Source organism: Mesoplodon mirus (genome assembly GCF_964341445.2).
Source record: "Mesoplodon mirus genome assembly, contig: SUPER_3_unloc_7, whole genome shotgun sequence".
NCBI classification, from domain to species: domain Eukaryota; kingdom Metazoa; phylum Chordata; class Mammalia; order Artiodactyla; family Ziphiidae; genus Mesoplodon; species Mesoplodon mirus.
This window is the reverse complement of record NW_028295713.1, coordinates 478,913-551,001: the sequence shown is the minus strand read 5'-3', so window position 1 is coordinate 551,001 and position 72,089 is coordinate 478,913. Positions and strand designations below refer to the sequence as shown.

General features: G+C 42.2%; 1 protein-coding gene across 1 annotated transcript; it reads right to left on the bottom strand.

The window, feature by feature from the left end:
* Positions 1 to 20,357: 20,357 nt before the first annotated feature.
* LOC309801734 (piwi-like protein 3) lies at positions 20,358 to 53,572 on the bottom strand (the record flags this gene model as incomplete). Its single annotated transcript, XM_082646781.1, is given in 20 exon segments — positions 20,358 to 20,492; positions 21,174 to 21,327; positions 22,186 to 22,246; positions 22,249 to 22,275; positions 22,278 to 22,306; positions 23,013 to 23,166; positions 23,526 to 23,596; positions 25,583 to 25,686; positions 25,812 to 25,879; positions 25,882 to 25,996; positions 31,670 to 31,742; positions 32,184 to 32,362; positions 33,539 to 33,653; positions 34,366 to 34,436; positions 34,440 to 34,483; positions 34,690 to 34,816; positions 41,000 to 41,111; positions 43,100 to 43,136; positions 43,139 to 43,296; positions 53,562 to 53,572. Coding segments are annotated over 20 exon segments (1,845 nt in total).
* Between the last annotated feature and the right edge of the window lie 18,517 nt (positions 53,573 to 72,089).

Below are 72,089 nucleotides of genomic sequence, written 5' to 3'. Positions count from 1 at the left end.
GTGCTTCCTTATTACCTGACAGGGAAAGTGTATTGTATGGCAAAGGATCTTCCCGAAGGAGGGTGCTTCCCACACTGATTGTCATAAATGACTTCGGAATTACTGTTGCTGTATTACCAAAATCTTAAACTAGGATATTTTTTAACAAATGCGGTCCTTAGTTAATTTTTAGAGCTACAAACTGTCAGATGGCTCTGAAATAACAATTGTCTGGTTATTCTTCAGGGTGATCACAATATGTAATGACCTTGAGGTATCACTAAAAAGCAGAAAGGTGTGAGTCTTCCTTTGGTTGCAGAGTGAAATGCGAGTTGGAGTTGGAGTTGGAAAAGAGGCCGACAACCAAGTGATACAGAAGGAAATGTGAGGTCATCAGTGAAAAACCAGGTTTAAGTTAAGGTGAAGAGGCATGAGGAAATGTTCAGCTGTTACAGTATTACAAAGATCATGAAGAAGCATATCCATGAATGTGGTTTGTATTGCAATCTGCTGAAAAAGAGACAAATATCCTGGCCTGACCTTCATGGAGATTATATTTTATTGACCCTGATAATAGATTATTGTTAAAAAGGGCCTCCTATAAATTATAACCATGCAAAGGCAGCAAGATAATTTGCTTTTTCTTTATGTATGTGTTTCTCATTCCTACTCACTTCTCTCTTAGGTGAAGAGAAAATCACAAAACACAAAAATGTCAAATCTCAGCTATTCATTTTCAAAATATTTTTTTTTCAAAATTCCAATGGAGGCAATAGGTTAACTGTTAACATTTGTAAGGCTCAAAAAGCTAGATTTTTACAAAGTGTAGCTAAATTTTATTCCATAAATAATAGATTTGGAAAGAATATGTGATGATGCAAAGTTGGAAAAAGCTGGTTTTTCTTCCGTAAATGACTTCACTGTGTTGGGAGAAGAGGCAGAGAAGAAATCAAAGTAATTTAACATGGGGTGAGATTTTCTGATAGGAGACTCTAGTGCTTTAAAATAGACTAGATAATCCTCGGGATAATCTGAGGGTAGAACAGACCAGTGCCTCATTTCCAATCTGGTACCCTGGAAGAAAACAGTGTATTTCCTTTGAGGTCTTGAGAGGTACTTCCTCTGCATTGTTTTGTTTTTGGTTCATTTTGCAATCAACCTTATTAAGGTATCATTTACACACAATAAAATGCAGACATTTTTAGTCAAAGGTTCAGTGACTTTTAATTAATGTATACATTTGTATAACTACCACCCCCATAAAGATAGATAACAATTCTAAAACCCTAGAAAGTTTCCTCCTAGGCTTTTGCAAAAGTATCCCCGTCTCCCACCCCAAGGCAACCACGGATCTGATTTTTATCTTTAGAGATGAATTTTGCCCAGTTTAGAATTTCATGTAAGTTGAATAATACAGTAGGTGCCCTTTTGATCTGGCTTCACTTGCTCAGCATATGGTTTTTGAGATTCATTCATGTTGGGATGTTTTAAACCAGGACTTTAGCCTGGGTGGCTGATGTTGTCTGAAGGCACCTATAGGTACATCTGAGTCTCTGGCATTGTCACTGTCTGTTCTTGGCTCAGTATTTTCAACTTTACTAAGAAGCACAAGGTTGAAGTAAGGAAGATCATTGTCAGTATAATGGAGGTGAAGTGGGTTCTGTTATATAATATTCTCAGCATAAATTGACCTGCTTGGAATCATTGTGTTGATAATTGACAAGGATACTCTTCCTCCAAAAACCTTGATACTATAAAACTTCTAAAGGACGCTGTCCTAGGACTCTTTCAGTTTTCATTTTTTGGGAAACATTTGTGGAAAATTGAAATGCTCACAACCTGAAAGAAGCAATTATTCACCTGAAGGCTAACTCTGCTAAAGTTGAGTTGTCCAACCTTTATATGCTGATAGAACCCAAATAGCCTTGCAAAACAATGCTCTCTTATTGGATATAAGCATATAGATTGTTTAAGATGGATGTGTATATGCAGTAAAGTGAAAAAACAAAGAATCTTTGAGTTTTCCTTGCTGTTTTTTTTTTTATTTTTTCACTTACGCTTCTATATCATACGCTAATAGTTTAGGGTAACCTCAGGTTAGTTTTAGGTCCACTCTTTACATAAATATTGAAGTACTCCATACCCACCTTTTTTCTACCTTCCTTCTTTTCTTCCATCTTTCCTTTCTAACTTCTTATAATCCATTATACTTAATCCTGCATTTGTTGAGGTGGAAATTAGTGTAGGAAAATTGAAAGCAGTGTGAAATTTTGTTGTTCAGAATGCATTTTGACCAAATTCTATATTGAGAAAAGGTCTGAATTTACCCACAGTAACCCTTTCTCAGCATCTTTGAATAAAGGCCATAGAAACTGGGCTTTATATAATATCCTGACAGGTATGTAGAATTCATAGCAATTGCCCTCAAAGAGCTTAACTAGCATAGATGCATATGAATGCATTTAATGATTACTTTATTGGCTGCAGTGCCAACATACACAGTCTATTTTGTTTTATATCATTATCATTACCTGTTTACCACTGTATACATTGCTAATGGTGTGATTTCTATGGCTTGTGAATTTCACAGACAAATAGTATGTAATTTATTACACACTTTAGTGTAGAAGATAGAGACTTCATAAATTTCTGTGTGCTCTTTGCCCCCTTTGGAATGTATTACACTGAGATCAGGAAAAGTAATAAATTTATTTCAAATGTGCGTGATAGCTGAACATCAATTAGGACTGATGGGAAATATTTATTCTTCCAGCAACATAACAGTTTTTAAAGACTAAGCCATTGAGTGTGGAGTTACTGAACATGGGACTCAGTTCACTGGGATCCCTTCTTAGAAAAATAAAGGAAAACTTGAATTGGATATGTGTGGCTTATTCAAGTAGTAACTAATCAGCTACATCTTGGTTAACTTAATTTGTCACAATGATTTGGTATTTTATTAACTCCCTTCCCCTTCTTCCCCTGCCTCTCCCGAGAATGGATCATGAGTATGTTAAAACATACTAAGTCGTCTTCTATCCCTGTTAATCTAACTACAAAAACACACTTTCCTTATCCAATGTAACTTACTGTCTTTTAGAGTAGCTGTGGTTTTAATTCTCTACAAAATTAAAACCAGCAAAGAGAAACATTTTCAAGGAGCCACCACATTGCAGAGCTTTAGAAAGAAGACTTTAGAATTAAGGGCAACTATATCATTTTATAGCTAAAGCACCTGAGACCTAAAGTAGGAAGGTAACCATCGAGGTCAGGGAAAGGGGTTGAAGATCAGGTTTCAAGCTGAGAAAGAGTCTACAGGGACTCAATCTGAGCAGGTCAAAAACTGAAATGAGACCACGAATGTTCTGGGAAGGCTGGCATCTGGCCTCAGGTGTGGGATTCAGACAGGAAGTGGGCCCGGGGGGAACTGAGCTTCTGCAGTAGGCAGAGAAGTCCACCTCATCTCTGGAAAGTGCCATTAACATCAGGGAGTTGAGGGGAAAGAGCAATGAATTCCAGTCCCCCTGAGAAAGCAGGCCAATCTGATTAACTCTGAATTTAGGCTTATTTCAGATACTTCTTGAGAAAGAACTTGGACAAGAGCAAATCCCGCACAGCCTCTTTAAATCCATGCCCAGTATTTTCTGGTGGAGCTGCTTAAACCCTCCAAGTGACTCCAGTATTTTAATTTCACGCTATGTTTAATTCCGACAATTCTATGATTGATTATTTAATGGGCAAATAAGTAGGGTCACAAAAGAGTGTGAATGTATTTTACAGGATGAGGATGGGCGGAGTGGAGCAGTCTGGAATAGGACACCAATAAAAAGGGATCTTGGTAAATAAGAACGTCTATTAGAAATGGAGAGGAATTTGCAAGGAAATTAGTGCCTGACACCACGCCCTTCTCTCTGCATGTTTAGAAGCTAGTTTCTAATTTTATTTTCATAGGAGATGTCCCTGTGATGAATTGTCTTTTACCTCCACACTATTTATCACGTGACATATTGTGAAGTTTGTGTGAGAGAAAGTAAGTATTAGCATTTGTCTTGGAAGCAGCTATAAACATTTCCTGGAACAATCTAGGGTAGAAGGAAAAGGAAAGGAAGGTGGAAACAAAGGAGAAAGACAGCTAATGATGCTGGAGTCTCTCGCTGGGATTTGTGATATCTCTTTTTGAAACTAACTACAGAAAGTCAGAACTTGACTGATTGTTTCTTGATCACGGTTTTTTTTCATTTTTGTTTTTTTCTTGCTCTCTCATCAGTTATTCCAGCCAGTGCTATGTCATTTTCAGTTTCATTAAGCATGCCTGTCTTGTTTCCATTTGCATTATTCATGCAAACGTTGATTGAACTGATGACCCCGAGTTATCACGGAAACATTAGATACACCAGTGGATACATTTCTTAATTTTAGAAAAAAATTACCGAGTGAAGGTTAAAATAACTCCTCTTAAATTTGTCATTTAAAAAAAAACTTCTCCTAACATACAATACCTCATTGCCTAATAATGCCAGATAAGTGAAGAATACCTATGTATTCATGAATGCAGGCTAGTCTGTATATTTTTTGGCAGGTATGACCATTACCGAGGGTAACGGCCTGGTTTGCTAGCCATGTCCTGTCTCCTAGAAAGTTGTAGTTTCTGTTGTCTTTCAGTTGGTCCATTGGATATCAGAGGTGAATTTATAAAACTATACTTCCCTTTACACTTACTTTGTTTTGTTTTGTTTTGTTTTGTTTTTTACTTGAAGTATAGTTGATTGACAGTGTTGTGTTTCAGGTGTACAGCCAAGTGATTCATATATATATATATATATATATATATATATATATATCTTTTTCAGATCCTTTTCCACTATAGGTTATTACAAGGTATTGAATATAGTTGCCTGTGCTATAGAGTAGGACCTCGTAGTTTATCTACTTTATATATAGTGTACACTTACTTTGTGTGATCCAGGCTGGTCAGACCACATAATTATTTTCACTTCTGATATAATTTTTTCAGGTTCAACCTCAAATCTTTGATAAGAAGATATTTTAAAATAAGGTTAGCATGTGTGTGCTCTAAATCCAACAGTAGTTATTAGAGATATGGTTTTGCACTAGGTATACCTCTCTTTTTTGTTCTTGGACAACCAATTGAAAATTAGCTTTTATTTTCTGGTTGGTTTGCTAGATGTTTATGACTATAATAAAAGTCTTAAATTTTGTCTCATATCTTAAAACACAATCTGAATTAGCAATGGATATTGTGCTATACATAGGGGCTGTGATATAAATATAGTTTCTAACTTCAAAAACATATAACCTAGAAGGGAACACAGACACATATGCAGCAATTATGGCAACTGCATTTGTTTACTAAGTGAAGTAGTACTGAGATGGATAAAGTGCTAGCAAGCCTTGAACAGACAAATCAGCTTCAAAAATAGATGTGCAGTTCTTTAAAATATTTTAACATTTTTCCAGCTACATGTAGAATATAACTTAACATAAAAACGGTATGGGTTTGAGGATATGGGGAGGGGGAAGTGTAAGCTGTGAGAGAGTGGCATGGACATATATACACTAACAAACGTAAAATAGATAGCTAGTGCAAAGCAGCTGCATGCATAGCACAGGGAGATCAGCTCGGTGCTTTGTGACCACCTGGATGGGTAGGATAGGGAGGTTGGGAGGGAGACAAAAGAGGGAGGGGTTATGGGGATGTATGTATATGTATAGCTGATTCACTTTGTTATAAAGCAGAAACTAACACACCATTGTAAAGCAATTATACTCCAATAAAGATGTTAAAAATAAATAAATAAATAAAAGAAGACTGACTCATCCAATTAAAAAAAAAAGAAATTCTCTCGTCCTGGATTCAAGAGAAGGGATGAAGTAAAAGGGTGAGGAAGAACAAGAAGAGGAAATGTGAGCGTGGAGAGGGTAGGAGGAAGAGCAGAAGGCAACTAAGTGTATGTGCTTCCCTTACCATCCCTGACTTTTTTTTTTTTTGGCGCTTCAGGAAAACCCAAAAGCCAGAAAAGAGCACGGAGGTGGTCACCACTGCGTGTGAACAAAAAGGTGGAGACAAGAGAATGGTGGTAATCTGCGCAGGCAACTGGAGGATGACCTGAGTGCATCTCGCCAGGTAACGGTCCCCGTTCCATAGAACCCCTGAAGATGCCAGGCTCTTATGTTTAGAGGGGGGCCGGAGGCGTCTGTGGGGTCACCACATACATCACTCCTGGTGGTGGTGTTCACATTGTGTTCTTTGTAAAGAGTGTCCCTGGTGAGGTTCAACATCTCCCTCTGCAGGACCCAGCCTTGCCCTCCCAACCCGCCAAGGTCAGCAGGCAACATCCCCAGTTAATCACCAGGTGTGGTGAGATATCTGGAGTGGCCTTGGTACCCCCCAGTTCAGGCCTCCTGGGGAAAGGGTGAGGAGGACAGAGGCACCGGGGCTTCTTCTCATGCAAGAAGACAGCTCACCTGGCCCAGCGCTGCTGCATCCCTGTGGGCACGCGGTAGCCCTGGTATCCAGTAGGGGACACTGCAGGATCCACACCTGGCTGGGATTTTCCCAACCCCTGGGGACTGGGGACCCCTCAGCCTCTGTGGAGCCCCACTGAAAGGCCTGGGTCACCTCATGGCACCATTTCTCAACCTGAGGTTCTATAGATTTTTCATAGATGTGTAAAAATTGAATACAACACACACAAAAAATGAAGGCAATTCAAGGCAATGCTCATTTAGGATGAATTGAAGGACCAGGATTCCAAATTAATTATGACCTTAAAATTAAATAACAAATACATCTGGTTTTATTACACTCTGAAAGGCAGTGTCTTCTGTAAACTTTTCATGTTGGGATATAGCAAAGCTATAAAATTTATGATTCTATTACCACAGCATCAGGATATTTTTATTTTTATTTTTTTTCCTTCCCTCTTGCATCTCCCTCCCTCCCACCCTCCCTATCCCACCCCTCCAGGCGGTCACAAAGCAGTGATCATCAGGATATTTTTTAATTAAAAAGCACAGGCAAGTTTGGCTGGGGTGTTAAAGAAAGAAAAATGAGTATTAGGGGAAAAGGGAACATTACGGTTCTCTGCCCACTTCCACTGTGCTGGTCTCATGATGGGCCGTGTTGTGTGTGGGCTGGAGGGACAGGGTCACTACTCCCACCTGTGTCATCAGACCTCCCACTCCTCACAGTGCCCAGGTGAGAGGGACCCACACTTTTCACCCTGGAGCCCCAGGGCCTCCCCTTTCCTCTGCATCACTTTCACTGTTCAGGGGACCAGTCACTTGAACGCCGCCCAGCCAAATGCCCAGGTTAAATCGCCCCTGTAGGACATATCTCTCTTATACCAGAACACACTTGGCAAAGAGCAGCAAACAGGCCTCAGTGCCCTGAGGATGTGAGCCCTGTGGATGTCAGGGCCCAAAGTCACTTCCAGGGTCTGAGTAGCCCCCTGGGCCCCACACACCGACCCCAGGGAGCCCACCTCCCCACTGAATCCAGTCCCTGCCTTTGTGTGGCAGGTTCTGGTCTGACACCTGTGAAGACCGTGACCTGGAGGCCTCAGCCTGAGACTCAGAGGGGATGGAGCTTGTGCAGCGTCTGGCAGCTTAAATGAGACACGAGGCCTAGGAAGGAGGGCCGCCTCTCTGCTCCCCCTCCGCTCCTGAGTCAGCTAGTGAGTGCCGGTTACTTCCTGTCAGAGCTGTACAGATTTAGCATTAATTTTAGATATATGTTTTATTTTTAACACTGGAGGCTCTTACATCAAGCAAAATTGATCTCCTCCTTGGTTTATTTTTTAAACATTTCTATGTAAAATAACACACAAGTATAGAAAAGCACTCTCCGCAAAGGGAGGGCTCAGTGAATTACAATGGGCACTCCACTCTGGGGAGCAGTAGTTTTTCCCTCTGTAAAAGCCCAGATGCTTCTGAGAAGCTCCTCTCAGCTTCCTTACTCTGGCCCCAGACCTCCACAGCGGAAATCCCAAAGGGACTGGATTCTCCCAGCCCTCCAGCGCCCTCCACTACTCTCTGATTGTGCTGCCACACTAATTTTGAGTTATTTGTGTGTAAATCACTGCACTTGGAATATACACGGAGTAACTGATTTCATTCTTAGAACCGAATAAGTTAGCACTTATTCTTCTCCCCTTCTACAGGGGGCTGTGAGGGTGCTGGGGATGTCCTGTGTATTGAACTGGGTGTTGGTAATAGATGTGTTTATATTTACAAGACACCATAAAGCTCTACACTTAAGATCTGTGCCCTGTACAATACACCAAGTAAACTTCAATTAGAAAGAGATGCAAAAAAATTTCCCCGCAAAACAAACTTCAGGCCCAGGTGGCTTCCTCTGATTTCTACCAAACATTTAAGACAGAAATGATGCCCGTCTCCTACACACTCTTCCAGAGAACAGATACAGAGGGAACACACCCACACTGCTTTCATCAGACCAGGAGAATACTGATGTCATACCAGCAGCAGATATTACAGGACAGGAGAAATTACAGGCTAAACACTTCTGAATGTCAATGTCAAAATCCAAAAGCAAATGTTAGCAGTCTAAATCTAGAGGTTTTCAGAAAGGAAGGAAACTGGGATTTCATGGCAGTATTTCCAGTGGTTGATGTGGACAGGATCACTGGGTGTTTGCGTGGAGAGAAGGGACAGTGCCATCGGGTTAGTGGAATGAACATTTGGTGACAGAGATTGGGAGGGCCTGGGTCATCCTCAGAGACAGTCCTGGGATGGGATCTCTAGGCTGTGGCTATGGAGGGGTCCCTCTAGGAGGACATGGGCCTCTCTCCTGTGCCACTGCAGGGTCTAGGGATGGATGAGGAGTTTGTAGGGGCTGGATTTTGATGAGGAAGGATGAGCAGGGAAGGTGCGCCCTCAGAGCCGGTGCAGCCACGGCCCCTCCCCAGCCGGGCTGTAGCCCAGGCTACTCAGACAGTTGCTCACATCAATAGTCAGGCGACAGTGGGGCACGCCAGCTTCACCCACTAAACCACCAAGCACAGCCCAGCAGGCCACTGCCCTCATTAATCAGCACTAACTGTGCATCCAGGGCTGGTTGTTGAAGACCAAGCTAATTTGTTAGAGATGTGCCATGTGGGCAGCTGGCTTGGAGAGACCAGGCCTCTGGGCCACGTGGAGACAAGCCAACCACTGGTCAAACCACCAGGAGGCTCACCCGGTGTGTGAAGATGCTGAGGGAGGAGGGTCGTAGATGGGACCCCCTGATCCTTCAAGGGACCCTCTTTCAGGGATATTTAACAGCTGTGGAGTCAGGGATCAACATGTAAGGGAGGCAGCTGGATCAGGCATGGGCCCTCCTGTTGGCTCAGACCCCTCCTGTCCTTGGAGCAACCATGGGGCAGGCAGGAGGATTGGGGGGATGGAGGGAGGGGAGCCCTGGGCTCAGGAGTCCAGGGCACCACCTAGAGGATTCAGGGGTTCAGTGATTTCTGTCCCAGGGAACCAACTACATTCCTGTCCCACATCCATCTGTCATCAGCTTTGCGACTCTGGGAAAGTCACTTAAAATCTCAACATTTTAGTGCCATGTACCATAAAATATGGATCACAGCACCTGCCGTGAGTTCCCCACGGGGCTGATGTGGGGATCACAGGAGATGATAACAGATATTCTTCACAAGCTCTAAAGCATCACACCCATAACCTTCCCTGCTCCCCTGCCCTGTGGCATCCAGGTCCCCTCTCTGGAGGCAACACTACCACATTTCTTGCTTATTCTTCCAGACATTTACTATTTGAACACTTAGGTAGCACTTATGAAGTACCCATCATTTTTCGTCAGGGTCTACCTGATTTGTTGTATTAAGCTTCATCATGTAATACTAGTAAGTGGGCCCTATTAACATTTCCATTATCACAGAACAAGGAAGTGAGCACAGAGGGTCTGCATAACTTTCCCAGGTTCACGTGGCTTCTGGTATGATTTGAATCCAGACCATCAGGCACCAGCCCCCACTCTGTTGGTCACTGTGCTGTGCTCGCTTTCTATATTATCTCACTAAATAATGTCATGTCCCCGTGCAGTCAGCCTGCTGGCTAGTTTAAGTGCACACCACATTGCAACACCCTCTTCTCAAGCCCAGCTTTGATTCACTTGGCTCCCCTAAGAGGCTGGTGAACAAAGAGAACAGACGTGTGACCTGGGAATGAATTGACACCTCCTCATGGTCTTCTCCCAGCAACATATCAATAGTTCTCTCAATTTTTCTTGTGTTTTCCAGGATCATGACTTGGGTACCAAGAAGAAAAGGAAGATTATAAAGGAATCAAACACAGGATGCACAAGAATACCTTCTGCGATCAAGATAATCTGTTGGCCATCCGCAGCGGTGGTTCAGACACATCAGAATCAGCATCTGGCCAAACAACAGGGTACAGACACAAATAGCACCCCCACTAACCACTCCACCGAAGGTACTGTGGAAATAATACCAGTAAGTAGATTCAGGAGTAATGGCTGTAGTTTGTACAGCAGAGCCTGGATCTGGCTGAGGGAGGATTGGGCAGGGAAGGTGCCCACTCAGAGCCCATGCAGCCACTGCCCGCTCTTAGCCAGGGCTTAGTCCAAGCTGCTCAGATGACTGGGCAGTTTCTAGTCAGTGAGACCCTGGGGGGCTGTAAACTTCATCTGTTAAGCCACCAAAACACCAGCCCAGTAGACCCTGTTCCCAGCTAATGAATATTAACTGCTCATCATCCAGGTTTGGTCAGTTGAAGATGATGCTAGTTCTCTGTGCAACTGTCATGTGGGCAGTTGGTTTGGAATGTCCTGGGTTCTGAGTCGTTAGGGAGTCAAGTAGACTACTGGTTATTCAGGGTGGTCACCTGACCACCAGGAAGTCTCACTGCAAATCAGCTGCTAGAATCCAGTGCTGAGGGGGAAGGGAGGGGAGATGCACACATATTTGGATATCCCGCTCCATCAGGGGGTCTTCATTTGGGGGAAAGGCATTGTATTTGGGGTCAGGGATTGAAACGTAGAGCCAGGAGGTGGGTCCCGATTTGAGCCATTCTCTTGGGCCCGGTACCTCCTCCGAGTATCAGCTGTCTCCCTGCAGCATCCTTGGGGCAGGAGGATGTGGGAAAGGGAGTGAGGAGAGCTCTTGGTTTGTGTATCCAGGGCATGATCTCATGTCCACGTGTTCAGGAATCTCTATCCCCAGGGAATCAACTCCCTCCCCTGCCTCAGACCCATCACTCCTCAGTGTTGTGACTCTGGGCAAGTTACTCAATCTCTCTAAATTTCAGTGCCCTGAACCGTAAAATATGGGCCACAGCCCCTACTCTGTCCACCCCACAGTGCTGATGTGAGAATCCCAAGAAATAACAGATTCTCTCCACTACTGAAAGTTGAGTATTGACGTTTCTCACTATTATTGTTGAGGAGTCTGTTTCTCTTTTCAATTCTGTCAGTTTGCTTCACGTATTTTGGAACTATCTTGTTAAGTGCAAAATGTTTATAATGTTTCCTCCTTGAGAAATGGACCCTTTTGTCACTCTAAAATGTCCTTACTTGTCTCTAGAAAAAAATTGCCATAATGTTTTTTTTGCCTTATATGATAAAGCCAGTCTAATTCTCTTTTGGTTAATATTTGCTTGATATACGTTTTCCCATCTTTTTTCTTTAGATCTCTTTGTATCTTGAATTTAAAATGCAACTCTGTAGATGGCATATAGCTAGATCATAGCTTTTTATCCATTCTGCCAATGTCTGCCTATTGGAGTCTGTAAACTATGTATGAATACATTTAATTTAATTACTAATCAGGTAGCATTGAAATCTGTCATTTTGCCATCTGTTTTCTGTATGAGTTATATCTTTTTGTTCTAATATTCCTCCATTGCTGCTTTCTTTTGTGCTGGTTATTTTCTAGTGTACCAATTTAATTCCCATGTTGTTTCTTTTACTATAGATTCTGGGTTATAGACTTAGTGGTTTCCCTGGGGACAATTAACATCTTAATTTATAGCATTCTAATTTGGATTAATACCAAATTAATTTCAGTGACTTACAGAGACTTTACTCATCTGTGGATCTGTTCCATGTACCCTTCTGTATACTGTTATTGTCATATAAATTACATATTTTATACATTGTGTGTTCAGCAATGTAGATTATTATATTCTTGTAAGTGTCCTTTTTAAGCAGATAGAAGAAAATAGTACATTGTTTATATGTTTGTACTATATACATCTTATGTACTTATATTTACACTTTCTTTTATATTTACATATGTAACAATTTCTTCATGTAGATTTGCGTTACTCTGTTGTCTTTTCATTTCAGCCTAAAGGACTCCATATTCCTTATAGGCCTGATGATAGCAATGGATTCTCTCAGGTTTTATTTATCTGGGAATGTCTTAATGTCTTCTTCATTACTGAAGGGCATCTCTACTAGAGAATTCTTGGTTGACAGTCAATGTCTTTCAGCACTTCATTTTTTTTTTTTTTTTTGGCCACGCTGCAGACAGCTTGTGGGATTTTAGTTCCCCAACCAGGGATTGAACCCGGCCCCTCTGCAATGAAAGCGTGGAGTCCTAACCACTGGACTCCAGGAAATTCCCTGTTTTAGTACTTTTACTACGTCATCCCACTGCCTTCTGTTCTCCATGATTTTTAATGAAAGTCGACCCTTAAACTTAGTGGGGAGCCTTTGCCCGTGATTAGTCACTTCTTTCTTGTTGCTTTCATGATTCTCTCTTTGTCTTTGACCTTGAACCATTTTATTGTGATGTGGGCTTATTCAACTTGATGTTCATCGAACTTCTTGAATATTGATTGTGTTTTCCATCAAATTTGGTGAGATTTTGGCTAATACTTCACATGGCCTCCCTTTCTCTCTCTCATGTCTTTTTGGGACTCTTCTTTATGCATGTGTTGGTATGCTTGATAGTATTACCCAGGTCTCATAAGGCTCTGTTCATTTTTCTTCCCTATCCCTCCCTTTTTTTAACTTACTGTTCATCAGACTGGAACTCAGTTAACCTGTCTTCAAATTCACTGATTCTGTCTTCCTCCTGCTCACATCTGTTCAGCCCTATTGTGGGTTTGTGTCCCCCCAGTTATATATTAAATCTCTAATACCCAGTACCTGTGACAGTGTCCTTATTTGGAAATAGGGTCTCAAGTTAAGATATGGTTATATGGGATTACTGTGGGCCCTAACCCAATGGCTGTTGTCTTTATAAGAGCAGGGAAGTTTGGATACACAGACACAGAGGAAAGAAGGCCCCGTGATAATGAAAGCAGAGATTGGAATGATACAGCTGCAAGACAAGGAAAACCAATGAGTTCCAGAAAATACCAAAAGCTAGAAAGAAGCAAGGAAGAATAATTTTCTAGATCTTTCATAGGGAGCATAGCCGGGCCTACAGCTTGACTCCAGACTTCCACCCTCCAGAAGTGTGAAACAGTAAATTTCTGTTGTTTTTAAGACATGTGGTTGGTAGTAATTTGTTACAGCAGCCCTGGGAAACTAATCTAAGCCCCTCCAGTGAAATTTTTAGTTATTACTGTCCTTTTCAACTACAGATATTCCACTTGGTTCTCTTTTATAATTTTATCTTCTTTATTGCCATTCTCTACTTCGAGGAATATAATTTTCATACTATTGTTTAGTTTTTAAAATATGATTTCTTTTAATTCTTTGAACATACTCAAAAAATGTTCCAGGGTTCATAGCAGCACTATTTACAATAGCCAAGACATGGAAGCAACCTATATCTTCATCAACAGATGACTGGATAAAGAAGATGTGGTGTATATGTGTGTGTATATATATATATATATATATATATATATATATATAATGGAATAATACTCAGCCATAGAAAAGAATGAAATAATGCCATTTGCAGCAACATGGATGGACCTAGAGATTATCATATTAAGTGAAGTCAGACAGAGAAAGACAAATATCATATGATATCACTTATATGTGGAATCTAAAAAAAATGATAGAAGTTAACTTATTTACAAAAATAGACTCACAGACATAGAAAACAAACTTATGGTTACCAAAGGGGATAGCAGGGGGAGGGAGTAGAGATAAATTAGGAGTTTGGGATTAACATATACACACTACTATGTATAAAGTAGATAAATAGGAAGGACCTACTGTATAGCACAGGGAATTATATTCAATATCTTATAATAACCTATAATGGAAAAGATTCTGAAAAAGAACACACATATATATATATATATATAAACTGAATCTTGTTGCTGTATACCTGAAACTAACACAACATTGTAAATTAACTACACTTCAGTTTTAAAAAATGGTTTAAAAAATAGCTGATATAAAGTATTTGTCCATTGTCAGGAGTTTCATGAAGATACTGTCTACTAGGGCTTTTTTCCCCTTGTGTGTCAGCCTGTTTTGGGGGGTGGCGAGAACACCCCCAGGCTATGTGATTCTCTCGCCGCCCTCAGTATATTATCATACTAGCTGCTATGATTTATTACCATGACAGCACACGAAGCAAAATAAGCTAAGGGTAAAAGTGCATGAAGGAGGTCCAGAGGAAACCAGGCACAGGCTTTTAGGAATCCTGCTCCAGTGGAGTCACACAGGCACACTGAACTCCTCCAGCAAAACTTGTGACAGCACATGTGAAATGTTGTCTTCCAGGAAACCTCATTAGAGACTGTGTGCCCAGAGGTTGTTACTGGGGGCTGGTCATTTAGTCATCCTCTGCCTAGCACATACCTAAACTCAAGAATTTCAGCAGGAAAGAGATGTTCAACATAAAGCACAGTGTTTGCAACAACAGCTTGGGCACAGTGAGCCACTTTGACTGGAGAATGGTGGGGACTGTCTTGATTCCAAGTTCCCAGTCTCGAGCCAAGGGCCAACCTAGCAAGCAGGCCTTTCTAAGGAAAGCAGTCTCAGCCCTACTATGTCAACTCTTTTCTGGACCACGTAGGACACTTTTTTTACTTTCTTCTTTTTTTTGGTGGGGGGGCATAAACTGGACATTTAAATTAATATCACATGGAAACTCTGAGAATCAGATTCTCACCCTTCCCCAGGATTTGTTGTTATGCTGTTTTTTTGTACTTGTTTTTTTTTTTTTTTTTTTTTTTTTTTTTTTGCAGTACGTGGGCCTCTCACTGTTGTGGCCTCTCCCGTTGTGGAGCACAGGCTCCGGATGCGCAGGCTCAGCAGCCATGGCTCAAGGGCTCAGCCACTCCGCGGCATGTGGGATTTTCCTAGACCGGAGCACGAACCCGTGTCCCCTGCATCGGCAGGCGGACTCTCAAGCACTGCGCCACCAGGGAAGCCCTTGGTTTGTTTTTTGTTTTGGGTTTTTTTTCTTTTGTTGTTTTTTTGCTATTGACTTTTCTGGGGGAATTCACTAAAGTGTATTCTGTGTCGTGTGTGACCACTGTCGTCCCTGTTTGGTTACTTGGTGGTCATTTGTTGACTGGATAGAGATTTCATTAACAGCCTGGAACCAAGAAGTCACCCAATCTTTACTGAGGGGCTCTGTGAGCATGGGGATTTTTGTCTTAACACTCAGCCAGGCAGTGGAAATCCCCACCTAAGCCTTCACTTCCTGCTTGTGCAGAATGGCAAGGTCAGCCAGAGGTGAGAGCTTAGAACCTTCCCAGGTCTTTCCTGAGCATGTGCACAGCCCTGAGTATGTGAGCCAATTCCTCATAATAAATCTCCTTCTATCTCTTTTTGTTTCTCTAGAGAACTCTGACTAGCTCAGGCTCCACATGACCTCTACAGCCAAATGCATACTTCTTAGAATGTGTCAACTTTACAACATGGCTGCACCCTTCCTTCATCTCATCCAGACACATCTAGAGTCACTTCTCCTGACCCTGTCCCTACCGCCATCTGCCACACTTAGGCCCAGTGCAAATTCTATTATTTACTTGGATGAACAACCAAAAAATTTTTTTTCTGTTGTTGACATATGCTGTTACCAACACCTAGAGCATTTCCCCCCTCATTTCTCCTTCTAGCTCATTTCCATAAATCCTAAAGATATCACCCTCTGGGGTCAGGTTTCTGTGTCCTAAATGCTTCCCCCAAGCCCAAACCCTCACTGGGGATTTAACTCAATTTGTGCTCCCAAGGCACCCTTCTAATTCTCACACCGTTGTGTTCAGGGACTGGTAGAAAAAGGTGAAGGTGGGGCTTTGGAGGCACAATTGAAGAGACTGACATCCAAAAACATAAGCTGTGTGAGAGCATTACTGTTCTAGCGTTAGGGACCCCAGGAAGTGGCCAATATATGCTGTAATGGTGGATAATCCACAGGACTGAAAAATTAGATCATTACATGGAATTGAAAGATTGTTAGGAAGAAGTTGGGTAAGTAAATGTCCCTTTAGCTATTCTTGGCATTAATTGTTTACAGTTCCTTTATGGAAAAAAATCGGAGGTTAAATAAACATTTAACCTAGCTCCTCTTCATTAATAAATACATGTAATACACATCATCAAGTAGATCCCAGTAGGTTTAGAACTGTGCTGCATATAAATATTTTTGAATGAGTAATTCTAAAGATCCTTAACTGGATTTATTGAGTTTTGTTGGCAGTCCCAACTTAAAAAAGCCCCTTCAAGTACCCAATATTGTCTACTCCATATCTCCTCAGGGATCCATTGCTCCCCGATGCTCTGGGCAGCGAGTAGGTAGCCTGAAGCCCAAAGGTCTTTCTCTCACTTCCCTGTGGACCTTGAGCACAATGCAAGCACCAAGCTGCTGTCCCATGCTGAGCACTAATAATTAGCCTCATCTCCAGGCTGGAGACCAGAGAGAGAGAAGCCAGTCTGCCTTGACCCAGAGCCCACGAATCTCTCTGTGATTCCTGAGAGTCGGTTAACATACTTGTGGGTCAGGAGTGTGAGGACACAGCCTGAGTGTTGCTGCAGCCAAGCTGCTCCCTGGTTGCCCACATTGTTGCTATTTCCAGTACAGGTGATGGTGGCCATCTGTCCTGGGCCCTTGGATGCTGAGGGTGGCTAAGTCAGCCCTGCCTGGGCCAAAGACCCTAGAGGGAGAGAGGGAAGAGTGAGCCAAGTGAATGAGGGTACAGGGCAGAACTGAGGGGTCCCCCACAAATATTCCACCCAGAACAGGTCAGCCCTCACCTATGCAGAGAGGGAGGAGAATGATGAGGAGAAGGGTGCAGGTCATGGGGCAGGTGCTCAAGAGCTGTGCTGCCTGAGACTCCAGTGGGTGCTCCCCTAAGTCTCTCTTATTCTGAGGCACCCATTGGAGGAAGGAGTTCCTACATTCACATGTGTCCCTGTTCCCCGACACGCTCAGCCCTGGACAATGTCTCTGTGGCAGGTTAATGGCCCCTCCAAAGATGTCTATGTTCTAATCCTTGGATTCTACCCAAATGTTGCCTTATATGGGGAAAGGGAATTAAGGTTGCAGATGGAGCTAGGCTGCCTATCAGCTAACATTAAAATAGGGAGAATATCCTGGATTATCCAAGCGGTCCCAACATCTTCACAAGGGCCATTAAAAGTGGAAGTGGGAGGCAGAAGAGTCAGTGTCAGTGGGATATGAGAATGACTCCGTTGGCCATTGCAGGCTTTGAAGATGGAAGGGGGGCCAGGAGGCAAGGAATGCAGACAACTTCTGGAAGCTAGAATGAAGGAAACAGACTCCTACAGCCTCCAGAAAGGAATGCAGCCCTGCTGATATTTATTTTAGCCCAGTAATGCCCACATCAGACCTCTAACTCAGAGTCAGGAAATTCATTATTCTTAGATTATATATTATATTGCTGCTTAGGCCAAATTCATTCCTAAGCTACTCAGTAACGTGAAACTTAGGTACTATGATACACTGGAGAAAGTTTATCTATAAGCCTTTGGAACAATAAAGCTTTCTCCTAGGAATATTTTTTGTTTGTTTTGTTTTTTTGCGGTATGCGGGCCTCTCACTGCTGTGGCCTCTCCCAATGTGGAACACAGGCTCCAGATGCACAGGCTCGTGGCCATGGCTCACGGGCCCAGCTGCTCTATGGCATGTGGGATCTTCCTGGACTGGGGCACGAACCCGTGTCCCCTGTATCGGCAGGTGGACTCTCAACCACTGCACCACCAGGGAAGCCCACTTTCCCCTAGAAATATTTGATACCCAGTTTCCTTCATCTAATTTATAAAGGACTAGTAGGCTAATAAAGTCAGATGGTGTCCTGGTCACAATATTTCTATTCATCTTACAAAAGCAACAATTTTTTCTAATCAGTAGATTAAGAAGCCCAAGACCATATTTTTAATAACAAGACTGAATTCAGTGATTTTAACATGAATACCTTTATTGAATCACATTTTAAATTTATAATTCTAGACATTATAGTTTTGTGAATAAATAATATTTGTATTGCATTTATAAGAAATGTTCAGAAAGTTCTCATTACTTTGAATTTGTTCCAAGTGATTTTTGTAGCTCTCTAGAAATGTACTACCATAAATGTATTATCATAAATCAAATTCTAGCTTTAGAAAAGAATGTGTTATCTTTAATCATGGAGACCATATCCTATATTATATTTATCATTATTAGCAATACAGCTAGGTAGGACGTTACCTGGATTACAGTATATTTAAAAGACTTGTTTTAATTTTGTTTCTTATAAGATGGGTTCAAATTGCAAACCTAAATTGATTAACCTATAATCAAAGCAATTATATTGTTTTTAAACATATCCTTTTTGATGTATTTGAAGCCCCCTAACTACCCCACCTCAAAAAAAAACCACTCTAGGAGTATAAGAGAACAAAAGTTTCACATATTGTTTTTTTAAATAAATAAATAAATAAATTAATTAATTAATTATTTTTGGCTCTGTTGGGTCTTTGTTGCTGTGTGCGGGCTTTCTCTAGTTGCGGTGAGCGGGGGTTACTCTTCATTGTGGTGCACAGGCTTCTCATTGCGGTGGCTTCTCGTTGTAGAGCATGGGCTCTAGGCGTGTGGGCTTCAGTAGTTGTGGTGTGTGGGCTTAGTAGCTGTGGCTCGCGGGCTCCAGAGTGCAGGCTCAGTAGTTGTCACGCCCAGGCTTAGCTGCTCCACGGCATGTGGGGTCTTCCCAGACCACGGCTTGAACCCGTCTCCCCTGCATTGGCAGGTGGATTCTTAACCACTGAGCCACCAGGAAGTCCCTCATATTGTTTCTTAAGTCTATTTAAAGATAGTTTTAAGTGGAGAGAGAAAAAAAATGTGTCTGCTTTCAGGAAAAACATGATAGCTTCATTTAAACAACTTATTCAAGACTTTCTTCTGATGATGATACAGCTAACACAATAATGTCACTCTTAGACATGCACAAGAGAATGAATTAAACAGAAATGCTAACAAAGCCCTTAATTTACCTTCTTTGTGGAAAAAGTGACAAAATATTACATTCCTGAGCCACCAACTTTTAAATCGCAAAGCTCTCCTTACTGCAGCTCCACCAGAAAAAATTCAGATTCCCATGCAGGTACAAAGAACAAACTATTTCATACATAGGTTGTTTCTTTCATACAAAATATTACACACAAATAAATTCCCATTTAATTTTGCCACTTTTATGTCTTTGTTGTCCTTGAGAAAAAGGATGTTACAAAAATAAAGTAGGTATGATTTTCCAAGTAGAATTTACTTGTTCATAGATATATATATTCTCCATGTGACTAATGACCAACCTTTTTTAAAAAATTTATTTATTTATTTATTTATTTATTTTTGCCTGTGTTTGGTCTTCATTGGTGTGTGCAGTCTTTTCTCTAGTTGTGGTGAGTGGGGGCTACTCTTCATTGTGGTGCACGGGCTTCTCATTGCGGTGGCTTCTCTTGTTGCAGGGCATGGGCCCTAGAGTACGTGGGCTTCAGTAGTTGTGGCATGTGGGCTCAGTAGTTGTGGCACATGGGCTTAGTTGTGCCACAGCACGTGGGATCTTCCTGGACCAGGGCTCGAACCCGTGTCCCCTGCATTGGCAGGCAAATTCTTAACCACTGCACCACCAGGGAAGTCCCCCAACCTTTACAATTAGAGCAGCATTGCTTGGAGTACAGAATATTCAGGCATGTTTAATCATAAAGTCCTTGTAACACATTTGAGAGGTAAATTGTAAAACAAAACTCTCACTGTCAGTTCTCCCGCCTGGAGAAGAGAAGCCTCATGTTAAGTTAGTGGTAGTGTTGAAAATAGCATAACACACTTGGAGTCTCATCCATGTCCAGTCAAGAATGGTTTTAAACTCTGATCGTGCATCTAGGAAAAAAAATTTCAGATGTACAGATGCAGAATGAGAAAATAAATTTACAAATTGTGGTTTTCAACATCCCATCATGCATTCTTCTCTATGTTAAAGGTAAAAGAGACTTTTGACAGAGATCCATGTGGTTCTTGGTGAAGACTCTGGCCCACCAGGTAAGCCAGCTTATGGGCATAATGGCAAGGAGCAGGAACTCGGATGATACCCTTTAGGAGAAAGATCAACTAAAAATTTTTTTTTACCTTTATATCTACTTTCCCTAAGTTTAAATTTTTATGGATATCCAAGGTTCAAAAAGTAGATTCAATTTTGAACAGTTTCACAGATCTGAAGGAAAATCAGTATCAAAAAATACCATAGCCATTATGGAGAACAGTACGGAGCCTCCTTAAAACTAAAAACAGAGCTACCATATGACCCAGCAATCCCACTCCTGGGCGTATATCCAGAAAAGATGAAAGCTCTAATTCAAAAATATGCAGGTACCCCAATGTTCGTAGCAGCACTATTTACAATAGCCAAGACACAAAAGCAAGCTAAATGTCCATCAGCAGATGAATGGACAAAGATATGGTAGGTGTATACAATAGAATAATACTCATTCATAAAGAATGAAATAATGCCATTTGCAGTAACATGGATGGACCTAGATATTATCGTACTAAGTGAAGTAAATCAGAGACAAATATTATTTGATATCACTTACATGTAGAACCCAAAAAATAGCATACAAATGAACTTATTTTTATTTACAAAGCAGAAACAGACTCACAGCGACAGAAAACAAACCTATGGTTACCAAAGAAGAAAGTGCAGGGGGGAGCAATAAATTAGGAGTATAGGATTAACAGATGCACATTACCAAATTAAAGAAAAAGAATACTTACTAAAAAAGTGTAATACATGTGGCATAGTATGTAAGTTAGACTCTGTACTGCATCTGGGCTCAAGTAAAGCATGTCATGGATGACATTATAATGAGTGGGAGTGCCAGTGCCAGTGCCTTCTTTCACAGACTGACTCACAATAAAAAAGTCATACCTAGAATTATAGAACATAATTGGTATCAAGCTTATTTTAGAAGAAAAACAATGTAGCAAACCTAGTCTTTGAAGTAACAATTTACAGAAATCTATGATACAGAGTTTCCTTTATATTTAGAAGCCTGGCTAAATTTTGAGCAATGATTTGCTAAAGCAAATCCACAAAGGACAGTGAAATCATTGACAATAACACTCATGGGATTTAAACTCACAAGCATATGCACTGATGCCTAGAGGCAGCAAACATCAAATTATCATGTTAGACATGGTCATAGGTAATGTGATTCAGAGATTTAGGGAAAGATCGGAATATCCATCTCTGCAAATCACCAGAATATATTCAAACTAAGTTATATAAGTGGTAAGGTTAACCAATTTATTGTAAATATTGAATGTTTATGTCATTTTATGTTATACTTTATGTTAATTGTACTTTTCATTTGCTTTGTTTTCTTCAATCCTTTCATGCCTTCTACTAGAAAAATCAATGTTTCTGCCTTCAAATTTAATTCATTTCTCCCTATCAGTTGGTATGAATGTCCTGTTTTATTTCTTGCTGTGGTTTTGCATAACTTTCTTATTTGCATAATTCACTTAGAAGTCTAAAGTTAACCAGAAGTTCTAGCCTTCTTCCTAACAACTGAATCATAGAACGATCAATAAATATTTGTCTGTTTTTAAAATTCTCTGAAAAACAAAATGATTGAAGACAGAAAAAATTATCATCTAATATACCTATCATTTTTAACCTTCTTTAGGTCAATTCTTCCTTTCTCGTCCAAATCATGCAAACCTTAAAAAACTCTGTTACTATTTAAATAAAAAGGAATCTTTAAAATAAAGAAAGATGGCTTACCATTCCATCCTAGTCACCTCTAAATCAATAACTGTTCCTGGAGATGGATTGTCAAGTCTTCATCCTTTTCAATAAAAAATCTGATGTTTGTTTCTTCACCACGATGAAAGTTAGTCTGACACTTAAAAGATTAAGATCAATGTCACTCTGTTTGCTTTGCATTATCTCAGAAGCATTCAGAGTGTCGAAGACAGCCCACACATAGGAGCCATTAAAAGGAGTCTGCAGATGGTATCTCTCCACACACCCCAATTTTACTGTCTTAGCTCCAAGAGCCTGATTCAGGAAGTAAAGGAGGAGGTTTCTATTCATAGCCATTCAGATCCTAGGGGAAGGGTCCCTTCCTCCCAAAGTCAGGATTACTAGTACTGTCTGTGCTGGGCGCCAGGCTTCACTGACAAACAGGTGAAGCCAGAGAAGGGAACTGAGAGGAATCCCCAGTCCTGGGACGTACAGAACTCCAGGATAAAGGAGCTGCATAGTACAAACCATTGACAGGCTATGTTCATGGATTTTTAGGAATATCTGAGGTTAGCAAGCCCTCCTCCATCAAGGTTTGGAAGGAGATTAGAAAAAGAGAAGAATCATGCGGTTCCATATGGGGAAACAACCTGCTACTGCAAGGCTTCAGTTCTGCTTTCTCCTCTGACATGGGCATGGAACACAAAGTGGGAAGGGTCTGTTTTTTTCTCCCCACCCATCCACTGAAGCCCTCTGTATCCAGCTTTCCAATTCACACATCACAACTGTTGTAGATATTTCCCCCTGCCCCCGGAAACTAAAATGTAAAGCTTACAAAATCTGCACTTAATGAGTAATATACCCACTTGTGTCCTCTGTAAGCATTTTCTAAGTAGGACTCCATCTGTTTTAGTTCTTGGTCAATCAGTGCTTGAAACTGTCCATCTCCCACTCCAACTCGATGCACAATGGTAGAATGTGGCAGAGATGAATTTTGTTCATACCAGAGCTTCAAGGCAGCTGAAAGGAAGTCAGAAACACATATAAATAAACCATAACTTGGAACAAAGTGGCCACTGTTTTTGACAACTTCTATGTTCATTTGTCAACATGGTAGCTTTCAGGACACTGCTTAAATCTTCAGTCTAGTCCATACTTAACAACAGTATGAAAATTTTGAGCCAGATAATTCTTTGTGGTGGTCAGGGACAGGGAGTGTTGCTGTCCCATGCATGGTAAGACATTTAACAGCATCCCTAGCACTCTATCCCCATTGTGACAATGAAAAATGTTTTCACTCATTGCCAGATGTCCCAGGTGGGGGGGCAGTATCTCCACCAGTATAGACTCAAGCCCTCCAGCTTCCACCAGGCACTGACTATGCAAACAGGTCGTCAGCCCATTGACAAGCTCCTGCCCCGATTGCTGGATGATGCATTGAGAGAACCACCTGTATGGAGAAAAATAAGCCATTAGTTTGGAAAACAAGATTAATTCAGAATCAAAATGATGAAATTAATCCATGACCAAAAAAAATTCACTATCAGTGGTTGAGGACCCAATTAAAGATCCATTCTTCATCCTGCTGTAGAGATCCAAGTATTGGTCTCTTCACATATCTTAGGCATTTTGTAACATTTTGCATGCACACAAAGAGTAAGAATGGAAACATTTGTTAACATTAACTACAAATTATACATGCTTTGAATACATATGACTCATATTGTTTCAGCTCCTGGGGAATTCCACAAAGTGCAAACCCAGTGTTTTTCTGGAGACTCCTACTTCTAGTTCAATGTCTTAAACAATGGTTCATCCATATGAATCTGCTTTGGAGGGAGCAGTTTGCTTCAAAACAGTAATAGCTATTGTGACCACTGCTCAATGTATCAAGTAAAATCACCTGTTTGTCTAGAGTTTCTATCCCCTTATTGCGTTTTTGTTTACTTCAGAGTATTAGGATGACCTGATAGGGTATGATGTATGTTTGCCTCTTCATCTGAATCTGTACTCCGATGGATGGGATCAGGTATTTTGGCTTTACATTTTCACTGCTGCATTCTCAGTATTTACACATAGCAAGTGCTCAAAAATATCTATTGCATGAATGCAAGCTTAACTTTTTACCTATTATCACAACATTTTCTACTAAAAAAGGCAGAGTAAATCCATGTTACTGTATTTAGAGTATGACTGGAAAAAAAAGATCCTTAAAGGATACTGTGGAATTATACTTGGTGGGCCACAAACAACATTGAACATAGTGGTGGTTTGTGACTGTCCCACATACCATAATGCACAAGAGAAGAATATGCAAACCCATCTGCACTATGGGTTTTATTTTCTACTCTAAGCACAGAAAAAAGAAGGTCCCTGGAGAAAAGGAGAATCATAGGCTATAGAAGCACATCTCCTTATTCAGGTACATTATATACAAATGTATGAAGACAAGATCTTATGATACCTACAGGCCACTAGGTATGTTCCCATAGGTGTCTTCACCCACGTATATCCTAAGTGCTTCCTCATGTGTCCCTATGCAGAGGCTCACTGATCAAATCCTGCGGTTGGCAGAATTCTACCTGTCCTCATCCTTGGAACTTGTGAACATACTGAGATCTAGCCCCTGTGATGATGTTATATGGCACAGTTGACTTTAGGATAAGGAGAGTCTCCAGATGGATGATATCCGACCTCATGAGCTCCTTTAAAATCAGCAAGTTTTCTTTGGCTGATGACAGAAGAGGAAGATGGAGAGATTCAAAAGAGAACAAGAGCACAGTGTGAATTGGCGGGTTGGAAGTTGGAGGGGAGGCAAGGAGCACATCAGAAGGAATGTGGATGGAACTCTAGAAGCTGAGACTAGCTGTAGGTGACAGCCAGCAAGGAAGTGGGGTCCTCTGTCCCACAATCACAAGAAAATTGGCTCTGCCACATCGGCGTATGCTGGGAAGAGGATCCCAAGCCTCCAGGTGAGAATGTGGCTTCTGTGACACTTTTAACTTAGCCTTGGGACTTCCCTGGTTGTCCAGTGTTTAAGAATCTGCACTTCCTCCTCAGGGGGCATGGGTTCAATCCCTGGTCAGGGAACTAAGATCCCGCATGCTGCACAGTGCAGCCAAAAAACAAAATCTTGGCCTTGTAAGGCCCTGAGAGCCACGCAGTGCCCAACATCTGACCCACAGGACTGTCCATGGTCATGTGAGTGTCGTCTTAAGCTGCCATATTTTGTCATAGTTGTTAGGCAGCAATAGAGAATGATCAGAGGCTTCCATACAGAATGTTCTGGGAGCCTGACTTTGCCAGAAGATCAGGAGAGCACATCTCTAAGAACAACTTGCCCATGGAGCTTGCCAACAATGTGTGTTAGGTCCGCCTCTCCTATCTGGCCTCCAGATAGCTCCCCACTAAACACTGTCTGCCAAAGCTTACCCACCGCATCAAGTCTGGATCGATGCTTGCCACAAATCCTGCGACTGACTTCCGTCGATGTACAATACCATGGAAACAATCGATAATGATGAACATTGCATTCTGCAACTTAAATTTTAAACCAGGTAGCAGCTTGAGTTAGAACACAAAGCAAATTTCCAATTAAATAGGACCTTAACAAATTCTACCAAAGACAGATGAAAGCAAGAGAAGGCAACAAAATCCCCACGTACTTCTATATCCACCTTCCAGAGGGCACCTCCTAGCTTGCAGTTCATCTGTAGGGCAATCTTTGTAGTGATGGTCTCTCTAAGGTCCGTTTCAACACACACTGGCTTGGAATCGGGTAACTGACACACAGATATCTTTTTATGCCTTCATAAATTTCTTTATTTTCAGTGGGCAGCAAGAAAAGGACCTTGAAAGAAAGCAAACATGACATTCCCCAAAATGCAAGAACACAGTGATGTGAGAAATGGATGCGTGTCGAGGAAGCTATATAGGTGGAGCACTGACAAAGTAGAGACTATTTATTAAATAGATATCTGAATCCATGAGGGTGAAGGGTCTAGAATCACACTGCATTCAACAAGTGTGAGTGTGAGTGTATGGAAGAGACAGGCTGCGAGACAGGCATTTGGCAATATGCATCGATCCTTTAAACTTGCAAAACCCTTTCATCCTAGTCATTCCATTCCCAGGAGTCATTCCATTTCCAGAAGTTTATCATGAAGTCAATATGGGTGGGTTAAAAACACAGACTGATCTATACCGTCCTCAGGACAGTCACCGTCGATGGGATGATGGCTCTGTGTGGGCACTTCCCAAGCATTCTACTTGATTCACTTAATTCTCTCACCAATCGACTGAGATAAATACTATTATCTGCCCCCACCAGCAAACAAGCTTGGGGGCTGTTATGGAAACTGCCTGATTTACAAGCAGCAGAGCAAGTTTCCAAACCCTCGCCAGGACCTTCAGTAGGACACTGAGCAGTTAGGAAGAGAGGCTACTGCTTGCCTTGTTTCTGACTAATGGGAAAAATCATCAGTATATTCTTTTGAACATAATGATGCTTATAGAAGTTTTTGGCAGACGTTCTTTATCAGATTAGGATAATTCTTTTCTCATTGTAGATTAAGTGAGTTTTTCTTTTCACATGAAGAAGTATGAGATTTTATTAAATGCATTACCTGCATGGACTAAGAAATATTCACCACACTATAATTCACCACACTAACCAGTTTTTTTGAAAAATATAAACAACCTATTTCGAACTTAGTGGCCCACTCTAGCCCATGGTGTTCTCCTAATATTTCCTTAACCACCAGCAAATCTCTAATAATGAACTCTATTTATTCCTAGTGTTGTTGAGACTTACTCTTTTTCTTTATTCTTGACAGTATCTAATTTTAACTTTTCCAAAGCTTTAGATTTATTTGCAGATTGTTTTCTATTTAGTTTCTCTTTTTACTGTTGATTTCATTCATTCTATTTTACTTTGGTTGACTTGGTTCTTGGTGCATTAAAATCCAGACTTCATTCCCAGTGTATTCGTCAAGGGCTGTTGGTCTCATTTCTAGTTTGCTGTGTCACCCACGTTTTGATGCCTAGTACTTATTTATATAGTCCCTCGGTTGTAAGAGTTTAATAAATTTCCATTATTCTCTCTAATATCACTGTTACTTAAAAAAATAATGGTTTCTTCAGGTGTACGTGGTTTAATGATTTCTAATTGTAATGTACTGTGGTCAGTGTATGTGGTCGATAGGATCCTGGTCCTACATTATTTGGCTAGGTTTCTCCAAGCCCAGTGTGATCAGTTGAAGACAAAGACAAAATGAACTTATAGATGCACTTTTAAAGAGCACCTAATCTTTTGAGTCCATATTTTATACACACACACACACACACATGCATGCCCACGTGCACGCACACATCTCCCTGTCTCTCCTTCCTCTCTCTCTCTCTCTCTCTCTCTCTCTCTCTCTCTCTATATATATATATATATATATATATATATATATATATATATATATATGTGAGTAGGTTAATAGGTCAAGCTTTTAGGTACAAGTTTAAAATCTTCTAGATTCTGGTTTTTTTTTTTTAATCTGCTGATCTGAGTTTCCTGAGAGTGGTCAGCTAATATTGTCTCCTAAAATTTCAGCTTCTGGAATAGCATGGACCTGTCTCCTCTTAAGAGCTATTCAAGCTGATGAAGATATAGAAACATGCCTGTTTCAGGCTCAGCCAGTTTAACAAGGCAATAAAGAATGATAGGATTAAGATAGGAGAGAAGTAGGGACCCAGAGAGGTGATCCCAGCAACTGAGGCTGCATTCTCTCCTGAGGTATCTGCCCATCCCAGTAAACATGGCTGAGAGGTTGGGAGGCTCTGAAAAGACTAACAGCCTCTCCTCAAAGAGGGAGAAGGACAGAAATCAAAGACCAGGTCCTGCCAAGGAAAGGGTACTCGTGTTAAATCTTGAGCCTACCACTCTAAACAGATTCGATTTATAATACTATGCTTTAAAGACATGAAGCTATGAGAATGTTCCAGCTGATGGTGGGTGTGTACCACCTTGGTATAACCATTTAGAAATCTGATTAGCAGCATCTAGTGACAAGGAACATTCTTCTCCCAGGTACATCCCAGCAGAAATGCATACATATGAGCACTAAAGACAAGTACAAAAGTAGTCATGATAGTAGTCATGATTATTTGTAGTAATAGCAAAACTACAAATATCCCAAATGTTTGACAATAGGATGCATTAAGTTAAAAACAATGGGTTACTATCTAGAGCAAGAGAACAAAAAACTACAGCTACACCCAACAAAGATAAACCTCAATGCTGAGCCAAAGAAAAACCAACACAAGACTGAAGCCACATGGCTCTTTAGGTAAAGTTCAAGAACAGACAACATTAAGCTATGGTGATAAGAAGTCAGGGAAGTAGTTTCTTTCGTAGGATAGTGAGTGTGAAGGGGACAAAGTGAGCATCCAATGAGATTAAAAGATTATGATCCATTAAATAAGAATCCATGAGTCTGTGTTTAAATAAGTAAGAATGAAGAGCTCTTCCTTATAATAAAATATCAACTAATAAATATAGAAGGGATATTGGAAACATAGACATCACTATTTGGTGAGACTATGTTAACTAACAACTGTTTCAGACAAGAATCCTCAATGGATGCTAAAATTAATGAGTGAAACTTCAATGAGAAACAGAACATTTGCATAGTCTCAAAGTGTCGCACCATAATAACTTTAATCAATTACAAAGGGATAAAACAGTAACTTTATAATGGTGAAACCTACCAGACCTCAACTTAATCAAATGAGCAAAATTACAATGACCAGTTAATACAGCAGAAACTAACACAACACTGTACATCAACTAAACTCTAATAATGATAAAAAATTATTACATGGAGAGCTGATGACTTAAACCATGAAAAGAAAAAAAAAAAGACCAGTTAAATCAACATCATGGTCTTCCAAATATGATGGATTTAGTAAACCATAGAATACTTCTGTGATATTCTGCAAGAATGCATTACCTGAATCTAGTCATAAGGAAATGGGCAAACCTATATTGAGGATTGTTCCATAAAATAACTGGCCAGTACACTTCTAAAATGTCAAGGCCATAAAACCCAAAGACAGATTGAAGATACTTCCCAGATTAAAAGAAGACTGAAAAAGCCTGTTGGTTAGATGCCTCAGGTGACCCTTGATGGACCAAAGAATTTATTTTGCTGTAAAAAGGAATGATTGGAAGAATTTGGATTAGGGGTATAGATCAGATAAATGGCTCAGGAAAAAACATATATATACACATGTAACTACTATGAATAATGACACGTGTATATATATACATATATATGTATATATAGTGAGAAGGAAAGAATGATTATATGTAGGTAGATATAGAGAGGGAGAGAATGATTATAGGAATGTGCTAAAATTTACTGGTTGGGAAATCTGGATGATGGTTATTGAGAGATTTGTACTGTCTTTGCAACTCTTCCTGTAAGTCTGAAAATATAAAGTGAAAAGAAAAAAGTTTTAAAATATTCAGGAAAATAGATAGTGGAGGTTTTAGATTGGATTGGTGTGTACTCATTTTTAAACAGAAAATTTGTAAAAGATTCTCTATTTAAAATAACAGGGACTATGTTCACAGTTGCCATTTTTACTGCCAATATCTGATTTTGAGGAATAGGTTATTAATGTTATGTGTAAGAGGGCTATTTTTATTCTTTTAGCCTTAAATTATTAATACAGTGCTAGATTGCTTTTCCTTCCTGGTTTTAAAATTGTCTATAGTTTACCTATGCTTTTATTTCCTCTATTTCTGCCTTACTCCACCAGCTCACACGTTTATAGGAATTAAATTCTTTACTATTCCCAAACTATGTGAGTACTTATGAACTCTTGGTAGTGTTACCACCAATTCATATTAATATTTGGGAAGTTAATGTTTAATTTGGGATATAATATAAATATTTGACTTGATGTCTTCCCATCACATTCAGTGGATTACCTTACACAGCCTGGTTCTGGCCCCCACCCAGCGCCACACAGCGTTTGAAATTTGTGAGCCACATGGCTTCACCCCTGCTTATATACGAGAATTCCCCTCTGTTCCTGGTCTAGGGAGACTTACATTTGTGCCAGAAGATGTTTTACACATAATTTCCAGTTCCTATTTTATTGGTCATTCCCAGTTGTTTGGAATGCATAAGATTGTAGGCATGCTCTCCCCACCATTTGAAAAGATACCTTAAAATATTTAAGGGACTGCCCTGAATAAAAGATATTGTTCCAAAAAGCAAAACTAGGATAAATTAGTAAAAGTGGGGCAAATTCCCATTCAAGTTTCAGATAAACTTTCTTAAGAGAAATTCCCACAATTAGAAAGGCAGTCTTTCACTTTCTAGGCAGATGCTAAATGAACAAAGAAAGTCATGTGATGAGTTGGGATGCAAACCACCACCAAGGCCTCTTGAACTCCATTCTAACACGTGATGCTTTGCTGAGTCCCACCAGAGGCTTCCTTGACCTAGCTGAGCATTTAAGGCTACAGCACCAGAGAAGCAGGAAGCATGGCATTCAATCAAAGTAACAGGAAGCAAGACACAGATTTAAGAACAGGATTTCAAAAGTAAGACATTTCATTTGAGTATAATAATGGCTCACAGAAGGTATCCTTCAGAGTAGCCTACAAGGTTGCTTGGTAGAAGCTGAAAGGAGAGAAAAGTCTAGGCTCTATGGAAAAGACAAGAGGAGGAATATCCTGGTTTCAGGATCAAGAAACAAAGATCCCTTTTAAGAGCATCCTGGGGACTTCCCTGGTGGTCCAGTGGGTAAGACTCCACGCTCCCAATGCAGGGGGCCCAGGTTCGATCCCTGGTTGGGGAACTGGATCCCGTATGCCACAACTAAGAGTCCACATGCTGCGACTAAAAGGCCCTGCATGCCACAACTAAGAAGCCCACATGCCGCAACTAAGACCTGGCACTGCCAAGATAGATAGATAGGTAGATAGATAGATAGATAGATAGATAGATAGATAAATATAAAGAACATCCTGGATGATGAGGGAAGAATGGGAGATGAGTTTGGGAAAAGAATCCAAGGAAGAAAGGAAAAAGATGTTGCTTTAGTAATTCAGATACAATGTAGTGACAACAGATGGGAGAAAGGAAAAATCCCAAGAAAAATACCAGACAAAAGAAAGAACACTTACTGGAAGAGAACAGATCATAGACTTTGCAGGTTACAGCTGGAGAGAGAAATGATGAATGTGTGCCTACCATAATCCATATTACTTAATATTTGTATGGTGTTTTTTAATCTGAGACTTAAAAGATAATTCTAAGTCCTCAAGCCTAAAAGAATGAGCATAACATGGTGATATTAAGTAGTAGCTTAAACCCCAAAGTCTGTATTCAGCTACATTATAGGGGTAAATTTATATTTTCTGGCTGGTTTAGGAAACCAATGGCAACATCCAAATTCTAAAATACATACAAATGCAGCTCACTAAGGACGGGGCACACATCAAATAGACACTTACAATCTGTGTTTTTTGTGAAGCATGTTTTTCAAAGGTGCTTATATAAGAATGGACTGTATCATCTGCTTCAAGCCTAGAAAATAAGTATTTCATCTATACTTCAAAAGTAATGAACAGTGAAACATGTCACATTTTATACAGCCAATGAAACATGATATAAAACAAGGCAAGATAAACTGCCAAGGTAAGTATTTCAGTTGAAGGTTTTTAAGACAAAAACAAGTTCAATTTTTGGAAACAAGACTGGGAAGTAGTTTTTGCTATTCCCTCCTCCCCCGTCCACTCATATCAAGTTGCTAATTCTCATGTCTTCAAGATGTAGCCCAATAGCCAGAAATCCATAGATCACAAAAGCCTGATTTAATATGTGTGGGCTGGAGCAGACTTTACTTTTTTGCTTACACACTTTCAGAGTTTGGATAACGTGACAGATTCCTACAATTTAAGAAGTTTTTCCACTTTCAAATTGCCAGCAATCGATTTTGAAATTGTAGATAATTTCTGCTCTACTTACAGTTTTGCATTTCTGACAATTATGCCCATTTTGGGTGTGATTTTCTGTAGATTCTGCTGAAAGGTAAGGGCTGTTCCATAATTTCCCTTAGTGTAGAGTATTAGCCAATGATCCAGTGACATTGCTCTAAGTACAGGTACCCTTGTGTTTCTTGACCAATCTTCATTATGGTTGTCAAACTGGAAGAGAATTCCAAGACATGGTATAAAACTTCATTAAAAAAAAAGAAAACCAACATCATCTAATATGCAAAGGCAATTATCCATTTACAATCCTTTCCACTGTAAATCTGTGCTATCTCCCATTGAAACATTACCATTTTAAACTTCAGCCATGACAAGATTTTTTAAGTACTTTAAAAATAAGTTTATTATAACTAATGAATACAAAAGCTGACATGTTTTCAAACATGTTTGCAAAAAAAGTAAAGCCCTCCCTTGTTACCCCTCCCCACAAGATACAGAGTAAGAACTTGGACAGAGTTTTACATGAAATCTAAACATGAAATTCTCATTTGTCAGTTGATCCTGAAAAGCTCCAACACATTATATTCTAGGTAAAGGTCCATTAAAATTAAGAAATCAACAAACCACTTGCTTTCTACTGTCATTATAATGCTCATTCAAAATGCTGAAGGACAAGAACAGGTAACATAAGATTGCACGTGACAGATATTCAAAGTTCACGGATCTATGAAATCACGAACAACTGAGATGAGAATCCTGGGGGTGGAATTAAACGCTGACTTAAAAAGGCAGTCCAGGTCTTCCCTGGTGGTGCAGTGGTTGAGAGTCCGCCTGTTGATGCAGGGGGCACGGGTTCGCACCCCGGTCTGGGAGGATCCCACGTGCCGTGGAGTGGCTGGGCCCGTGAGCCATGTCTGCTGGCCCTGCGCGTCCAGAGACTGTGCTCCACAGCGGGAGAGGCCGCAGCGGTGAGAGGCCCACGTACCGCAAAAAAAAAAAAAAAAAAAAAAGGCAGTCCAAGGAAATCTATGTACATTGTAGTCTTTCACATCTGGTCTAATGTCAGCTATTTTTCCTTAAGATATAGGTTAGTCACACTAGAATACCATGGGTTATTATGATTTTAGGTATTTGACTCTTAAGGATACATTTGGAAGATCATTTTACTATGAGAGAATGTGCACAATACTAATAAAGATATAATACAGAGTCTACTATATGCCAAGCATGTTACCTGTATTCTTATTAAATGATGGCTTGTCCTCTCATATGGAAATGACAGGTAGTCTGAAAACAGCAGTCATAGTTATGACATGACCGAGTTAGTTCCCCTTTGGGTTGTTACTAATTTGACCCAACTTTGACGTGACAATTCTGCAGCTGTCTTACAATTCTTCTTCCTTGATGAATTCTTACATCTTGCAAAATTCTTCCAGAAAAGAATAAAAACTCTGTCTCAAGTTCCAAATTCCAGTCTCGAAGCTCCTTTTGCACAGTATTATTTCTGAAAGAAAAAATATTTCCACATGCTCAAATCCAAGAAAATATGCAGAGGCAATTATCCATTTGCAAAACACAAGTCAGTGTTCCTCTCATCTAAAGTTCCTTATTGCTTGTGTTTTGTGTCAAGATGCTACAGGTAAACTCCCTAAGACTCAATCTTGTCTTTGTTCTCACATTTGTGCAGACACTTAGAATCTATTTCATTCTTAGCCCCTCTTGGCCTCCTCTGACACTGCAATGACAGAAAAAAATAGAGTTGCACCTCCCCACTCCCCAAATATCACTTTCTTCCCAATCGTCACTTTTTTTTTTTTTTTTTTTTGCGGTACGCGGGCCTCACACTGCTGTGGCCTCTCCCGTTGCAGAGCACAGGCTCCGGACGTGCAGGCTCAGTGGCCATGGCTCACGGGCCCAGCCGCTCCCCGGCATGTGGGATCTTTCCGGACCGGGGCACGAACCGTGTCCCCCACATCGGCAGGCGGACTCTCAACCACTGTGCCACCAGGGAAGCCCCAATTGTCACTTTTTAATTGAAGAATCTGAGATGCCAAGTGATCCACACAGGTCTCCACTTCACACACACAGAAAAGTAGCACTTACCCTGTGCAGCTTGCAGGATCTTAGTTTCCTGACCAGGGATTGAGCCCAGGCCCTCAGCAGTGAAAGCATGGAGTCCTAACCACTGGACAGCCAGGGAATTGCCACGCACTTACTCCCTTAAAGCATCCATGAATGTTAGCAATTTATGCTGCCTTCTACCTGGATCCATCCTCATATAGGTGGACTACTCTCTCATCATTCTGTAGTCTTTATGCAGGTCATCCGTTAAGCCTTAAAAAAAAAATCCGAAAGATAACACTCCAAACCAGCAAGAATAGATTTCTATTAGAGAAAACTTAACTGTTGTATCCGGAAGAAGAAGAAAATCAGAGAGAGCAAGTCTGGGTCATGTGGAGTCTTGTGAAAATCCTGTAAAGTAATATTGGTGACTTTAAAGAAGGGCTCTCTTTTATGAAAATGGTATAAATCCACAGTACCTGTCAGGTGGCATAGCTCAGGAACCAGCATTATAGGTTGATGGAGTGTGTCCTGTCGGCTCATTTTCCATTTGCCCTTGGTGATCAAAAGTGGCTGATTTAAGGTAGTGACCACTGTACCACAGTGCTGTTCAACAGAAAAACGAACACTGGCATGCCTATTAGCAAAACCTTAGTAACATCAAATAAATAGGTACAAAAGTGCATTTTCGGATCACAAATGGAGGCCTAGAGGTGTGGTGATATTGTTTCCCCCAGTTTAAGAAAGCCTCCAAAACACTCTTAATATTCTCTTAATTTGATGTCCCAGGGATCACTTATAAACATAGATGGCCAAGGAGAGTAGAACACCCACAAAACATAATGGAATCATTGTGCTACCCTTTTTATTATAGATGTAGATGGGTGAGACTTGTGTAGTATGTTTTTCTCACCACAGTAATGCCTTGAAAGTTTCTAAAACATATTGAGAATTTTCAAGAGGATTCCTCTACTAATGGGGGACAAAAAAACCTGGCAACTTTTTAGAGTGGCAATTCCAGATCTATTCCCAACATTCCTCTTACTTTATTTCCCCTAAACCCTTAGTCTCTGCTTCCAGTAGGGAAAGGCATCTTCTAAGACATCACATACAGAAGTTCCTATCCCTAAGGCAGCAAATTCTTGTACAACAGAGTGACTTTACTCCCCAACACAAAGTGGAGATTCTTTGTAGATCTTCCTAAGCTGCTTATTAGCAAGGTCCTCATCAATAAGTTAACCACATGAATTCTGGTATCATCTGTCATTTAAGCATCTGAGAGCTTCAAAAGGAGTTCCAACTTTGGGCAAGAAGACTTCAAATCGAGGTTTCATGGCTCTTTTCTTTTCAAGCTGGGTGGCTACTATTAATTCTCATGCTATTGTTGCAGATTATATATTTTTTCCTTCAAGCACTGTAGTTATTTGAAGGCAGCTAAGATTCACCCCCTATTTCCTTGTCCTAGACCCTTCTTTAAGGAGGGCACTTGTGCAGGTATATACATGCATGTAGAATCATGGCATCATTTTAAGCTTCATCCACAGCTCCTATCACCCAGTTTATCAAAGCCTTTGGACATGCTCTTCCTCCTATAGAGAACTTTAGAAATCACACTTCCCATTTCTTATAGCTTTTGTAAAAAATAAACAAACCTCTAGGGAGGGTGGGAGGGAGATGCAAAAGGGAGGGGATATGGGAACATATGTATATGTATAACTGATTAAATTTGTAAAAAAAAATAAAAAATAAATAAAAATAAAAATAAAAAAATAAACAAACCTCAATTAAATAGAGTCAGGAGACCAGAGGGGGAGCTCTCTCATACCCTGCCATGATAGCAGAGCCCAACAGGAAGAAGAAAGACTTCTCTTCTTCCCAGGCAAGACCTTGGCCAATGAAAAGCCATGGTCTCTTTGTTTACTAAAGCCCTTCCAACTTTCTTTTCTCTTCTATGAAAGGGTTCTCCTGTCCTCCTCAAGTGGGACTTGCACATGGCTCACCAGGGTTGCAGACCCCAAATTGCAATTCTCCACTGATCCCAAATAAACCCATCTTTGCTGAAGAAGAAACCTACAGTCTATTGTTTTAGGTCCAAAAAACAAATCAGTCCTGTTGTCCCTATTTCCATTATTTGAAAGGTAGGATTGTGCCTACTTTCTAATGCCTCATCTATGAATTCAGCAGTTTTTCCCAGATCTCATTATGAGACTCTTATGAGACTCAGCTCCTACCAGGGCATCCTGAGACTACCCTAGTCATTCAAATATTTCAGCACATCCATTTCACTCAAGTAAATCTGCTGGAACCATTTTCTTATGTTTACATGTAAGACTCTATATATCAACACATGCTGAGAAGGTAGTTTGCCTTAATGTGACACACTCTCTCAAATTATTACTAATCCCACTACTCTCTGATTCTAACATGCATGAATTATCTATTACAACCTATGTGTATGAACTACTATGTGTCAGTCATGGTGTAAGGTATAAGAGATATGTATTGCAAAGAGCAGAATCATAGCTCTCCTAGTCCTATGAAACTCATAGTCTATTGGGGAGGGGAGAGATTTATAAAAATCACCCAAATATATAATTACAAATTGGGATAAGTGTTATGAAATACAAGTACATAACAGAAAAGGGTGACCTCACAGAGGCCTGATGTTGCAGGTCAGTGTATGCATGGGAGGGAGGGGTACTGTAGGGATATCCAGAATGGCTCTTTTTAAAAAAAAATTATGAAGTATTGTTGATTTACAATACTGTGTTAATTTGTGCTATATAGCAAAGTGACTCAGTTATACATATGTATATTCTTTTTCATATTCTTTTCCATTATGGTTTATCACAGGATATTGAATATAGTTCCCTGTGCTATGCAGTAGGACTTTGTTGTTGTTCCATCCTATATATAATAGTTTGCATCTGCTAATCCTAAACTCCCAATCTTTCCCTCCCCGACTCCCTCCCACTTGGAAACCACAAGTCTATTCTCTGTACCTGTGAGTCTGTTTGTTTCATAGATATGTTCATTTGTGTCATATTTTAGATTGCACATATAAGTAAATCATATGTCCATCGACAGATGAATGGATAAAGAAGTTGTGGTGTATACACACACACACACACAAGTGAATATTACTCAGTCAGAAAAAAGAATGAAATAATGCCATTAGCAGCAACATGGATGGACCCAGAACGGCTCTTCTTAATCAAAGATCTTTGAGATAAAATTTGTAGGATGAACAAGCAAACATCAGCCTAGGTGGAGGAATCAGCACACATAAACTGAGAAGGAGAGAGGTCCTTAACTCTCTCACAGCCTCACCTCCCTTACTTCCCCAGCTTGCATTCCATAGCCTGTCACAATCACGTCCTCACAAATGCCATTCATTCCTTCACTATGCCTTGATCATGCTACGTTGGCAAGTCTCAAACCCTGGTAAAACCCAGCTGTCTGTTCTGCCCATGCAACCAACAACCAAACCCTGCTGACTGGTTCTAGAGTTAGTCTGCCACAATCTAAAAGGGGTGTTCTGTTCAGATTCCCTAGTTATGCTTCCTACCCGTTCAAAAAACCAGCATTTCACACTTTCTCATCTCTTCTCAAATCTGCTATACATCTCCCTCATCGCTGCCCATCAACTAACTCAGCCAATGGTCTTGCTTCATACTCACTGAGAAGTGAATGTCTGAGGATTCAGACAGGAATACACTTATATTCTGCCCAGTGTTTGCCTTCTCTCTACACATATGTATGTTCTTCTTGCCCTCTGATTACTATGGAGGATGTGTCCTGCTCCAGAAAAGGGTCTGTAATCTCTACTACAGCTATGGATTCTAACCTCTTCTTTCCTTCAGGGATTTTGTTCCTATCATTACCCCTCATTTATCTTGCCTTCCGTATTAACAATTTCTCCTTCTCTAGTTATACCAGGATAAACACACACTGTAGTATTCTCTGACTTAAAAAAATCCTTCATCTACATAGCATTTCTCTTCCCTTCTATGCAAACATTGCTAAATTTTTCCTTCAGTACCCTCCACCTGGACTTCAATGCCCACCATTACACAATTTGCTCTTGGCAGTGAACTCCATGCTATGAAACTCAATATACTCTTCACTGTGTATTTTTCCCCCAGCTCTATTGAGGTATAATTGGTATACAAAAATCTGCGCATAATGTGTACAGTTTGGTGAATTGGGGCATATGTATACGCTCTCATTTAACCTCATCTTAACATTCTACAGAGACGCATATCTTTCTTTCCTGAAATATTACATTCTCTTGGTCATCTATATATTCTGCCTAGGTGACTGCATATCAAAATCCAAGACTAGGTAAGAGCTAATAATTCCCAAAATGAAAACTCCAGGCTTTACACCGTGGGACTCCAGACTCATCAGCATGCCCAAAGAGCATACTTTTTTTACCCCCTTTGGCAGAGAGATGATACTGAACTCACCACATCTGTACACGAAAGAAAAGAGTGTCCACTTAGGTAGGTTCAGGCTATAGGACTGAATTTTAACAAAGAAATATGAGTGAAAGTAGTGCATTAGCCTATCACTTTCAGTCTAAGGGACCTAAGAGCCAGTATGCTGCTTCTACCTCTTTTCTTCTAACATGACAACCTTGGAGTCCTCTTGTTGAGATGGTAGAGCCACAAAATGGTAACAGATGAGATCACTGAGTCTCCCTGACTCTCATTAGACTTTATTCAAGCCAGAAATAAACCTTTTAAAATTAACTTACTGATATTTCAGGTTGCAATTCCATCTGTGCCTATCTCATCCCAGAACAATCTTATTACACTTATTACAACCAAGCCTTCACTATGTCCTCTCCATTTTCACCCACTTCTCCCATCCTGCTCCAGGCCACCATCATCACTTAAGTCAACTGATTTAATAACCTCCTCACTGGTTTTCCTGCCTCCATTTTTACCCCCGTACAGCCCATTCTCTGTATATTAGACAGAAATCTTACAAATATCTACATAATATGATTTTTTTTTCTGTATGCGGGCCTCTCACTGTTGTGGCCTCTCCCATTGCGGAGCACAGGCTCCGGATGCACAGGCTCAGTGTCCATGGCTCACGGGCCCAGCCGCTCCGTGGCATGTGGGATCTTCCCCGGACCGGGGCACAAACCCGTGTCCCCTGCATCGGCAGGCAGACTCTCAACCATTGCACCACCAGGGAAGCCCTACATAATATGATTTGACAATAAAATCCAATTTACTTCTCTAGAGAACACTCCAGCCTAGTTTGGGCTCTGGGTACACCATGCCCACCCCAAAAATAGTGCCTTTGTTCTACCTCTTCTCCCTCATCCGTACCTAGCTCGCTCCTTGCTGCCATTTACATATCAGCTTCACAGAGAAGATATCCATGACCTTGCAGACTAATAGCCACCAGATGTTCTCCATAGTACCACCCAATTTTAATTATCTCCATATCCCTTATAACTATTAGAATAGTTTTCTTCTCGTTTGTCATCTCTCTGTCTGCCATGAGAATGCAAGTGCCTTAAGAGCTGAGAACTAAATAGTCTTACTAATGTATACCCAAGATATACAATAGGCACTCACTAAATGCTTTTGGGATTGAATGAACAAGTAATAAGTGTGGAACACAAATGAGGATAATGTCATAATAACCCTCCCTTGAAGGGATGTCAGAGGGTTATGTACCTGCAATTGTTCCAAGTAGCTATGTTTTGACTCCCAGTATAATACAAGCTTTCTTAAAAAAAAGCATCCATCTATAAGTTCTTTCCATTTGCCACAAATATCTGCCATTCCTTCAATTACCTTTCTCTCATCTGCTAAAGCTAGAAAACCAACCTCACCAACTGGCCTGAGTTTATTTGTGAGCACTCAAATTAAAAATAGAGGAGGGAGGGCTTCCCTGGTGGTGCAGTGGTTGAGAGTCTGCCTGCCGATGCAGGGGACATGGGTTCATGACCTGGTGTGGGAAGATCCCACATGCTGCGGAGCGGCTAGGCCCGTGAGCCATGGCTGCTGAGCCTGCGTGTCCAGAGCCTGTGCTCTGCAATGGGAGAGGCCACAACAGTGAGAGGCCCGCGTACCACAAAAAAAAAAAAAATTAAAAATTAAAAATTAAAAAAATAGAGGAGGGACTTCCCTGGTGGCACAGTGGTTAACAATCCGCCTGCCAATGCAGGGGACACGGGTTCGTTCGGTGGTCCGGGAAGACCCCACATGTCGCAGAGCAACTAAGCCACCACAATGAGAAGCCCGCGCACCACAATGAAGTGTAGTCCCTACTCGCCGAAACTAGAGAAAGCCCGCGCACAGCAACGGAGACCCAACACAGGCAAATATAAATAAATAAATAGAGGAATCCATGAATTATGAGATTTAGCACATAACAGACATCATCTCAGATTGTAACTGGTCATTTTTTCTTCTTTTTGAACCAAGTTCTGTAGGGCTGAAACTCCTACATAAAGTTCTCATTTCTGAAGTCTTACCATGTTTTATTTCTACCTAACAATCCATCTACATGGTCAAAACATCCATAGCCACTTCTAAGCCTGACAGGGAGGGCCATCTTGGAGCCATTCTAATTATGTGACATTACCCTATACACAAAACACTGAATACATGGATAACAGATATAAGCCACGCTATAATACCCCAAAAGGAGAATATATACAAATACATATATATGTGTCTAACTAAGACTTGAGAAATATACTTAATTGTATAACATGAAAAATTTTAAGACAAATATGTTTGAAGAAATAAAATTTCATAACTCCCTGTAATAGTCTACAAAGGAGGTTTCACTGCCATCCGATCTTGTAAATGTAGAGCTGGGAGACTTCTCCCAAGTAATACCATCCACCCTATAGGTTCTGTTGTCATACCTGTGGAATAAATGTAATATGTGGTATTATTCCTGACGTTATTGCATGAAACCATGTAAGAAAGAAGTGGTTTAAAATCCTACAGGTAATTGCAGGATATATATAGCTTTGTTAAGATTAATTCACATAACATGCAATTCACCCATTTAAGTGTGCAGTCCAATGTTTTTTAGTATACTTACCGAGTAATGCAATCATAACGCGATTTTAGAATATTTTCATCACCCAAAGAAGAAACACCTGAACCATGAGCAGTCACTCCTTGTTTCCACCCAATTCCCCCAGTCCTTAAACCACCACTAGTTTACTTAGTGTCCCTATGCATTTGCCTACTCATCACATTTCATATAAATTGAGTCAAATAATATGTGATCTTCCCTGACTGGCTTCTTTCACTTAGCATAATATTTTCAGGGTTCATTCATGCTGTAGCATGTATTGCTACTTCATTCCAGTTTATTGACAAATAATATATCATTGTATAGATATACCACATTTGTGTTTATCCGTTTACCAGTTAATGAACATTTGGGTTGTTTATGCTCAAGCTATTATGAATAGTGATGTTGTGGACATTCATATACCAATTGTGGTGGATATGTTTTCATTTCTCTTGGGTATATAAGCTGGAGTGGAATTGCTGGGTCGTATGGTAATCCTATATTTAGCACATTGAGGAAATGCCAGACTGTTTCCCAAAGAGGCCATACATATACCAGCAGTGTATAATGGTTGGTTTCAATTTTTACACATCCTTGCCAACAGTTGTTAACATCTTCCTTTTTAAATTTTAGCAATCCTAGTAGATAGGAAGTGGCATTTCATTGTGGCTTTAATTTGCATTTCCCTCATGGCTAATGATGTTGAGCATCTTCTCATGTGATTATTGGCCATTTGTATATTTTATTTGGAGAAATGTCTATTCAGATCCTTTGCCCATTTTTTAAAGTTGAGTTTCTTTTATTGAGTTGTAAATATTCCTTATGTATGTAGATACAAATTATTTACTACATGTGATTTGCAAGTATTTCCCCCTGTTCTGCCAGTTGTCTTTTCACTTTCTTGACAGTATACCTTAAAGAACAAACATTTTATTTGGTTAAGTCCAATTTATTTGTTTCTTTGGGCATTACTTGTGCTTTTGGTGTCTTATCTAATAAGGTTTTTGCCTAACTCAAAGTCAAAATTTACTCTTATGTTTTCTTCTAAGAATTTTATATTTTTACCTCTTTTAGTTAGGTCTATTTTGAGTTAATTTTTTAGTGAATTTGAGTTAATTTTGTGTATCCTGTGATGAAGGGGCAGGTGAATATCCAGCTATCCCAGCAATACTTGTTGTAAAGACTGTTCTTTCCCTGATTGAATTATCTCCATACCCTTGTTCAAGTCAACTGACTATAAAAGTGAGGGTTAATTCATGGATTCCCTATTCTGTTTCACTGAGTTTTAGGTCTATACTTACACCAGCGTCACACTGTCTCGGTTACTGTAGCTTCATAATAAGGTTTGAAATTAGAAAGTGCGAGTCTTCCAACTTTGCTCTTCTTAAAGATTGGATTTAAGGTTACTTAGCCAAAACATCCTCTTATCAATTTAAGATTTCTGGTGTAGAGGGAGATTAAAAATAAAAGCTTCCTTCGAATGGAAATTTTCTAGTAGATTGTAATTAAGCACCAATTTTTAAAAATAGCTAGACAGAGAAAGGAAAAGAGAAATTTGGAAGATGCGTACTCTCTTGAGTGCAAGTGAGCGTTCAGAGCCAACAACTGAGTTAACAGTAGGCCTCACAAGAGCCTCAGAGTTTACAACTGACACATGTTCCTCTCCCATGCTGTACAACCAGATGAGAAAAATTATCCAGTGATTCTTGCCATTTTCATGCTATTTCTACTTCTGAATGTCTACATTTAATCATTCAAAAACCCTAGGAACATCTCTAATGAAAAAAAGTCAAAGTGATTGGATAGGTTTCCAAAAAGCAGACATACTTTGTAAGAACAGATGACCCAACTAATTTTTTAAGAATTTCTCTTTTGCATCTTCTCCTCTGGCTTTTTCACGAGCGTGTGATATTAAATCATAAGCAGTTTCCATTCGGAGCAGTTTATGGCTCACATCAGCACAGAGGGTAAGACCAGTTTCATATGGAAGAATGGAAGTAATATAGCCAGGCCAGATTTCCGATCTGCAAATAAGTTAGATGTGGGTGTCAAGATCCCAGCTCTGGACGTAAATCCAGGTATTAGGGAACCTAAACTCACTGTCTAAAATTGAGGCTTTTAGAGTCAGTTTTAATCTCTTATTTTTAATAATCACTGGTCTTTTGAAGGACCTTCAAACAGAGATTTTTACCAGATACACTAGTTATAAGTAATACATCATCTTTGTTAAACCATTTTTATTATCACCTATGGGCTTAAACTATTATCTGTACTCAAATGTGAGGATATATGTGATACATACATATGTAAATTATATACACGTATACCAAGGAGTAATACATACACAGAGACACAAGTGTGATGACTGACAATATTTTCAGAGAAATTACCCAAGTAATCAACCAACATACCTGCTCAATTTGAAGACCCATAAAGGACTTTGGGGCATTAGTGTGAAGAGGGCTTCCTTTTGCGTTTTGTGTATGTGTGTTATTTGCTTTGACACTGTGGTTAGGCTAAAGTAGCACTATTCTGGGTTTTCATCTTTGGCAACTATTTTCTCACCAAGAAGCTTTTTTATTGGGTTGATGCCAAATGAGTATTTGCCTGATTCTTCCTGTCCTGATTCTTTAACTATTTTCCTAGTTTGGACAGCCACAATTTCGTTAGTATGTGTTAATTTCACCCTTCAACGTGGACACACTTGAAGCGAAGTGAACTCCCACCACACTGATGGTAGACTCCATCTGAGCATGCTCAAAAGAGCACAGAAGTTTGTCCATGGGGAGGGTACTATCAGACGCTGATTGACAGTATCTGTGTTGTAGACCAACTTAAGGGAAAACACATACGGTTCTTACCCTTTGCTGCTCCTGATAATAGGCAATGGCAGGCTCTGGATCACAATGTTTGAACCCAGCAGGAATAGTTTTGCACTCTATGTGGCATGACTAGGATAAGGGGTATATGTATCTTATCTAGCTTGTATCTTCTTTTCTATGCTACACAAATACAAGGCTGTCACTTTCTGAGACAATAAACTTTCTCTGGATGTGACAGATTCAAAGCAGATGCCAAATTAGAAACATTTCTGAATTAGGTGATTTGGGTGCCTTGACCAGGTTTAAGAAACAAAACTGTTTTTCTTCTTGGTTTCACATTTAAACAATATGTGTTAGTCTAAACTATATGACCAAAAAATAGAACTACTAAAATAACAGGCCCTGGGCTTCCCTGGTGGCTCAGTGGTTGAGAGTCTGCCTGCTGATGCAGGGGACACGGGTTCGTGTTCCGGTCCGGGAAGATCCCACATGCCACGGAGCAGCTGGGCCCGTGAGCCATGGCCGCTGCCCCTGCCGTCCGGAGCCTTTGCTCCGCAATGGGAGAGGCCACAACAGCTAGAGGCCTGTGTACCGCAAAAAACAAAACTAAATAAATAAATAAATAAAATTACAGGCCCTTATCATTATTATTTTGATATAATAAATAATAGAGGGATATTGTTTTACTACTAATTACCAGCATTTAGTAACGACAAGCTAAACATTAAGCCTTTAGGAAATTTGTGAACTCCTTCATTTCTTCCAATAAGTCTGTCAGATTGGTACCAGTATTTATCACCATTGATGAAGAAACTCAGTTTCAGAGGAAGACACTGAGGCACAGAGAGGTTGAAAGGAACTTGTCCATAATTGCCCTAGCTGCTATGCTAGTCTGCTTCATCAACCACTATCACCACTATCACATTTACTTAATTGGGCTCTAGATTCAGATAAACAACTTTTCCTGGTTGCAAGGAAATCATTTAACAAGCCCAGATTGCAATGCTTGAAATGCAAGTCTGAGCCCAAATCTTAGAACCCAAAACCATGTGATCACTAAAAATACTGAGTATCTATTCTGCGCTGTATAATAGGAGTTTGCTTTTAAAATAACAGGTCCTATTAGGAATAAGTGTACAAATGACATTCTAGGAGGGAATATATCCAACAGGTGTTTTCAATTCCTTTAGTGGCAATGAAAAAGTATGAAGGCATTTCCTGCAATACTAAATGAGCTGATTTGCTTTTGGTGGGTGAACACTGAACTTTGCTTACAAAACTTAACCTGAAAGCATTTTCTAAGTATACTGCTATTACTCTACTAAAAGTTAGCCTTGTTATCTCCTTTAACAAACAAGAATGGTAAGACACAGTCTCAGTTAGTATAGTATGGATAAATCATTTTTGGTGTTGGGTAAACTTGTACCTTAATGAGTGTCTTCAATTTTGGGAAGACATGAATTCAGAATTGCCATTCTCTATGCACATTATTGCCATCTAAACTAATTCCAGCAAGACATAGCTATAGTTAGGTAGATCCTTTCATAAAATGATGCAGTCACTCAGGAATACTTTATAACGTAAAATGACTGGACAGTCAGTAACCAATGAATTATCCTAATGCTGATTCATCTGAGAGGTCCTTTATTCCAATGACTGCTGTTGCTATCCTTCTCTTTTCCTTTTGGGATTAAGAACTATGCACAAAGTCTTACTTACTCTAAGGTTCACCTTGTACCTCTCCTGTCACACAACTCATCATTTTCCCCATCATATGCCACCAAATGCCAAAAAAAATCTGAGCACTCTGCGGTCATGGCACAGGTATTTCTAAAGAGATGAACACTTGTTCAAAAATCATTAATCTGAGAATAAATATATGGGGAAATGATTGGAATCAACTGAAACTATGAGAGGCCAGCAGGGCAGATATGTGTGTGTCTGTATGTGTCTTAAAGAATAATGTTCTCTATGAGAAAAAATGCTTTAGTGCCCCAAAACTTAATCCAATTAATATCCTGGAATATATTTCAAGACCACTTGTATATATGTGCATGTACATAATTTCAGCATTGTATATTGTTTGTGTTATGTTCTCCCTTCTATTCATGGGAATATGTTGCCTTTAAAGCTTAACTTTTCTTGTCGATTTTGTACATGGATGAAGGTTCACACAATAAGATAACTTCAAGGATTTCTTTCTCCAATACCATTGATATGAATTCCTATTACTTAATTTCTTTTTCATTGATTTGCAGATGACAGTCCAAGATAGTTCTGCCAATGGAAATCACAGGACTACCAAGTATGGCAAAGACTTTGGAACAATTAGAGTGTGTTTTCATGGTCTGCATCAGAATTCTACAGATGGCTTTTGGCTGAATTGGCAGTGAAATGAGAATGGAAAGTTAGTGTATCAGTTACTTTTCAGTTTGGTATTTTTTCTTTTCTAGTATTCTACTATGTATTAGAAATTACATAAAAATCAGGAGAAGAGAAATGGTTAAGAAAAATATAACCTGTCATGTTAACGACATTCAGCACTTACCTAGACTCACAGGTACCACGAGAGAACATGAGAGCTGGCTTGTGAGAGCTCACTTTGTTCTAATTCCCTCATTATATTCATGAAAAGCTTTGAGGCTCAAAGAAGGAAGTGACCCTGCCAGAAGCATACCATGAATCAGTGATGAAAGGGAGACTCCTTGGCTTCTGTAGAGCCATGTCTCTGTGCACAAGGTGTTAAAGAAGCATTAGTTAAGTGCCCCTTTACCTAACAACGTGGAGCTTAATCATTGGGTTTGGGCTTCTTGTCTCTTCTTTTCTTTTGCTTTCTCTTTTACATCCTTGGGGGCCTTAGGTTTTAGTTGCTCTCTTGAACTGGATTTAGAAGACATTTATTTTCACTAGCCCTTATTTTTTTGGGATTGTTGGCTGAATTTTTAAGAAGTTGGGGAAGGATACTGAACTGCCAAAAGTTAACAGATTATTGGCAAAGAAATAACAATAATTATAATGCCAATTTCTCTGGGTATTCCCTGTGTACTTTAGGGGTAGAAATAGTATTTGAAAAGTGATTTCAAAACGTGCAAATATTACCTGTGGGACATAACCTACTGGTTAAGACCACTAACTCTGAAATTAATTTGCCTGGATCTTTTTCCCCCAGCTTTACCACTTATTAGTGGTGGGACTTCAGGAGTGTTTCTTCTTTGTTTCACTTCCTTTTTAAAAAACAAGGGGTTAATAACCTCACCCATTCTACAAAGCTGTGGCATGGAGTTAATACATGTAGAGTGGTTAGGAATCTATGCCACTCTTAAGTCTTTTAAAATCAACCTTACTATTGTTGTTACTATTATTATTATTTCGTTAGCTGTCCTTGAAACAGTTTGCCAGCAGTACTCACTTGTTTTTCTTTTTGTTGTATATTCTCTAAGCATTCTACCAAACCCTAAGTGGCTGGTTTCAGATATTTTACACCTCTTTACCTGTTTGTCACAGCAAAAGTAAAAGGACTTTGGCTCACCTTGATCAAATGAACCAGAACTTTGGTTTTCTCCCATTCATACACACTGGTAAACAGATGTGAAAAAGCGACTCCATGGGGCTTTCAGTCTGGAGCCAAACATCCAGGCTCTGTGTAACTCAACACTATTATGAACACATGTGGGTCCCTTAGGTCCCAAAAGAATCTCAACTAAGCCCATCATTATTTCAGGAATATGAAGAATGCTTTTTGTGAAGTGGTTGAACATAACAGAAATACAAGAAAAGGCAGAGATGTTTCGTATCACAGCTTTTTGAGAAATGCTCAGAGCTCTAAGATGTAGCTGACAATTTCCGCATCAGGTAAAGCTTTCAAAGTTACCAAAAATTTCACCATAAATATGTTTTTTCATCAATGGCAATAATGTGGTGACTCTATTGCTCAATTCCACACAGCATCAGCATTAAATACATGAAAAGGGTAAGTTAAAATATCTGTATGATTGCTTCTGACATAACACTGAGAGCTCTTTTATTTAGGTACTCCATCAGTTATAATGTGGAACATTAAGACAAATTATTTCTAAACACTAACAAGCAATGTAGCAATAAGTGGCAGACAATCAAGGAGAATTTTGCCATAGCATGGTGTTTATTTTGGTACAAGCAAGAATGCAAATCCAAAGGATGTAATTTAGAGGAAACTCTTCCTGTCTATTCTCTAGGAACTAGAACAGGGAGAATGAGAAGATGATTGTGGGTAAGTCAAACCGTTTTCTCCTAATTACAGCTGAATAACTGGGAGCAAACTCCCATGGAAAGTTGTGATCTGCTTGAAGAGAACTAGGAGGGTGCCCTGGTTAGGGTCTTCCATATACAGTTATTCAAGCTCAGACTTGATCGTCTGTCAGGGATGTTACAGTAGGGAGAGTTTTGCTGTAGCTGTGAGACCAGCAAGATCACTTCCAACTCTAAAACCTACAATTTGAATCACCAACACCAGCCGTCATTAAGCGCGACCTCAAATAACTCCAAATCTGTTCATCTACTCACATCTTCTTTACCCAGTCAACAGACCTCAAGTGATTACTACATGCCAGACACAGTTCTAAGACACAGAATAAGGGATAAGAAAAGTAACAACCTCTGTCACTGTGGGGCTTGAGTTCTTTGGGAAGAAGTTCATCTAAATACAAAGAGACACCAAAGATAATATTTGTTTTTATTATTATTCTGTGAAAGAAGTAAGGTAATCTGATAAATTGGGACTGAGTTAGGCTCGTAGGACAATCAAGGAAAAAAATATCTTTAAGAGATGAGTGCCAAATAGAAAGGAATCATTTATGGACAATTTTTCTGTAAATATTATTTCCAAGACATGGGAACAGCAAGTACAAAGGCCTTGAGGGAAGATGAAGCTTAACTACAATCAAGGAACAAAAGGAAGCTACAAGGTAAGGTCAGGAGATAACCACACAAATTTATACCAGCTGGTCCCTAACTTCAAGTCTACGTGTATATATTCTTGAGGTGAGTTAAGACATATATATCATCCAAAAAACAAAAACAAGTTGACTCCAAAATTACCCTGGAAATTCTGAGTGAGAGTCTTTACAAAGGCACAACCATATTAAAGATCACAGCCATCATTCTCCAAACTCCACTCTGGCCGTCACTTGCAGGCATTTAACAGGGGTGGTTTAATTTCCTCTCTAAAATATTGTGCAGGAAGAACAAACATCCTGGCATGTCTGCACCGTGCACCTAGTGTCTCACAATTGAAAAGTAGCTGGAGCTCACCCTGCTGATGGCTTTGCCGGTTTTTGTTTTGTTTTGTTTTGTTTTTACCTTTTATTAAGAGTCCCATCTCTTTTAAGAACTGGGATATATTTTTTGAGGGAAATAAAGTATAGGAAAATTCAATGGACAGAGATCATACTGTACTTGACTTTTCTGTTCTTTGCTACATTTGTCGAGACAAACGTCTGTTCTTAGCCTTTTTTAATGGCTCTGTTAAATATAACGGACACACGGTACACTGCACATACTTAAAGAACACAATTTAAGTTCTGAACTATGCATATACCCATGGAACTGCCAACACAATCAAGAAAACGAACATATCCATCACTTGCAAGTGTTTTTATGCCTCATTCATAAAGTCCCTTTTCCCCCCTCACATTCCACCCCTCCACATCCCCAAATGGCCACTGATATGCTTTCTATCGTTATAGATGTGTTTGCATTTTTCTAGAAATTTATATAAAGGGATTCAAACAGTGAGGACTCTTTTATCTGGCTTCTTTTACTCAATGTAATCATTTTGAGAGTAATTCATATTTTTGTGGCTATCAATAGTTTATCACTTTGTTTTGCTGAGTAGTGTTTCACTGTATGAGGATACCACAGTACGTTTATTCATTCGCCTGTTGATGCGTGCTTGAGGTTGTTACAATTCTGTCTATTAAAAATAAAGATGCTATGATGATCCATGTACAAGTCTTTGTATGAACATATACTTTCATTTTTCTTGCATAAATATCTAGGTGCAGAAAGGCTGGATCATACGGTAGGTGTATGTTCAACTTATAAAGAAACAGCCAAACTGTTGACTGAAGTGACTATGACACCTTCCTTCCCACTGGCAGTGTAAAAGACTTCCAGTTCCTACACTGCCTCACCAATACGTGGTGTGGTTGGACTTTTCTAATTTTAGACATTCAATAGGAATGTAGTGGTATCTCCTGGGGCTTTCACTTTCATTTAGCTAATAATTGATTACAGTGAGCAACTTCCTGTGCTTATTTGCATCCGTACACCTCCTTGGCAGGATCTCTTTTAAAATATTTTTACCCATACTGTTAATTTTTAAAATTTTTTTCTAATTACTGAGTTTTGAGAGTTCTATATGTGTTAGAGATACAAGTCTTTTCATGTATATAATTTGTAAATATTTTTTTCCAACCTGTGGCTTTTATTAATAATGGCTTCCAAAGATGAAACCCAATTTATCACTTTTTTTCCTTTATGAATCTTGTTTCTGGTATCATCTGTAGGAAATCTTCACTTAACTCAAGGTCAAAAAGATTCTGTCCATGTTTTAGAGATTCATGTTTTCATCTACATTTAGTTAATTCTTTATATGGTGTGAAGTAGGGATCAGAGGTCATAATTTTGCATATGGCTATCTATGCACAATATCCGTGTACTACATGCTTCCAGCATCATTTGTCAAAAAGACTATCCTTTCTCCTCTAAATTGGCTTTGAACCTCTGTTGAAAATTCAATTGTCCTTATATGTGTGGATATGCTTCTGGGATCTACATTCTATTTGATTGACCTATTATATCTGACTCTTGGTTATAATATATTCTTCCACTGATTTCTTTTCACTTGCTCATGTAAATAGTCTCCCAGTAATATAGCCTTTCCATTTGACTGGACATATCTAGGTATACCTGAAATGCATTTGATAAATCGATGGAATTTGCACTCAAACTAGGGTTACTTTCCAAAAACACTTAAAATGTTGAGGTGTATAAACGATGTATTCTACAGCCTTCCTGCCTCAACCAAGTGTATGTTAACACATCCCCACAAGCTATTTTGCATGTGTATGGGGCTGTAGAGTCTGGGGAGTATGAGAGCGGTATGTGCTGTCTATCCCAAAAGATCATCATAGGAGGCAAAGGAAACATTAAGGAAATAGATAGGAATAGTCAAATGCCAAATGTCAAAATATTTCTCATGTGTTTTTAATGTTTACATTGAGATAAATAAGCAAATTATAAAATACAAAACTTCACAGAATATTTCAAAATGCTCTTTTTTGCCAGATGCAACAAGATACTAGGAATAAATAGAGGAATTTTCTGGAAACAGCTTGTCTTTCCTTTTTTTATCACCATCGAGTGATGGGGTTGTATTTTATTCAGTGTCTTGTACATGTGGGTGCGAATAAAAAGGAACTTCTCTCAAAAAGAGAAATGAGCAAAGAATATGTGTTGTCAACTTGTCTAAAGCATTTTTTCATGTTCTGACTCATTTTTCTTTGTATTGGCATTTCAAGGGATTTTGGTTTTTAATTTGACTATTCAAAAACCTTGATAACTTCAGTGAAACTCCATGAAGATAATATAAACAACTGTAATGGAAAATGAAAAGATGATAATAGCAACCAGCACTGTGATATTTCTTGTCAGTGTTCTTTACTATTTAAATAGTAACAAATCCCATATTAATTTGTCTTTTCGAACTTTGGCCTTTACTTTGGTGGAATAAGTTCCTTTTGCTTTATTATCTGTTTGCAATTAAAAACAATTAATGACCATACTTTGATATGATCATCTTAGAGTTGTATAGAGGGAGGATAGTTATGCAACTATTTATATATCTATGGGTTCAAAGAAGTTTAAAGGCTTGATATTTGAATCCTGTGGAATGCAGCCTCCTTTCCCAGAGGGAAATGAACATATACATGTACTTAATGTAGTTTAAAATAAAGCAACACCTGTTCGTAGAGGCACCTTCTATTTCAGGCATGTTTAGGCATAGGGAAGGGGAACAACAGCTATAAAATATAATTCTTGTCTATAAGGAGTTTACAGTTTAGGGGGGTTGAGGGCTCTCAGTGACTCAATGAGGATGAGCCTGATGCACGTGGCTACAAGGTCACTCTTGAATAAAGTCTGCTTTAGGAAAGACCAGCCTACTCTTATTCTGTTAACCTATTTAATGTGGTGTCCAATAAACCTGAATATCAAGCTCAAATGCCACTTTAGAAATGTTTCCAGGGGTGCTAACAGCCAAGAAGTCAATATGATTCCTATACACTTGACACAACTCACCAGAGGTCTTGAATTCGGTGAGCATATTGACCTCTTTTAAGAAGGATCACCACTTAAACTTCGAATGCTAAACTTCTAAGAGAATGAAGTAAGTAATAAGTGATATTCAGGTTCAGAGGTGGAAGAGAAAAGAGGTCTCACCTTGAGTAGAACATTTTGTTGGATTCTCCAAAATGGCAAACAATAAGGAGAACATTAACCAACTAAGACTCTGAATAAGTTGATAATTAAGATGAAAGCCTCAGATGGAGGTCATAATGTCCCCTAGATTTAAGGATACACTTAGGCTGAAAGGGAAACTATTGAAAAAGATATAGAAAATGCTAAATATTTCACAAAAAATTTATTAGAATAAAACAACTTAGCAAAGTTTGCAGAGTAAGAAATCAACATATACACATCACTTGCATTTCTGTACATTAACAATGAACAATCTGAAAAAGAAATTAGGAGAACAGTTCCATTTACAATACCATCAAAAAGAAGAAAATAATTAGGAATAAGCTTAACGAAAGACATGAAAGACTTGTACACTGAAATCTACAGCATTGGGCTTCCCTGGTGGCGCAGTGGTTGAGAGTCCACCTGCCGATGCAGGGGACACGGGTTTGTGCCCCGGTCCGGGAAGATCCCACATGCCACGGAGCGGCTGGGCCCGTGAGCCATGGCCGCTGAGCCTGCGCGTCCGGAGCCTGTGCTCCACAACAGGAGAGGCCACAACAGTGAGAGGCCCACGTACCGCAAAAAAAAAAAAAAAAAAAAAAAACAAAAAACAAAAACAAAAACTACAGCATTATTGAAAGAAATTAAGGAAGACATAAATAAATGGAAAGATACCCCATGTTCATGAACTATTGTTAAAATGTCCATATTATACAAAGCTATCTACAGATTTAATACAATGCCTATCAAAATCCCCTATTTTTGCAGAAATAGAAGAAACGACCCCAAAATTGATATGTAACCACAAAGGACCCTCAATAACCAAAGCAAACTTGAAGACCTCACACTTTCTTTTGAAATGAAGTTTTCTTGTTATTGTGGGTTAAAAATCCAAAGTCCTAAATGTCCATAAATTATCCTCCCAAATTTATATTTTGGTTCATTCTCAGTGACAGGGCTTTCGGTACCTGAGCGGCATTGAGGGTTCCTTCAATATCTGTAGCTTGGACTTCTGTCACTGACATGGTGTGGGTATCTCAGAGCCTTGGTTGTTTTATCAGTTTATCACGTCCCTCATGAACAATGCTCAGGAAGGCCCCACGCTTGCTTGGTTTCATGCTCTGCTACTGCTGTCTTGAAATTCTTAATAATTTTATCTTTGAACTTACGTTTTGTAAGGAACGTTTATGGGATGATAAAATGTACGCATGAGCAGAGGAGACACGTGCAATATGTGTGCCTGCCACCATTCCTGCTGCCCCTGCACATCTAGTTTTTACCCTGCTTATGGTGTGCTTTCCATGACATGCTGACTTGCTACCATTTGGAGTCTTACTGAGTTCCACCAGAGTTCTGTGCTACTGGTCACATCCAAGACTAAGTGAACATGTTAACAGCTTCGGGAAGCCATGCTTTCCATCTGAATATGAAATTACTTCTAACAGAGAAAGGAAGCAGTTCTTTTTTAAGAAACAAGAATGTCTAAGGAATCTTATCATATCCTTTCTTACTCGTGTTACCTCCCAATATTAGCCAAACACATCTGCTGAAAAAGATGACATATATGAAAAAGAGAAGAGAGAAAAATATGCTAACGGATTCCTAATTACCCAAATGCCCCATATCTGTTTCAGTAAGTATCATTATATATTATGGAAATTTTTCTCAGTGACAGAGAAAGACATCCTGGCTGAACATCCCTCTGCCCATGACACAGAGATGATGGTCTACAGCTACCTTGAAGGCGTTGGAGCCCACTTTACCCGTCACTAATATTAATGGAGGACAAAACTTCATATTCCGTTTGCTCTGTATTTGTTACAGCACTTCTTCCCTTCATTAAAATGGATGGCCCATAATTCAGTCTGTAGTGTGTGTATCATTGGAAATTGAACAAATTTTTGTTGGTTTTATTAATGCCATAGGTTTCTAGGGAGGGTCTACTCAATAACTAAGTCTAGTTTCACAGTTACAAATAAATTATGATGTAACTTTGCATAAATTAAGTTCATCATAAAGGAAGGATACTGAGAGCTGCTACTACCCCTTCACTGAGGGGCTCTTGTAAAGCGCTAAATAAAACAACAGAGGTGTATATGAGTGCATATATTTTCTATATTTGTACACACTTAAAAAGAACTCTTACAAAATGCATTATAAAAACCTTGATGCTGTGTGTCCCTAGTTCCCAGCTCTCTCATTAAAACTATTGAAATGAACAAAATGTTATCTATTAGGATAGCTATCAGAGTACTCCAAATACTACTTCTGCCCTGAGCAGGTAGTCAACGTTAGGAATCTGGTACCATCCAGTCACCTCCCACTTCCTTCCCCAAAGGAGAGGGAGGTGAAGGTCCCATCCCATGCCATGGTGTTCTCTGCCCCAACCGCATGCTGCTCCCTGCTGCTGGAGAGGCCAACAAAAGAAGTGCTGGGTGAAGACCACCAGCCCAAATCACCAGGCTCACTGATGGCTGGGAAGGAGCTGCAGCGTGAAAAGTCTTCACGCATCCCATCAAAAAGCTCCTCTTCCCTGGTATCTACCAGCAGTAGGCCCTGCAAGGGGGATTCCCCTGCCGCTTTTTCTGCCGCTGCCAGGGCTGAGGTCACTCCCATCAGGGATCGAGGCACTGACATGGGATCAAGGTGAGCTGTCCCCTCCTAAGCTTCTGCGCTTAGCTGCTGCCAAAAACCCAGGCACCTTGGAGAAGAACACTGACTGTCAGTGGAACAAGATCCTGAATCATATTAAGGACGGTCAAGGAAGACTGCAGTGCCCCTCAGCCTGCCCCTTCTCTCTCCCCACCTGCCTCACACACTGCAGACTCCCTGCCCACGGCCACTCACACTTTGCAGGTCCCTGCTGCTACCACCGCCTTGGCCGACCTATATTCCACGTCCCTCATCCTGTCTGCCCCTCCACCTTCCCCAACACCTAATATTGATCAGGAAACAAGATACACAGTCCCTAAGCTGCCAGTCCTGCTGATTCTCTTCCTCCTTCAGCTTCTGATCCCATTTTGGGAATTCCACTAAAGAAGAATGAAGGACCTTTTCATTCAGTCACAGCCACACACCTCTTATTTCTGAACTCCCCACACCTCCTAGCATCCAGGCTTTCTCCTTCCAGCCACCATTCCACGAAAAGGAACCCCCAACACCTGTTTGTGTAGATTCTAGCCCCCCTTTATACTTACTTACCCCTCTTCCAGTCCCTACCATCAATCCCCCTATTTTAACCGGGCGGCCAATAAGTTCTATGGGAATCCCTTCCACCAGCATGGCCACGGCATCGGGAAGTTTCACCTTCCAGTCTACTGCACACTCTGATTTATACATGGACACGACAGCCTCTTCCCAAGCTGTAATTTTTAGGTCTCTCCCAGGTTTCAGGGTGGAGCAGAGGCACCCTGCAGGGGTAAGAGTGTCCATCACCGCACATCTGCCGATGGTGCCCTAGGCCACCCCAATTTTAACCATCCTTTTGACCCCCAAACCAAACCACAGCCCATATTTGGGACCACTCATGGGCAGCAGAGGGCCTCTCCCCCTGGTGTTCCTGTTTTCCCAGCCACCCCATTTACGGCTTCAGCAGAAAAAGCTCTGACAAAGAACCTATGGACAACATACCTCCTTCCCAGGTTGTCACTTTTCATTCGACTCCTGTTTTCTCAGTCCCACATTTATGCCTTCAGCCAACAGAAGCTTTGACACTGAACCTAGGGACACCACACCTCCTGCCCAGGATGTCATTTTCATTTAGATCCTGTTTTCACCAGTCCCCCATTTATGGCTCCGAGGGCAGTAGCTGTGACACTGAATCTATGAACACCACACCTCCTTCCAGGCTGTTATTTTCCAGTCGGCTCCTGATTTCCCCAGCCCCCCATTTACCGCTTCAGCAGGCAGAAGTTCTGACAGTGAACCTATGGAAAACACACCTCCTTCCCAGGCTGTCTTCTTACATTGGGCCCGTGTTTTCCACAGCCCCCAATTTAGGGCTACAGCAGACAGAAGCTCTGACACTGAACCTATGGACAACACACTGCCTTCCCAGGCTGTCATTTTCATTGGGCTCCTGTTTTCCCCAGCCCCCCATTTCCAACTTCAGGAGGCAGAAACTCTGACACTGAACTTAGGCACACCACACCGCCTTGCCAGGCTGTCATTTTCGACTCGGCTCCTGCTTCCCCCAGCCCTCTATTTACGGCTTCAGCAGGCAGAAGTTCTGACGCTGAACCTAGAGACACTACACATCCTTCTCAGGCTGTCATTTTCCATTCGGCTCCGGTTTTCCCAGTCCCCCATTTAAGGCTTAAGCAGGCAGAAGCTTTGACACTGAACCTATAGATAACACACCTCCTTCCCAGGCTGTCATTTTCCATTCGGCTCTTGTTTTCCCAATGCCCCATTTACAGCTGCAAAAGGCAGAAGCTCTGACACTGAAACTGTGAACACCACACCTCCTTCACAGGCCGTCATTTTCTCTTTGGCCCGTGTTTTCCCCTGGCCCCCATTTAGGCTTCAGCAGGCAGAAGTTCTGACATTAAACCTATGGAAAACACACCTCCTTAGGAGGCTGTCATTTTCCATTGGGGTCCTGTTTTCCCCAGCCACCCATTTCCAGCTTCAGGAGGCAGAAGCTCTGACACTGAAATTATGGACACCACACCCCCTTCTCAGGATGTCATTTTCTATTTGGCTCCTATTATCCCCAGCCCTTTATTTACAGCTTCAGCAGGCAGAAGCTCTGACACTGAATCTATGGACAACACACCTCCTTCACAGGCTATCATTTTCCACTCGGCTCCTGTTTTCACCAGCCCTGCCTTTACGGATTCAGCAGGCAGAAGCTCTGACACTGAAACTATGGACAACAAACCTCCTTCCCAGGCTGTCATTTTCCATTCGGCTCCTGTTTTCCCAGCCCCCCATTTACGGCTTCAGCAGGAAAAGTTCTGACAAAGAACCTATGGACAACATACCTCCTTCCCAGGTTGTCATTTGTCATTCGACTCCTGTTTTCTCAGTCCCGCATTTATGCCTTCAGCCAACAGAAGCTATGACAATGAACCTAGGGACACCACACCTCCTTCCCAGGATGTCATTTTCATTCAGCTGCTGTTGTCCCCAGTCCCCCGTTTATGGCTCCGAGGGCAGTAGCTGTGACACTGAACCTATGGACACCACATCTCCTTCCAGGCTGTCATTTTCCAGTTGGCTCCTGTTTTACCCAGCCCTCCATTTACCACTTCAGCAGGCAGAAGTTCTGACACTGAACCTATGGAAAACACACCTCATTCCCAAGCTGTCATTTTCCATTAGGGTCCAGTTTTCCCCAGCCGCCCATTTAAGGCTTCGGCAGGCAGAAGCTCTGACACTGAAACTGTGGACAACACACCTCCTTCCCAGGCTATCATTTACCACTCGGTTTCTGTTTTCCCCAGCGCAGATTTACGGCTTCAGCAGGCAGAAGCTCCCACACTGAACCTAAGGACAACACACCTCATTCCCAAGCTGTCATTTTCCATTAGGGTCCAGTTTTCCCCAATCCCCATTTACGGCTTCAGCAGGCATAAGGTCTGATACTGAACCTATGGACAACACACCTCCTTCTCAGGCTGTCATTTTCATTGGGCTCCTGTTTTCCCAACCCCCTATTTACGGCTTCAGCAGGCAGAAGCTCTGACCATGAACCTGTGGACACCAAACCTCCTTCACAGGATCTCATTTTCCATTCGTCTCTTGTTTTCTACAGACCCCCATTTATGGCTTCAGCAGGAAAAGCTCTCACAAAGAACCTATGGACAACATACCTCCTTCCCAGGTTGTCACTTTTCATTCGACTCCTGTTTTCTCAGTCCCGCATTTATGCCTTCAGCCAACAGAAGCTGTGACACTGAACCTATGGACACCACATCTCCTTCCAGGCTGTCATTTTCCAGTTCGCTCCTGTTTTCCCCAGCCCTCCATTTACCACTTCAGCAGGCAGAAGTTCTGACACTGAACCTATGGAAAACACACCTCCGAGCCAGGCTATCATTTTCCAATCGTCTCCTGTTTTCACCAGACCCACCTTTAAGGATTCAGTAGGCAGAAGCTCTGACACTGAACTTACGGAAAACACACCTCCTTCCCAGGCTGTCATTTTCCATCTAGCTCCTTTTTTCCCCAGTCACCCATTTAGGGCTTCAGCAGGCAGAAACTCTGACACTGAACCTATGGACAACACACCTCATTCCCAAGCTGTCAGTTTCCATTAGGGTCCAGTTTTCCCCAGCCGCCCATTTAAGGATTCAGCAGTCAGAAGCTCTGACACTGAAACTGTGGTTAACACACCTCCTTCCCAGGCTATCATTTACCACTCGGTTTCTGTTTTCCCCAACGCCGATTTACAGCTTCAGCAGGCAGAAGCTCCCACACTGAACCTAAGGACAACACACCTCATTCCCAAGCTCTTATTTTCCATTAGGTTACTGTTTACCCCAGCCCCCCATTTACGGATTCAGCAGGCATAAGGTCTGATACTGAACCTATGGACAACACACCTCCTTCCCAGGCTGTCTTCTTACATTGGGTTCCTGTTTTCCACAGCCCCCCATTTAGGGCTACGGCAGGAAGAAGCTCTGACACTGAACCTATGGACAACACACTGCCTTCCCAGGCTGTCATTTTCATTGGGCTCCTGTTTTCCCCAGCCCCCCATTTCCAACTTCAGGAGGCAGAAACTCTGACACTGAACTTAGGCACACCACACCGCCTTCCCAGGCTGTCATTTTCGATGCGGCTCCTGCTTCCCCCAGCCCTCTATTTACGGCTTCAGCAGGCAGAAGTTCTGACGCTGAACCTAGAGACACCACACATCCTTCCCAGGCTGTCATTTTCCATTCGGCTCCCGTTTTCCACAGCCCGCCATTTACAGCTTCAGCAGGAAGAAGCTCAGATACTGAACCTATGGAGAACACACCTCTTCCCAGGCTGTCACTTTCCATTCGGCTACTGTTTTCCCAACTCCCCATTTACGGCTTCAGCAGGCAGAAGCTCTGACCATGAACCTATGGACCACACACCTGCTTCCAGGCTGTCATTTTCCATTCGGCTCGTTTTCCCAGTCCCCCAATTAAGGCTTAAGCAGGCAGAAGCTTTGATACTGAACCTATAGATACCACACCTCCTTCCCAGGCTGTCATTTTCCATCCGGCTCTTGTTTTCCCAATGCCCCATTTACAGCTGCAAAAGGCAGAAGCTCTGACACTGAACATATGAACACCACACCTCCTTCACAGGCTGTCATTTTCTCTTCGGCCCCTGTTTTACCCTAGCCCCCATTTAGGCTTCAGCAGGCAGACGTTCTGACATTAAACCTATGGAAAACACACCTCCTTCGGAGGCTGTCATTTTCCATTGGGCTCCTGTTTTCCCCAGCCCCCCATTTCCAGGTTCAGGAGGCAGAAACTCTGACACTGAACTTATGGACACCACACCCCCTTCCCACGCTGTCATTTTCTATTTGGCTCCTATTTTCCCCAGTCCTCTATTTACAGCTTCAGCAGGCAGAAGCTCTGACACTGAAACGATGGACAACACACATCCTTCCCAGGTGGTCATTTTCCATTTGGCTCCTGATCATCCCTGCCCCCCCATTTACGGCTTCAGCAGGCCGAAGCTCTGACACTGAACCTATGGACAACACACTTCCTTCTCAGGCTGTCTTCTTACATTGGTCTCCTATTTCCACCAGGCCCCCATTTCCGGCTTCAGCAGGCAGAAGCTGTGACACTGAACCTACGGAAAACACACCTCCTTCCCAGGCTGTCATTTTCCATCTAACTCCTCTTTTCCCCAGCCACCCATTTAGGGCTTCAGCAGGTAGAAGCTCTGACACTGAACTTATGGACAACACACCTCATCCTCAAGCCGTCATTTTCCATTAGGATCCTGTTTTCCCCAGTTGCCCATTTATGGCTTCAGGAGGCAGAAACTCTGACACTGAACTTATGGACACCACACCCCCTTCCCAGGCTGTCATTTTCTATTCGGCTCCTATTTTGCCCAGCCCTCTATTTACATCTTCAGCAGGCCGAAGCTTTGACACTGAAGCTATAGACAACACACTTCCTTCCAAGGCGGGCCTTTTCCATTTGGCTCCTGATCACCCCTGCCCCCCATTTATGGCTTCAACAGGCAAAAGCTCTGACACTGAACCTATGGACGACACACCTCCTTCTCAGGCTGTCTTCTTACATTGGTCTCCTGTTTCCGCCAGCCCCCCTTTTCCGGGTTCAGCAGGCAGAAGCTCTGACAATGAACCTGTGGACACCAAACCTCCTTCACAGGATCTCATTTTACATTCGTCTCTTGTTTTCCACAGACCCCCATTTACGGCTTCAGCAGGCAGAAGCTCTGAAAGGAACCAACGGACAACACACCTCCTTCCCAAGCAGGCATTTGCCATTAGGTTCCTGTTTTCTCAAGTCCACATTTACGGCTTCAGCTGGCAGAAGCTCTGACACTGAACCTAAGGAAAACACACCTCTTACCCAGGCTTTCAATTTCCATTTGGCTCCTGTTTTCCCAAGACCCACCTTTAAGGATTCATTAGGCAGAAGCTCTGACACTGAACCTACGGAAAACACACCTCCTTCCCAGGCTGTCATATTCCAGCTAGCTCCTCTTTTCCCCAGCCACCCATTTAGGGCTTCAGCAGGCAGAAGCTCTGACACTGAACCTATGGAGAACACACCTCATTCCCAAGCTGTCATTTTCCATTAGGTTCCAGTTTTCCCCAGCCGCCCATTTAAGGCTTCGGCAGGCAGAAGCTCTGACACTGACACTGTGGATAGCACACCTCCTACCCAGGCTATCATTTACCACTCGGTTTTTGTTTTCCCCAGCGAAGATTTACGGCTTCAGCAGGCAGAAGCTCCCACACTGAACCTATGGACAACACACCTCATTCCCAAGCTGTCATTTTCCATTAGGGTCCAGTTTTCCCCAACCCCCACTTACGGCTTCAGCAGGCATAAGGTCTGATACTGAACCTATGGACAACACACCTCCTTCTCAGGCTATCTTTTTACATTGGATTCCTGTTTTCCACAGCCCCCCATTTAGGGTGACAGCAGGCAGAAACTCTGACACTGAACCTATGGACAACACACTGCCCTCCCAGGCTGTCATTTTCATTGGGCTCCTGTTTTCCCCAGCCCCCCATTTCCAACTTCAGGAGGCAGAAACTCTGACACTGAACGTAGGCACACCACACCGCCTTGCCAGGCTGTCATTTTCGATGCGGCTCCTGCTTCCCCCAGCCCTCTATTTACGGCTTCAGCAGGCAGAATTTCTGACGCTGAACCTAGAGACACCACACATCCTTCCCAGGCTGTCATTTTCCATTCGGCTCCCGTTTTCCGCAGCCCCCCATTACAGCTTCAGCAGGAAGAAGCTCAGATACTGAACCTATGGAGAACACACCTCTTCCCAGGCTGTCACTTTCCATTCGGCTACTGTTTTCCCAGCCCCCCATTTACGGCTTCAGCAGGCAGAGGCTCTGACCATGAACCTATGGACAACACACCTGCTTCCAGGCTGTCATTTTTCAACTCGGCTCCTGTGTTCACCAGCCCCACCTTTAAGGATTCAGCAGGCAGAAGCTCTGACACTGAACCTATAGACAACAAACCTCCTTTCCAGGCTGTCATTTTCCATTCGGCTCCTCTTTTGCCCAGCCACCCATTTAGGGATTCAGAATGCAGAAGCGCTGACACTGAACCTATGGACAACACACCTCATTTCCAAGCTGTCATTTTCCATTAGGGTCCAGTTTCCCCCAGCCGCACATTTACGGCTTCAGCAAGCAGAATCTCTGACACTGAAACTGTGGAAAATACACCTCCTTCCCAGGCTATCAGTTACCACTCGGTTTTGTTTTCCCCAACGCCGATTTATGGCTTCAGCAGGCACAAGCTCTCACACTGAAGCTATGGACCACACACCTCATTCCCAGGGTGTCATTTTCCACCCAGCTCCTGTTTTCCCCAGTTCCCCATTTAGGGCTTCAGCAGGCACAAGTTCTCACACAGAAGCTATGGACAACACACCTCATTCCCAAGCTGTAATTTTCCATTAGGTCACGGTTTTCCCCAGCCCCCGATTTATGGCTTCAGCAGGCATAAGCTCTGATACTGAACCTATGAACAACACACCTCCTTCCCAAGCTGTCTTCTTATATTGGGCTCCTGTTTTTCCACAGTCCCCCTTTTAGGGCTTCAGTAGGAAGAAGCTCAGACACTGAACCTATGGACAACACGCCTTCTTCCCAGGGTGTCATTTTCCACCCAGCTCCTGTTTTCCCCAGTGCCCCATTTAGGGCTTCAGCAGGCAGAAGCTCTCACACTGATCCTATGGACAACACACCGCCTTCCCAGGCTGTCATTTTCCATTTGGCTCCTGTTCTCCCCAGCCCCCCATTTATGGGTTTCATCAGGCAGAAGTTCTGACGCTGAAACTATAGACACCACACATCCTTCCCAGGCTGTCATTTTCCATTCGGGACCTGTTTTCCCAATGCCCCATTTATAGCTGCAAAAGGCAGAAGCTCTGACACTGAACCTATGAACACCACACCTCCTTTGCAGGCTGTCATTTTCTCTTCGGCCCCTGTTTTCCCCTGGCCCCCATTTAGCCTTCAGCAGGCAGAAGCTCTGACATTAAACCTATGGAAAACACAGCTCCTTCGGAGGCTGTCATTTTCCATTGGGCTCCTGTTTTCCCCAGCCCCCCATTTCCAGCTTCAGGAGGCAGAAAGTCTGACACTGAACTTATGGACACCACACCCCCTTCCCAGGCTGTCATTTTCTATTTGGCTCCTATTTTCCCCAGCCCTCTATTTACAGCTTCAGCAGGCAGAGGCGCTGACACTGAAGCTATGGACAACACACTTCCATCCCAGGCTGTCATTTTCCTTTTGGCTCCTGATCACCCCTGCCCCCCATTTATGGCTTCAGCAGGCAGAAGCTCTGACACTGAACCTATGGACAACACACCTCCTTCTCAGGCTGTCTTCTTACATTGGTCTCCGGTTTCTGCCAACCCCCCATTTCCGGCTTCAGCAGGCAGAAGCTCTGACACTGAACCTACGGACAACACACCTACATCCTAGGCTGTCATCTTGCATTCGGCACCTGCTTTCCCATCCCCCCATTTACGGCTTCAGCAGGCAGAAACTCTGAAACTGAACCTATGGACACCACACCTCCTTCCAGGCTGTCATTTTCCACCTGGCTCCTGTTTTCGCCAGCCCCACCTTTACGGATTCAGCAAGCAGAAGCTCTGACACTGAAACTATGGACAACAAACCTCCTTCCCAGGCTGTCATTTTCCATTCGGCTCCTGTTTTCCCAGCCCTCCATTTACGGCTTCAGCAGGAAAAGCTCTGACAAAGAACATATGGACTACATACCTACTTCCCATGTTGTCATTTTTCATTCAACTCCTGTTTTCTGAGTCCCCCATTTATGCCTTCAGCCAACAGCTTTGACACTGAACCTATGGACAACACACCTCCTTCCCAGGCTGTCATTTTCCATCCAGCTCCTCTTTTCCCCAGCCACCCATTTAGGGCTTCAGAATGCAGAAGCGCTGACACTGATCCTATGGACAACACACCTCATTCCCAAGCTGTCATTTTCCATTAGGGTCCAGTTTTCCCCAGCCGCCCATTTACGGCTTTGGCAGGCAGAAGCTCTGACACTGAAACTGTGGATAATGCACCTCCTTCACAGGCTATCATTTACCACTCGGTTTTGTTTTCCCCAAAACCGATTTATGGCTTCAGCGGGCACAAGCTCTCACACTGAAGCTATGGACCACACACCTCATTCCCAAGCTGTAATTTTCCATTAGGTCATAGTTTTCCCCAGCACCCCATTTACGGCTTCAGCAGGCATAAGCTCTGATACTGAACCTATGGACAACACACCTCCTTCCCAAGCTGTCTTTTTATATTGGGCTCCTGTTTTCCACAGTCCCCCTCTTAGGGCTTCAGCAGGAAGAAGCTCTGACCCTGAACCTATGTACAACACACCATCTTCCCAGGGTGTCATTTTCCACCCAGTTCCTGTTTATCCCAGCACCCCATTTAGGGCTTCAGCAGGCAGAAGCTCTCACACTGATTCTATGGACAACACACCGCCTTCCCAGGCTGTCATTTTCCATTTGGCTCCTGTTCTCCCCAGCCCCCCATTTATGGGTTTCATCGGGCAGAAGTTCTGACGCTGAAACTATAGACACCACACATCCTTCCCAAGCTGTCATTTTCCATTCGGGACCTGTTTTCCCATTGCCCCATTTATAGCTGCAAAAGGCAGAAGCTCTGACACTGAAACTATGAACACCACACCTCCTTCGCAGGCTGTCATTTTCTCTTCGGCCCCTGTTTTCCCCTGGCCCCCATTTAGCCTTCAGCAGGCAGAAGCTCTGACATTAAACCTATGGAAAATACACCTCCTTCGGAGGCTGTCATTTTCCATTGGGCTCCTGTTTTCCCCAGCCCCCCATTTCCAGCTTCAGGAGCCAGAAAGTCTGACACTGAACTTATGGAAACCACACCCCCTTCCCAGGCTGTCAATTTCTATTTGGCTCCTATTTTCCCCAGCCCTCTATTTACAGCTTCAGCAGGCAGAAGCTCTGACACTGAAACTATGGACAACAAACCTGCTTCCCAGACTGTCATTTTCCATTCGGCTCCCGTTTTGCGCAGCCCCCCATTTATAGCTTCAGCACGCGGAAGCTCAGATACTGAACCTATGGAGAACACCCCTCTTGCAGGCTGTCATTTTCCATTCGGCTCCCGTTTTCCACAGCCCCCCATTTACAGCTTCAGCAGGAAGAAGCTCAGATACTGAATCTATGGAGAACACACCTGCTTCCAGGCTGTCATTTTCCATTTGGCTACTGTTTTCCCAGCCCCCCATTTACGGCTTCAGCAGGCAGAAGTTCTGACCATGAACCTATGGACAACACACCTGCTTCCAGGCTCTCATTTTCCATTCGGCTCGTTTTCACAGTCCCCCATTTAAGGCTTAAGCAGGCAGAAGCTTTGACACTGAACCTATTGATAACACACCTCATTCCCAAGCTGTCATTTTCCATTAGGATCCTGTTTTCCCCAGTTGCCCATTTACGGCTTCAGGAGGCAGAAACTCTGACACTGAACTTATGGACACCACACCGCCTTCCCAGGCTGTCATTTTCTATTCGGCTCCTATTTTCCCCAGCCCTCTATTTATAGCTTCAGCAGGCCGAAGCTTTGACACTGAAGCTATAGACAACACACTTCCTTCCAAGGCGGGCCTTTTCCATTTGGCTCCTGATCACCCCTGCCCCCCATTTACGGCTTCAGCAGGCAAAAGCTCTGACACTGAACCTATGGACGACACACCTCCTTCTCAGGCTGTCTTCTTACATTGGTCTCCTGTTTCCGCCAGCCCCCCTTTCCCGGGTTCAGCAGGCAGAAGCTCTGACAATGAACCTGTGGACACCAAACCTCCTTCACAGGATCTCATTTTCCATTTGTCTCTTGTTTTCCACAGACCCCCATTTACGGCTTCAGCAGGCAGAAGCTCTGAAAGGAACCAATGGACAACACACCTCCTTCCCAAGCAGGCATTTGCCATTAGGTTCCTGTTTTCTCAAGCCCCCATTTATGCCTTCAGCAGGCAGAAGCTCTGACACTGAACCTACGGAAAACACACCTCTTACCCAGGCTTTCAATTTCCTTTTGGCTCCTGTTTTCCCCAACCCCCCATTTGTGGCTTCAGCAGGCAGAAGCTCAGGCAGTGAACCTATGGACAACACACTTCCTTCCAGGCTCTCATTTTCCACTTGGCTCCTGTTTCCACAAGCCCCCCATTTCTGGGTTCAGCAAGCAGAAGCTCAGACACTGAAACTATGGACAACAAATCTCCTTCCCAGGCTGTCATTTTCCATTCGGCTCCTGTTTTCCCATTCCCCCATTTACAGCTTCAGCAGGAAAAGCTCTCACAAAAAACCTATGGGCAACATACCTCCTTCCCAGGTTGTCATTTGTCATTCGACTCCTGTTTTCTCAGTCCCGCATTTATGCCTTCAGCCAACAGAAGCTATGACAATGAACCTAGGGACACCACACCTCCTTCCCAGGATGTCATTTTCATTCAGCTCCTGTTGTCCCCAGTCCCCCATTTATGGCTCAGAGGGCAGTAGCTGTGACACTGAACCTATGGAAAACACACCTCCTAGTCAGGCTATCATTTTCCAATCGTCTCCTGTTTTCAACAGACCCACCTTTAAGGATTCAGTAGGCAGAAGCTCTGACACTGAACCTACGGACAACACACCTCCTTCCCAGGCTGTCATTTTCCAGCTAGCTCCTCTTTTCCCCAGCCACCCACTTAGGGCTTCAGCAGGCAGAAGCTCTGACACTGAACCTATGGAGAACACACCTCATTCCCAAGCTGTCATTTTCCATTAGGGTCCAGTTTTCCCCAGCCGCCCATTTAAGGCTTCGGCAGGGAGAAGCTCTGACACTGAAACTGTGGATAACACACCTCCTTCCCAGGCTATCATTTACCACTCGGTTTCTGTTTTCCCCAGCGCAGATTTACGGCTTCAGCAGGCAGAAGTTCTGATACTGAACCTAGAGACACCACACATCCTTCCCAGGCTGTCATTTTCCATTCGGCCCCCGTTTTCCGCAGCCCCCCATTTACAGCTTCAGCAGGAAGAAGCTCAGATACTGACCCTATGGAGAACACTCCTCTTGCTGGCTGTCATTTTCCATTCGGCTCCCGTTTTCCGCAGCCCCCCATTTACAGCTTCAGCAGGAAGAAGCTCAGATACTGAACCTATGGACTACACACCTCTTCCCAGGCTGTCACTTTCCATTTGGCTACTGTTTTCCCAGCCCCCCATTTACGGCTTCAGCAGGCAGAAGCTCCGACCATGAACCTATGGACTACACACCTGCTTCCAGGCTGTAATTTTCCATTCGGCTCCACTTTTCCCAGTCCCCCATTTAAGGCTTAAGCAGGCAGAAGCTTTGACACTGAACCTATAGATAACACACCTCCTTCCCAGGTTGTCATTTTCCATTCGGCTCTTGTTTTCCCAATGCCCCATTTACAAATGCAAAAGGCAGAAACTCTGACACTGAACCTATGAACACCACACCTACTTCACAGGCTGTCATTTTCCATCTAGCTCCTCTTTTCCCCAGCCACCCATTTAGGGCTTCAGCAGGCAGAAGCTCTGACACTGAACTTATGGACAACACACCTCATTCCCAAGCTGTCATTTTCCATTAGGATCCTGTTTTCCCCAGTGCCAATTTACGGCTTCAGGAGGCAGAAACTCTGACACTGAACTTGTGGACACCACACCCCCTTCCCAGGCTGTCATTTTCTATTTGACTATTATTTTGCCCAGCCCTCTATTTACAGCTTCAGCAGGCCGAAGCTTTGACACTGAAGCTATAGACAACACACTTCCTTCCAAGGCGGGCCTTTTCCATTTGGCTCCTGATCACCCCTGCCCCCCATTTACGGCTTCAGCAGGCAAAAGCTCTGACACTGAACCTATGGACGACACACCTCCTTCTCAGGCTGTCTTCTTACATTGGTCTCCTGTTTCCGCCAGCCCCCCTTTTCCGGTTTCAGCAGGTAGAAGGTCTGACAATGAACCTGTGGACACCAAACCTCCTTCACAGGATCTCATTTTCCATTTGTCTCTTGTTTTCCACAGACCCCCATTTATGGCTTCAGCAGGAAAAGCTCTCACAAAGAACCTATGGACAACATACCTCCTTCCCAGGTTGTCATTTTTCATTAGACTCCTGTTTTCTCAGTCCCGCATTTATGCCTTCAGCCAACAGAAGCTTTGACACTGAACCTATGGACACCACATCTCCTTCCCAGGATGTCATTTTCATTCAGCTCGTTTGCCCCCATCCCCCATTTATGGCTCAGAGGGCAGTAGCTGTGACACTGAACCTATGGACACCACACCTCCTTCCCAGGCTGTCATTTTCCAGTTCGCTCCTGTTTTCCCCAGCCCCCCATTTACCGCTTCAGCGGACAGAAGTTCTGAAACTGAACCTATGGAAAACACACCTCCTAGCCAGGCTATCATTTTCCAATCGTCTCCTGTTCTCACGAGACCCACCTTTAAGGATTCAGTAGGCAGAAGATCTGACACTGAACCTACGGAAAACACACTCCTTCCCAGGCTGTCATTTTCCATCTAGCTCCCCTTTTCCCCAGCCGCCCATTTTGGGCTTCAGCAGGCAGAAGCTCTGACACTGAACCTATGGAGGACACACCTCATTCCCAAGCTGTCATTTTCCATTAGGGTCCAGTTTTCCCCAGCCGCCCATTTAAGGCTTCGGCAGGCAGAAGCTCTGACACTGAAACTGTGGATAACACACCTCCTTCCCAGGCTATCATTTACCACTCGGTTTCTGTTTTCCCCAGCGAAGATTTACGGCTTCAGCAGGCAGAAGCTCCCACACTGAACCTATGGACAACACACCTCATTCCCAAGCTGTCATTTTCCATTAGGGTCCAGTTTTCCCCAACCCCCATTTACGGCTTCAGCAGGCATAAGGTCTGATACTGAACCTATGGACAACACACTTCCTTCTCAGGCTGTCTTCTTACATTGGGTTCCTGTTTTCCACAGCCCCCCATTTAGGGCGACAGCAGGCAGAATCTCTGACACTGAACCTATGGACAACACACTGCCTTCCCAGGCTGTCATTTTCATTGGCCTCCTGTTTTCCCCAGCCCCCCATTTCCAACTTCAGGAGGCAGAAACTCTAACACTGAACTTAGGCACACCACACCGCCTTCCCAGGCTGTCATTTTCGATTTGGCTCCTGCTTCTCCCAGCCCTCTATTTACGGCTTCAGCAGGCAGAATTTCTGACGCTGAACCTAGAGACACCACACATCCTTCCCAGGCTGTCATTTTCCATTCGGCTCCTGTTTACCGCAACCCCCCATTTACAGCTTCAGCAGGAGGAAGCTCAGATACTGAACCTATGGAGAACACACCTCTTCCCAGGCTGTCACTTTCCATTTGGCTACTGTTTTCCGCAGCCCCCCATTTACAGCTTCAGCAGGAAGAAGCTCAGATACTGAACCTATGGATAACACACCCCTTGCAGGCTGTCATTTTCCATTCGGCTCCCGTTTTCCGCAGCCCCCCATTTACAGCTTCAGCAGGAAGAAGCTCAGATACTGAACCTATGGAGAACACACCTCTTCCCAGGCTGTCACTTTCCATTCGGCTACTGTTTTCCCAGCCCCCCATTTACGGCTTCAGCAGGCAGAAGCTCCGACCATGAAACTATGGACAACAAACCTGCTTCCAGGCTGTCATTTTCCATTCGGCTCCACTTTTCCCAGTCCCCCATTTAAGGCTTAAGCAGCCAGAAGCTTTGACACTGAACCTATAGATAACACACCTCCTTCCCAGGTTGTCATTTTCCATTCGGCTCTTGTTTTCCCAATGCCCAATTTACAGCTGCAAAAGGCAGAAGCTCTGACACTGAACCTATGAACACCACACCTACTTCCCAGGCTGTCATTTTCCATCTAGCTCCTCTTTTCCCCAGCCACCCATTTAGGGCTTCAGCAGGCAGAAGCTCTGACACTGAACTTATGGACAACACACCTCATTCCCAAGCTGTCATTTTCCATTAGGATCCTGTTTTCCCCAGTTGCCCATTTACGGCTTCAGGAGGCAGAAACTCTGACACTGAACTTATGGACACCACACCCCCTTCCCAGGCTGTCATTTTCTATTTGGCTCCTATTTTGCCCAGCCCTCTATTTACAGCTTCAGCAGGCTGAAGCTTTGACAGTGAAGCTATAGAAAACACACTTCCTTTCAAGGCGGGCCTTTTCCATTTGGCTCCTGATCACCCCTGCCCCCAATTTACGTCTTCAGCAGGCAGAAGCTCCGACACTGAACCTATGGACGACACACCTCCTTCTCAGGCTGTCTTCTTACGTTGGTCTCCTGTTTCCGCCAGCCCCCCTTTTCCGGGTTCAGCAGGCAGAAGCTCTGACAATGAACCTGTGGACACCAAACCTCCTTCATAGGATCTCATTTTCCATTCGTCTCTTGTTTTCCACAGACCCCCATTTATGGCTTCAGCAGGAAAAGTTCTCACAAAGAACCTATGGACAACATAATTCCTTCCCAGGTTGTCACTTTTCATTCGACTCCTGTTTTCTCAGTCCCGCATTTATGCCTTCAGCCAACAGAAGCTTTGACACTGAACCTATGGACACCACATCTCCGTCCCAGGATGTCATTTTCATTCAGCTCCTGTTTTCCCCAGTCCCCCATTTATGGCTCCGAGGGCAGGAGCTGTGACACTGAACCTATGGACACCACACCTCCTTCCAGGCTGTCATTTTCCAGTTGGCTCCTGTTTTCCCCAGCCCCCCATTTACCACTTCAGCAGGCAGAAGTTCTGACACTGAACCTATGGAAAACACACCTCCTAGCCAGGCTATCATTTTCCAATCGTCTCCTGTTTTCACCAGACCCACCTTTAAGGATTCAGTAGGCAGAAGCTCTGACACTGAACCTACGAAAAACACACCTCCTTCCCAGGCTGTCATTTTCCAGCTAGCTCCTCTTTTCCCCAGCCACCCACTTAGGGCTTCAGCAGGCAGAAGCTCTGACACTGAACCTATGGACAACAAACCTCATTCCCAAGCTGTCATTTTCCATTAGGGTCCAGTTTTCCCCAGCCGCCCATTTAAGGCTTCGGCAGGCAGAAGCTCTGACACTGACACTGTGGATAGCACACCTCCTTCCCAGGCTATCATTTACCACTCGGTTTCTGTTTTCCCCAGCGCCGATTTACGGCTTCAGCAGGCAGAAACTCCCATACTGAACCTATGGACAACACACCTCATTCCCAAGCTGTCATTTTCCATTAGGGTCCAGTTTTCCCCAACCCCCATTTACAGCTTCAGCAGGCATAAGGTCTGATACTGAACCTATGGACAACACACCTCCTTCTCAGGCTGTCTTCTTACATTGGGTTCCTGTTTTCCACAGCCCCCCATTTAGGGCGACAGCAGGCAGAAGCTCTGACACTGAACCTATGGACAACACACTGCCTTCCCAGGCTGTCATTTTCATTGGGCTCCTGTTTTCCCCAGCCCCCCATTTCCAACTTCAGGAGGCAGAAACTCTGACACTGAACTTAGGCACACCACACCGCCTTCCCAGGCTGTCATTTTCGATGCGGCTCCTGCTTCCCGCAGCCCTCTATTTACGGCTTCAGCAGGCAGAATTTCTGAGGCTGAACCTAGAGACACCACACATCCTTTCCAGGTTGTCATTTTCCATACGGCTCCCGTTTTCCGCAGCCCCCCATTTACAGCTTCAGCAGGAAGAAGCTCAGATACTGAACCTATCGAGAACACACCTCTTCCC